Consider the following 53,618-nt stretch of genomic DNA (forward strand, 5'->3'; position numbering starts at 1 on the left):
CCAATAGGACTGGGAGAAAAGTCAACCCTTTTTTCAAACTCACTGCTACTGGCAATCTCCAGGAGACTCAACATTAATTCATAGGGGGTGCAACGGCACCCTTGCACCCCGCCCCAGATCCGCCCCTGCCAACAATCCAGGAACATTGGTTAACCAGCAGCATGGCAAAAGGGAGCTGGGGAAAGGAGGGAGGGAGAGAGTGTGTGTGAAGGAATACCAGAAGGAAGGAATGCCTAAGAGGAAGCCCGGGCAGTGAGCTGCAATCGGGCGGGCGCTGGGGAGTCAGGATGGGATGGGTCATGTGACTTGGCTCTGTGGGGCCCTTTGGGGCAGTGCGCCGGGAGACAACTTTCTCCCCTTGCCCAATGGTGGCTCCACCCGAGAGAGAGAGAGAGAGAGAGAGAGAGTCTTGCATGCAGCAGTCCAGCGGCAGAAGGAGAGTTTGCAAACAGAAAGGACAGCACCAAAGAGAGGACGTTGCTGCCAGCCCAGACAAGAAGATAACAAAAACATTCCTGGGAAGCTTTTCCCTTAATGCAAAGCTAAAATGAAGCAGCTCAAGTGAGGCCGACATCATGTTTCTGTTTATCGTCATCACTCCTCTTTCTGCTGCCTGCATCTTCACTAACCATAGTGAGCATCTGCTCCAAAGAGCAGGAAATCCTGAGGAAAGATCAGAAGACAATATTCAGGCCAAATCATGCCTTTGCCAACAACAGAAAAAGAACATTCTTTCATCCATCCATGCCTGTCTCTCTATGGATAAGCACAGCACACACTTTTCATCTGAGAACATGGACTCTGGTTACATCTGCAGGCGACCTGGGCATGTGCATTGTGAATGCAGCCCAAGGAGAAATGCTGGTTGAGCATCAAAGGGAAGTCTGCTGCCCACAATTGTATCCAAGGCTCTCCACCAGAGTCCAGAGGGACTCCCTATGCATGGAAACAGAAGGGGTGCAAAATCCCAACCTCTCAGAGCTGTTCTTAGCACTGGGAGAATGTCCAAAATGATCCTGGGTTGATGTCGAAGATTTCATATATTTCGTAGGAATATAATCACTCATTGGCCATTTCAGAATGCTGGGTTTTGGCTGCAGAGACACCTGGCTGGGAGGATCAGCGATTGCACACAGACATTTGGCAATGCAGCCACCCCTTGAGGTCAGAAAGAAGGGAGATGCCAAGGGGGCAGGGCTGCCAATTTGGACAATGCCCACACCCATCTGCGGATTCTTCCCAAGCAACCCCCCACCTCCCCGCCCCCAGTCCTTCCAAAACTGGGCTGCATCTTATTTTAAGAGATGCAACATTCACATTTCAGCACGGAGTGAATCAGGACAACCATTTGCCAAGACGTAACTGAACATTAGGTGGAGGCAAAGTTCTCGCTACTCTGCACATCCGTGCTACAGAGAGCAGCTACAATATGTCTGGCTGTACAGTGTCAGGCACAGGCCGGTCCTTTAGGTGGGGAGAGCGGGGCAATCACCCCCAGCCCTGTGCTCTCCCAGCCACCTCAGCAGTCCCCATCAGCCGCCGCTCCACACCCACCCTCCCCGCTCAGTATCTAACACGTGGTGCTAAAGAGTCCCATCGCCTCCCTCCTCCTTCGAGCGAAGAGAGAGGCAACCAAACTTCCAAGCCCCCCATGAGCTGGATACAAGCATCACTTGTGTTTCATCATCAGTGGCTTACTCTTGAGTAGTTACCCCATGGATTTTAGCTGTGTTTGTGGTTTGCGCAGCTGAAGCCATGGAGGGCTACGGATTCGTTTAGTTTGAAGAGCTTGGCCTTAAGAACATCCTGTCTTTAAGCAAGGATATGCGGCATGACACCGGACTGGCCTATGGGAGACTTCAAGGAAGAACCGGTTGAGCAGCAGAGGACTGGATCTGCTTGGGAATTGTTGGAGAGGGTGGAGGTGATGGAGAGCTCATTCGAATCGATTGCAGTGAGAGAATTCTGGCCAGTTCCAGGAGTTGAAAGGACTTATCTGGATCACACAAGGGCTGCCCTCCACTCCTCTGTCCCCCCCCCACACCCCCTCCACACCTCATCCGGTCAGTTCTCCCACGCTGGAGGAGAGTGGCGGACTCCCCAGCACCTCACCCTGGGAAGTTTGGTCGGCTTTCTCTTCACTGGGACGAGGAGGAGGGAGGCGGTCAGACTCATCAGCACTGGGAGGCTGGATACTCAGTGAGGCCAAGAGAGGAGCTGCAGTGGTGGAGCAGTCTGGCTAAGTGCTGCTCACACCCAGCCCCACACCCTCCTAGGGACAGCCCTGATCCAGCACCGTTCATTTCAATTGAGCTTCCTGGTGGATTGTGCCCTTGCTCATTTTCCTTTTCTTGGGATATACTGTAATAATTGGCTGATTATGCACCTGATGACTCAACCTGGACCATGTTGGCTATATTCATGAACCCTCCCCCCGCCCGTGCCTCAATTGTAGTCCACTGCAATCAGGCTCCCATGCAATTGGGGAGTTGTTGCAGCATCCTTTGCAAGGGATCCTGGGATGAACTTCTCACAGGATGTTGTGCAGCTTCTCGGGGCATGGGCCATTCCTGCGCCCATGTGTGGCACAACTTTTCACTGACTCTCCAGGGGGCTTTCCCTGCCCTTCCTTCTATAGCACCCAGCCCTAGACTCTCCCTGGTTGTCCTCCGTCTCCTTTGCCACAGCACTGAAGGGCCACCCACCTGACGAGGCTCGAGGATGAGGTTGGAGAGCTGCACGTGGTCCAGAAGAGGAAGTGGGAAGCCCTCGGCCAGCCGTGCTGGAAGAGACAGTTAACACCATGGAAGTCATGGACCCAGAAGGATTGTTCGAGCCCACCCACCAACTCTCAAGATAAGGAAAGCCAGATTATCCAAAAGACATTGTGGCCAAATTTGGACATAATAGGAAAGCAGAGGTCCCTTCATCTCTCGTTTCCATAGCCACATGTCTGAATTTGGGAAACCAAACTTAAAGATGGAAAGGGACACATAGTTTCCCTCCCCAAACTCCAAATGGAACTTTCAGTTCAGAGTGGCCACCTTAACTCTGGTTTCCAAGTGCCAGTGTTACATCTGAACGCTGGCCCCCCAGTTTCGGTCCCATGGAACCAGAATTGAGGGGGGAAGCTCCTCCTTCACTTTGGCCCAATTGGCTGTGTGGGCTGTCCTTCTATCAAGAAGGAAGCCCGCACAGCCAGCTTCCGCCTGCCTCTGCAGTCCTGCTGAGAGGCAGCTGTCCTGAATGTCCCAGTTCAGATGGGAGAGTGGAGGTAGGTAGGTGTGGAACCACGGTTCCGTGTTACATGTGAATTCAGCCTATATGTAACTTTGTGTTAACACGGAGTGGCTGACATTCAGACTAATGAAGCGCTTTTGCAACAAAGTTGCACACCCACAAGAAAATGGTGCATGTGCAGTGTGTGTGTGTACATGTATCCCCAAGAATCTGCTGCCTGAGCTGAATGCCTCACCTTGCCTCATGGAAGGGCTACCCCTGAGCTGGTCACACAAGTGGGTCCTCCCCCAAGTACCCCTTCCCCATGTGCCCAAAGCCAGACTCCCCCATTCCTGTTTTGGCCTTGGAGAGCTGAAGGGCAGCAGTCTCTCTGTGTGTGGCAGAACATGCTTGTGTGGCCGAGAATGTGTCACAGATATTATTTTATCTCCTGCATTTTGCCTGCCTCGCAGAGCTGTTGAGATGATACACGGAACACTTTGCAAAGCCATTAAACTAGTCCTTACCATTAATCTGAGGAATAAGGGTGCTTGAAGCATAGAAGTTTATGAGAATCTGCGTCAGTTGTACCTGGGCAGTGAGAAACAAGCAAGAAATGGCAGGTCAGGACTCAATGCCCAGCCTGGAAACTCACTGGGTGATTCTGGGCCAGTCACTTATTTTCTATTTATTTACAGTATTTATTACATTTCTATCCCGCGCTTCCTCCAAGGAGCCCAGAGTGGTACCTCACAGGGTTGTTGTGAGGACAATCATAAATCATGTATACCACTCTGGGTTCTTCTCAGGAAGATTGGGAAAGAAAGAAAGAAAGAAAGAAAGAAAGAAAGAAAGAAAGAAAGAAAGAAAGAAAGAAAGAAAGAAAGAATTTAGGAAGGTGGCCCAAAGTCCCCACATTCTGTGTCCCCTCAGACCGAAAGCAGAAAGCCCAACCCCTGCAGGACTCCATATCTGCCTTGGCATGTTCTGTTAGTTGACTAATTCCCAAGGAGTGGGTATCCCCAACCAAGAGGACTGGGGAATCCTTTCAGGTATGCCAGCAGAAAGAGGGGAGAGAGCACTGCGGAGAAGGGACAGCCAGCGGATGGGAAGCAGGCTGGCAGGGCGTCCCGGGCCCATCAGCTGTTCATGGTGAAAATGGGGCCCTCTAGATTTGCCAATGGAATCCTTGGGGGTTATTCAGGACTGGGAGATCATTCAAGTTAGGACACTGAAGAACTCTTACGGAGAAGGGTCCAACATCAGAGTGCTTCAAGGACAGCTGCAACCTACATAAGTGAGAGAGAGAATGAGAGAGAGAGGTCCACCTCCCCACCTGCTGATTATGGAGTCATTACAAGGAGAGGCCAGCCAAACCAAGCCAATGAAACAAACCATCGCCATGGCCCATTATGCTTCTATCCCCACTCACACAACATATCCTACAGGATTCCTAGCCTATGTAAGCAAGAATTAGATTGCAATCCCATATACAAGTACTTGGGAGTAAACCCCACTGAATTCAGTGGGGCTTACATCTGAGTAAACATGCTTTGGACTGTGCTGTAAGGGCCAAACTACATGCAACCTTACAGACTGAGGGGGATAAACAAGGAAGTGAATTAGAAACTGTCCTTTTACATACAAATAAAAATCTGCCACATTGGGCCCGATCCATCCCAGGACTGTAAGGAATGGCTGGAGAGGTGTTAACATTTTTTCCACTGCATCATTTCTGCACTGAAAATCATTACGCATAGCAGACATTCGCTGCAAAGCAGAGTCCGTGAGGCTGTTCTCATGAGCGGCCAAGCTTGGATTTGGCTGCCCGTGTGAGAACCGCCAGGACCCACACGGATCCTGGCAATGCCACAGCATCAAACCCAGCACTGAAGCCCAGCTCTTAGCCTGGGTTAACAGAGCGAGTGCACCATTAACTCCGGCTCCGGGATCGTGTGTCAGTGTGGGCTGCTTGCCCCCTGCACTGACACAGAGATGACTGCCTAGAGCGCCCATCTCCCAGGGGAAGACCTCCATGCACGGCGCTTCTTGTGCGGTGCATTGGGGGATTCCCCCTGGCCTCCAGAATGCCATGCCTGTTGCCGCTGTGGCGACTGTGTGAGCGATGGCGCGGTGCGGCTGGGGCCTGTCCGGATAATCTGCGGGGAATCTAGGCTTTACCCCATCATCCCCCTGCCCACCTGATCATGTGAAAGGCCCCAGTGTGTGTCAAAAATAACACCAACATATCTTGTCTCTGATCAAGCAAATAAAGATCTATTGGGATGCTGAAGCATCTGTGTAAAACCATATTTCTCACCTGCTAAGCTCCAGGGCCCCAAAAATCTTGGTAGAGCTGGCAGCAACTTTGGCCAAAGCACTGGCAGACTGGAAACAAAGAGAGGCAGGTTGAGTCTGCTTTGCAAACCCCTTGGAAAAGGGTTTAAAATAATGCCAAATTTGCACACAGTCAGATATGCTTTTTTTGGGCGAAGGGGACATGATAATATTTGCAAATCTGAAATCGGGGGGGGATATCTAAAAATAAAATAAAATAAAATAAAAAACATTTTTTAAAAAGGGAAATCCTTGAAGGAGCAGATCCATTTGCAACAAGGGTGGGCATCAGGATAAAAGTCAGAAAGAATTTTCTCTGTGAATGAAGACATGAGTATAATCAAATAAATATATAAATGAGTAGGGAGAAATGTGCACAATCAGACTACAAAGTAAAACCACACCAAAAAACAGCCCCCCCTCCAAAAAAAAACACCAATGAAGGTGGAAGGATAGGCAACAGTGTGAATCATCTGGCAGCAACCGCACCAAGAGATGGAGTGTGTGAACGGAACGTACCGCCCCCAGCCCAAACAGGGGAGCCAGGGTGGAGTTGGGGAGAATGGCAAAGGCTTGGACATCCACTTCAGGAGCCAACAAGAGGCCTTCAGGGGTGATGCTCAAAGACGGGGCCGAAGACAGTGAGACGTGAAGCTTCATTAGCATGTTGGGGTACCGCTTTTCCACCTAGAGGCAGAGAGAGAAGCAGCATTGACAAGAAGAGTTTACAATGTGTGCTCCTGAAGTTGTCAATTGCCTTGTTTCATTTTAAATTGCTGTCCCAGACTATCGGTTAGTCCAGCGAGCCACAAGCTTTTGAGATCTGGGGCACACAGAGTGTGAGAGGCCCTCATAATTCTTACACTCTAGACGAATATGGATTTTCTTTAGGCAGGCATTCTCCTTACAGCTGCAGGATACATAGGAACATAAGCCACATACGGAGTCAGACCCTTTCATATGCAACCAGGGCGGACCCTGCTTAGCTAAGGGGACAAGTCATGCTTGCTACCACCAGACCAGCCTGGGGATCTGGCTTCCTGGCATCCTGTCTTCTTCTCCCCGGATCTCACTCAGCCAGGGCTCAGGGCCAATGGGATGGGGCAAAGGGCCTCCAGCTCAGATATCCCTGCACCTGTCAGCTGCAGTGTGGGCTGGCATCAGAGAAGCCTGGTGCTGCATTTCGGACTCCCTCCTTTGGGATGAGGAGCTGCCAGGATAAGCAAGCGCTGCTGCTGCTGCTGCTGCCCGGGCCCTCCCGGCTCCTGACAGGGTGGCTGCCTTTGTAAGGCACACTTCAGGCCCCAGGGACACACCTTTTTGCCCTGGCACACAGGCTGGCAATTTCTGTGGTAGCCGCATGGCTTGTCACAAGCATTTCAACATTCATTAGCAATATGAAAAATACAAAGTTAAGAATACTGTTAGCCGCTCCCCACTTGCCCCGTGGTGAGAAATCCTGAGGCCGCCTTACATAGGGTGGTTTCCTTTGGGCGAGAGCACAAAATCCATTAACGGATTTCTTTCTTTCTTTCATTTTTTAGCCTACTTTCCAGTAGGCTTGCAAAATCACCTGGCATTCTCTCTCTGTGTGTGTCGTCCCCTCCGCCACCCATCAACTTTGCAACGCCTGAACCAATAAGAACCAAACTGGTTCTTACAATAAGAACCAAACTGGTTCTTACCAAACTGGTTCTTACAATTGTAGGGACACATAGGGATGCCTCAAGGGTGTTGTTTATGATGGTGTCATCCACCCCAATTCAAGATGGTGGATGTGTAAACTTTTGAGGCGCAAATGGGCTAACTTGTGGACCGTCTAACTGATTTGAAACAAATGGGCTACAGCTGTAAGGACAAATAGGAACACTTCAGTGGCATAGTTTGTGATGATGTCATCCACCTCCATTCAAGATGGTGGACAGGTGAATGTTTGAGGCACAAGTGGGCTCATTGGTGGACTGATCTGAGCAAAATTTGGTACAACTGTAGGGACACATAGGGACAGCTCAACAGCATAGTTTGGGATATCATACATCCCAATTCAAGATGGCAGGTGCATGAACGTTTGAGGGCTAGTGGGAACTGATTGGAATCAAATTTGATACAGTTGTAGGGACACCTCAAAGGCATAGTAGGTGATGATGTCATCCACCCGATTCAAGATGCTGGATGGTTAGACATTTGAAGTGCAAGAGGTCTAAATTCTGGACCATCTAACTGATTTGACCCAAATTTAGTCCAGTTTGTAGGGATAGCGAAGGAAAAGTAGGCAGATTAGTTCTTACTAGAACAATTTGGGATTGAAGAATAGCGGAGATCCACTGTACAGCTAGGAAAAGACATCCCACCCTCAAATAATTCAGCAATGCACACACACTCTTTTTATGGGAATCTCTCATATAAGAAGCTCAGGGCCTTGCAACACTCACCTCCGGAATAAAGGGTCCAAAGGATGAGGTATTCAATCGGATTTTTAACTCCTTGGGAATCTGCATCAGGAGAACAAGACATTTGGGTTGTAGAATTTGATGTACTATTTGGAAGACCAGAGGGCAAGAATACGACAAATATTTATATACCGCTTTTCAACAAAAGTTCCCAAAGCGGTTTACATAGATATCAACAAACAAACAAATAAACAAACAAAATGGCTCCCTGTCCCCAAAGGGCTCACAATCTAAAAAAGAAACATAAGATAGACACCAGCAACAGCCACTGGAGGGATGCTGTGCTGGAGATGGACAGGGCCAGTTGCTCTCCTTCTGCCAAGTAAAAGAGAATCACCACTTCTAAAAAGTGCCTCTTTGCTCAGTTAGCAGCAGGGGACTAAGAGGTCAGATCAGTCCTCTCCATCTCCTGCCAGTGGCTTATAACCCGAAGAACAAGGCACCTAGTACAAACCTGTTCCGTTTGGGCAAGGATGCTGTGCTAGTAGCTAGTTCCCCTTAGCCAGGAGCGTGCACTCCCCGGACTGGTGTTGTGCTGGTGCCAGAGGGGTGCTTGCCCGCACAACCGGTGGCATGCCTCATGCAGTGAAACCTTTTCTCAGTCCACCTATGTTGTAGGAGAGGAATCAAAGCGATCCACAGACCAAGTCGACAAGAGATTGTGCATGTTTGAGCATCTGCTCAGTGCTGAGACTTGCTTGAGTGGGTGCATCTTTGTTCATTGCACCGCCGCAGTGTCTGATACCAGCCAGTGGTCCCAGTGGAACTCAGCTCCAGAACTCTGCTCTCCAGGCTAGAACACACGAAGTGCTAATATGTACTTTGTATATGTGTGTATTAGTGGTGTGCACTGAACCGTGCCTCCGTGGTCCGGCGCCGGGGGTGGTGGTTCTTTAAGGGCAGTGGGGTGCACTTACCCATCCCACCGCTTTTCCCCTGCCAGCACGTCTTTTTAAAAAAAAGTTCTTGGGACAGCAGCATACCTCCCTGCCTCCCCTGCTCCTGTTTTTGGCCGGAAGTGGCTGGAAGTACCATGTGCGCATGCACACGCCATGCACGCACGCCTGCATATCCAACATGCGGGCGCACACATTACATCAGCCTTGTATGTTTGCAATTTGGGAGAGTGTGAACATTGCTAACAGGAGTTGTGCAAAAGTAATCCCGCTGGAAATAATAGGCTTACCCTCATTCAACTTGTGTTGAGCAATGTTTGAGTTTTTGTAAATTGCAATGCAACACTCAGCTTTACTAGGCTGACGTAATGTCACAAAGGATGTCAGCTATTGGCTTTAGGGATCACAACGTGGGGAGCAGAGTATTCGGTGCCTCTGGACCGTCTCCAAGTGAAAACTATCTAAAACTTTTAAAATAATGATATTTATCAAACTAGGAGCAGTATAAAAGATAAAGCAAAGATTAGTAAAGAAGGCAGGGCCTCTGAGCATGTGAAGAGCAACCACAGCCAGCTAAGACACGCCTTAGGGGTCCATCAGGCTCTCCATGGCGGAGTCTCGCTCAGCAACCTGGCTTCCACTCCTTACCATGTCATCAGTGATCTCATAGGCCAGAGCTCCTGCTTTGAAGTACACAATACCAGCCGTGTTGAATAAATAGCTGGAGATCCCAGAATAAAGCATGCGGTCGTGATCCACAGGAAAAGCCAAAGCAGGTGCCGGGAAGGGAGCAGGAGAGCGATGGATGAGGGAAAAGAATTCACCCTGGAGGGCAAGGAAAGAAAACTTCAGTCAGTGGGGATGCTGGCGATGCTGCCTGATGCAGCCCAGGTTGGTGGGGTGGGGGCAGGGGGGGAGCCCTTTTCTTGTTCTTCAAATGCTTTTGCACTGTGGAGCTCCTCTTTCCCATCACTCTGGCCACACTGAAACTAGAGTTGGAATATCAGTTTTGTACAAAACCAGTAACATTTTAGAAATTCGACTCAAATTAGGGATTTGCAGACCGGTTCCAGTTTGAAACGGTTCGGTTCGAAGTTTTGAATTGGTTCGGTTTGAAGGTTCAAACTCAGACCAGGCACGGCTTTGGTTTTGCCCTTCTGTTCCGAGTTTGAACTGAATATGAACTGGTTTAAATAGAACCGGTTCGTATGCATTCAAACTGATTCAAATGTTCAATGCATTGTATAGGGTCTGTTATTGCCAGCTGTGAGTCTGTCCTCCATTTTGTGAGACTTGTGCTCAATATGAAGACTTTGCATTGGTTGAGGTTTGATTTTGTGATTGGCCAGAATGAGTGCCACTGTTTGAGAGCTGGCACCCTGTTGGTCAGCAGGGAGAGTGCAAAGGTAGGGGCTCCCAAAGGAGGGAGTTTCAAACCTATTTAAACCCCAGCTCTGGCCTGGAACTTCTCTCTGGCTGCACTTCTTGGATCTCCCAACTGTGTGCTCAGCTACTGGTGTGAGTCGTTCAGTCTGTGCTTTTTTGTCTCTGCAGACTTCTGCCCTTCCTTGCCTTCTCTCTCTGCCTGCCCTGTCCTGACTCCTCCTCTCCTGTGATTTACACACCTTTTCCCATTTTGCACGCGCAAAAGCTGCAGCTCACACATGCGTGCAGAACTTAGAAGGAATTGCAGGTGACGACGGGGGCAGGGGCGGCAGCGAAGAACGCTGCCGCCCCAAAATCTGCACTAAATACGACAGCGCTGGAGGGGGAAGAGCGGCGGGAGGGGTAAGTTTTACCCCCCGCCCTTAAAGGTACACCCTCCTCGGTGCTGGACTGCCGGACCGGTCCGGTCCGGTCCGGCTCAGAACCAGTCCGGAGGCCTCCAACATGGCCTCCGGACTGGTTTGGGACCCATAGGGTCCAAAAACAAATTCGGTGCAGGAAGGGGAAAAGCGGCGGGAGGGGTACATTCTACCCCCCCACCCTTGAAGGGAGACCACCCCCTCGGTGCCAGTCCAGACCGGTCTGGACCGTGCACACCCCTAGCCCCCACACCACCTGCATTGATTTTATCCTGCTTCTACTACCTCTTCTCCTATCTCCTGTCCTGTGTGTGTTGCTTTTTTGCTTTGATTTTGTTTTTGTTTAGTGTGTTCTCCTGCTGTCTCCCCGCACCCAATCCCATTCCATGGTGGCTTGCTGTGTGGCCCTGGAGGGGTCAATTTCTCCATTGCAAAATGGAGGACAGACTCACAGCTGGCAATAATCACCGTGTGTGTGATCATTTTACCTGTGTGTGTTTGTGGTGGTGTGTGTTTGTTGTTTGCCTGCCCTCTACATCTCTTCCCAGGCCAGTCCCTAGCTGGCCTGGGCCCTGCCCTGCCTGGTTCCCCCACCCTGCCCCGCCAATCTCCTCCTGCCATCTACCCCTCTGGAATCCTGCCCCCTCTCCCTTCCCTCTCTGTGCTTGGATTTTTTGTATTTAATAAATGTTCTGTGTGTTGCTGATTATTGTTCCCCACTCCAAGTCCTTTTAATTTAGGCCAGGGCCCAGGATACCCCTTGGGCCTGGTCCCCCCGTTCCTGACATCTCCCCCTCCCATCTGAAATCCCCCTACTCCCCCCTCTCTTTTCCAGTCTCTCTCTGTCCAGCAGTCAGTTCCTTTTAACTTTCACCCCACCCCCACCCCCAGCAGTGTGTGTTTTGTTGCTGCTGGTGGTTTTCCTTCTCTCTCTCTCTCTCTCTCTCTCTCTCTCTCCTCCTCCTCCTCCTTCACTCTAGTCTCTCCTTATCTCCCTCCCTGTCTCTTTCCCAGTCCCACACAGCCAGCAGTCACACCTACCAGCCTTTTAATTTATTTTTAAATTATTTATTTTAATTTTTCTGTGCTTGGGGGTGGGTGAGTCACAAACTAGTGGCTCATTCTGCCCTCACCCTTGCCCCCGGCTGACTGTGAGAGACCGCCTGTGCCACCCAGTAGTGTGCCAGCCTACTGGTCTGTTTTTTCCCCATCACCTTTGATCAGTGTGGGGCAGGAGAAGAACCAAAAGAAGAGGAGTGAGTGTGTGCACTGTGAAGACCTTTTGTTGTCCGTCTTTCCCCTAGTTGGTGGTTTTAATAGGGCTTCCTTTATTTTGCATTTGGGTCTGGGGAGGGATATATTTTGTGTATTGTTGTTTGCTTGCTGCCTTCTCTTGCAGGTTGTTTCTCTTTTTTGCAGGTTTTTCCTTTTACAGGTGCCCCGCCCCACGTAGGCTATATATTGATTGATTGCTTGTATTATATTTATTGTATTGCTTGCTGTGGGTTGAGTGGGTGGGTAGACTTCTATTAAAGGGGTTGTTTAAAATAGATTTTTAAAAAATCATTTTTAAAAAACTTTAGATTAAAAAACTTTTTTGTTTTGATTTTTAGTTTCCCCCAAGGTACTTTTCATTTAAGGATGGTAGGTTTCCCTTTAAAATCAGAGACCTGCTGATTTCGGCAGAATGTGAGAACCACCAGGCTTGCAGGAGACTCCAGTTTCCCCAAAGCGGGTAACCTGCTAAAGTAGCCCTCCTGTTAAACGAGGTTAGCAGAGCGAGTGCTCCGCAAACCCCGTTATTTTGATTGTGTGTTGCCACGCTGTGGCTCCATGCTGCAGCAACACATGAGGAGACCGCGGGTTGGGAGGGTGCAAGCAGCCTCCCAGGCTCAGGGGTCGCTCCAGCATGCCATGGAAAGAAATTGGGGCTTGTGGTCAGCATCGGGTTCCTTAAGTGGGCACGGGTTTATCATCATTTGGCCAGTCGCAGCACTAGTCATGGGCACACTGCGACTTGGCTGGCACGGCTCAGTCAGCTGTCACATCAGCTCAGACAGAGGTGGAAGGGAGGAGGGTAGGGATGAGCAGAGGATGAGCTAGGCAGGTGACCAACCATGGGCCAATCACAGTAATCTCTCACCCAGCTCAACCTGCAGCTCGGGGTAGCCAAGCAAGGGGAGGTTGACTTAAGGAAGACCAACTGCTCCACCAGACCAGAGTCCAACCGGGACTGAGAAGGTGTTACCACGTTCGCGGTATGTGAAAACACCCACTCGTGCTGCACACTGGTTGGTGAGCAGGAGAGGAGGCACACAGTAGCCATCGCCAGTTCCAGCCAGACTTGGCGGCAGGTAACCCAGTACTGTGTGTGGTCCATCAAGGTGTCTTCCTCCACAGGCTCCTACAGGTACTCAGCAACACATTGCTCAGCACTGGAGGGCCTAGCAGGTCGAGCCTCCCACAAACCAGGCAAGGCGCCAAGGCATACCCACTGAAACCGCTGGGCGGATTTCACAGCGGGAGGAAGTGCCTGCTGCATTGGTGCCACTGCCTGGGATGCCATGCTGCTGAACTGGGAAGAGGAAGGGGAAGGGGTAGCTGACGCCGCCTATCCACCCACGCTGCTGCTGGATGCGGATTACTTGAGGGGAGTCACGTCCGCACCACCACCACCCTCCTGGTCTCTCCTGGCCCTAATGATCTCCTCCTCCCTAACTCTCTGGACCAGGAGTTCACTCCACTTGGGCAAGTCGCTGGCACTCACGACATCGCCCTTAATGGTCGGGTCGCAGAGACAAGTGACAACATACTCCTCCATGCTGCCCAACTCATCAACAAGCTGCTTGGCCACCCCAGACTTTAGCCTTCCAGCCAGAACACAACCCTCTGGCATGGTCAGAGAAATCTGGAGTTCGCCCATCAGCTTCTCAAGACCCAAAGCTGTGAGCAGCTCCTGGTTCAGGCAGTGGTGTAGGCACACAAGCCCTACATGCAAGCTGGAAGGGCTTGAGTGCCAACGCCACCTCAGACATGTGCTTCCACTCTGAATTCAACAGGTTGCACACAGCCAAGGACTCGTCCCTCGCCAGGGTGCCAAGGGCTCTCTCCTGCTCCAGCAGGTGCTGGAAAAGGAGGAAAGTGGAGTCCAACCATGTCTCTACATCCATTGGTATGAGATGGCATGGAAGCCAGAGGTCAGCCTGCTTCTTGCGAAGCAGGCGCCTGGATTTCTTGCTGTGGTGGAAAGGGCTGGCCAGCTTGCGAGACTTCTCGGCAAGTGTGGCCGTGGAAGACGCAGCAGCAGCACCTTGCAAGATGTGGCCCTAATCCTTGGATGCCTTCATCTCTCTAAGGCCGAGGGCATACCTGACAGCCAGGTGAAGCATGTGTGTCATACACCATATGTTCACACAACCCATGACTATCTTGAAGGCAGCGGTCACGTTGGAACCATTGTCTGTAACAATGAAGCCCCAGGAGAGATGTGGACACCCGCCAATCTACTCCTCTATCTGGCGGCCAAGTACGGCCACCACCTCCTCCATAGTGTGCCTCGTGTCCATGGTCTCCACAGGCAAAATGGCCCACCTGTGCTGTAGTGCAGTGGGAGATGCGCTGGAGCCAGAGGCAGCACACATGGAGGTCCCCTCTCTCTCCGGGCCCCACCAGTGGGCAGCAAGGGCCAGGAAAGCAGCGTGCATTCCACTGACACTGGTCCAGAGGTCAGTCATGAAATGCATGCTGGTGCAAGCGGGGCCACACGCAGCCTGGCTGACACAATCTCCCTGCACCATCAGTACAGTGAGGGGACCATGTTCCGACTGAACATTGTCCTTCAGGGGATAATGTAGTTGGGAGCAAGGTACTGGAGAATCCAGCAGAAACTGGAGTTCTTGACCATCTGAAAAGGTTGTTCGTCGGTGGATATCATCTCCCCTATGAGGCGGGTGAGGTGATGATGGTCCACCTGACCAGCATGCTTACTGCCGGACAACTGTGTCCACTGCTAGACTGGCAGTGTTGCCTGCTTTTTTTGGCAGCTGGCACACCACCCTTGTCCACACTACTTGCAGGCACACAAGGTGCACTAGCACTGCCAACAAGGCCAAGGAGACCTAAGTAATGACGCTCCATGTGCCGCCACATGGGCGTTGTACCTAGGTGCTTGAGATCCTTGCCCTGACTGATTTGTGCCCTGCAGTTGACACAGCGGGCATGGTTCGGGGCACTTTCATACACCTCAAAATGCCGCCAGACACCGCTACCCTTTGAGGCATCCGGAACCCTAGGTGCCCTCTTTAGCCTCTTGCTCCTGGGTGACTGCAGTTCTATGGGGGGCTGCCTCCAATGCCTGCCCACTTTTTACCCACCCCCCTCCCACCCTGCGTGGTGGAAGAAGGGCCCGGCTCAGGCAGAGGAGAGGCAGGCCTCTCTACTACCTCAGCAGACCCTTCCTCATCGGAGCCAGAGTTGGAGGACCCACCACTGAACCCCAACACGGCTGCCTGGGCTTCATGAGGGGGCCCCACTGAGCAGCAAAACAATATGTGGAAGGGTCCCAAGAGGGAGGCAGAATCTGGCTGTGCCACTGGCAGCCGTCACATCCTCCCTGCCCTCTACCTCCTCCCTCACACCACCAGCCTCCACTACCACTGATCGTGCACCACCACCTGGTAACAAGGGACCCACCACAGGTCTAGTGCCTCAGCCTGGGCCTCTTCCGGAACTGGCAGCAGGCAGGGGGAAGTTCAGCCTGTGCGCAAACGCCTCAGCTGGGGCAAAGAATTCCCAAATGGGAAGGACTGGGGTATCATCAGGCTCCTCGCATCCTTGTTCTCTCTGCCCCACAGCCACAGGCACAGCCCACTCCCGGCCTCTCACATCTCTGCCTGGCAACCTTCTGCAGGGCCTGGCCTGAACATGGCGCTCACATTGCTCAGACATATTAAAAGATGGGAGACCTTTTAAATCGCAGGCTCCCTTAGCTCGATTTTGGCTGATCATGAGAATCACCTCATTGTGTAGGAACACAGACTCCCCAAATCAGGTGTCCAGCTCCTCCCCTCCTCAAGATCATCCTCCATCTTTTGAGAAAGATTTTCTGGGTCCCAAGATGGGTCTCCAGAGTAGAATTAAGCACGGAAGCAGGAATTTATACTTTAGAATCTCCAGTCACTCTTGGTTATTTATCTTTGATTCTATTTGATAGCTATGTTTCATTATGGCTGAAATGTATTAATGATAAGATAATCTCAATTCAACTGACTATTCACTATCTCAACTGAATCCACTGGTGCTAGAGGAAGCAAATGTTTGTATTAAGCAGAGACATTTAGATATTCATTTTCAGATACAATTGCTTCTGCAAGATGGGTCTGTTTATGAAGATATTGTGGTCTACAGCCTAAAGCTGAATTGCACCCTGCATGTTACGTTTCAATATTAAATATTCCCAAGTACAGAAAAGATTTTTCTATGTCCAGACTAAATGTTTTGCCATCAATGACAGAATATATAGCAAAGTTTCTTGTAGCAGGTATTAGAACAAGGTCAGAAATATTTAGAAAGGCCAAGTTGTGTGTAGTTCAATTTTATATTGCATTAATTATGTGGGTTGGTTGTTTTTTTTAATTTAGCTCTGCTGTACAATTTGATTGGATTAATGCTTTTTAGTTGTTTGTTGTTTTTAGGGTCTGTGCACTGAAATAAACAGTTTTTGAATATGTAAAACTGCTGGGCACTGTACAAATAAGTCAGGAATTAATGGCATTAGGGAGGAAAAAAGGGAAGGGAAGAGACAGGCAAATTTCCACATTTCATGAGGTCCTCAAGGTACGGAAGACCTCCATGAGAATAACCTGGCAACCAAAGGTCTCACCCTCTTGTTTCTGTCTGTCCTCTGATCCTACCTTTAGATCCAGATCCAGAGAACTATTTGTAGCAACAGGAGGCCCAACCAAGGAGTAATCAATCCCAGCCACATGGTCAATTTTTGCTGTAACTGCAAAAGAAAAGATGGCGTGAGATGCAATGTTTTCCCAGGGACCGCACTCATCAAGGCTCTCTCTAGCTTGTGTGGGACCCAGGACAAATAAAGTTTCTGCCACCACCATAATGAATATATTATTCTGTCCTTGAGGGAACTAGAAGAATTCCCATGCCTGTGTTGGGGGGAGGGGTGGTGAGGGTGTCTGCAATCTTGTGGCCCTGGGCAACTGTCCCTTAGCCACCCCTTTCAGGCAGCCCTGGCACCAATAGTTGCCCCTTCTTGTGCGGCAACAGATATTTGATCAGAGAAAATATTCTGAAGATACAAAAAACTGTGGTACTAAAGAGGCAAATGCGACTCTTGTAGAGATCTGACAGAGTTCAGGTTTCTCTCTCACACACAAAAGCCTCCAACTTTCTGGGTGCAAATCAAGACTACAGACAGCTACCCCAGTAATATTCCATCCCAAAATTATAGAAATAATTGGTAGAATAAAAAGACCTTGGAATAAGTTAGTGAGATTGAGAGATGTATACCATAAAGGTATACTCTCAATCAAATAAACACTCAATCAAAGCCACTTTTTATGGAACACAATTGGTCGAGGTTTCAGTTGATACAACGGAAGTCAGTTCTATCTTCACCCCAGATGTTATCTATGGCTGATAGAGATTTGACCAATTTTGAGACGTTGGTCAGGTCAAGTCAGGTTTTATTTACGGTCCTAGACCAAACGATCCATACATGCAAAAGGCAAAACAAATTTATGAGAAACTCTATAGGTTCTCCTTATACATCTTAAGAGCACTGTAACAAAATTTGGCTACAGAGTTAAAATTTAAAACATCCTCATCAGAGTGTAGAAATTTAACAAGTTGTTCAGCAGATTGATCCAGCTGTTTACAGACCAGAGGTAAAATTAAGTGCTCCCTCAGTTGTCTATGAATTTTACAGGATAATAGAATATGCTCAATGGATTCTATTTCCCTACTGCCACATCTACAGTAGCATTCTTCCAGGGGAACACCATTGTATCTCCCAGCTAATAATGCAGAGGGAAAAGAATTTGTTCTTGCCCTTGTAAATGCCCACCGGAATTTGCTGAGTGTTATATGGGATAAATAGTTTGCTGGTGAAAGATCCCATCTAGTTCTTACTCCTTTATAGAATTCTGTTAAAGAGGTCCAGTTATTTTGCAATTCAATATCTGTCAAACGCTGTTTTACTATTCTTTTAGCATTTGCCAAGTCTAACTCCAGCAATTGTTCAGGGTCTATTCCTAGAGCAGCAAGCTTTTTACTAACTACAGTACACCACTGCAGTTGTGGAATTAATGATAAAAACTGAGGAATTAGGCCCACCGGACATAGGTGGACTCTCAACCAAAAATAAATTATTAAAAGCCAGGCACGAGATTCGATCTTTATGAGGCCAGCCTCCATGCGCAGTGTTACATTTTAGGTGCATCTTGTAGTCCCAAAAATAGCTCTCAAAAAGCCAGACTGAATTCTTTCTAGCATGTCAAAGTTCGCATAAGGTCCCAGTTGGATCCCGTATAAGAGCTGAGGGATAACCTTTGCTGAATACAGTTTTAAAGCCGCAGGAATGAAACCCGCTCCCTGTGTTCTGAAAAATCTGTTAATTGCCACCACACTGAGTTTTGCTGAGTCAGCTACCATTCTCATGTGTGCCGTTTTCCCAGTGTTTTGTTGAAAAACCACCCAAGATATTTTATTTGATTGACCCGTTCTAATTTATGTCCATCCAAGGTCCATGTAAATTTCCTTGGGTTATTTTTAAAGCACATCATTTTAGATTTGTTATGGTTGATCTTCAAGTGGCATCTTGGCAATATGATGATAGAACATCTAAAGCTCTTTTGAGCCCGACCCTGGTTTGAGATAAAATGACCGCATCATCCGTCTACATCTTTTTGTTGGCTAATTTAGGTGCGTGGATATCAACATTTTGCAGACGTTTAATCAGGTTGTTGATATAAAGATTAAATAAATAAGGGGCCAACACACACCCTTGCCGCACACCTTTCTCAGTTGGAATTGGATTGGTGAAATTGCCGGCAGTGTCTAAACATACTCTTAAAGAGGAGTTCTCATGAAGCTTAATGAGCAATAATAGAAGCCTTTGATCTATAGATGTACCGGCCAATTTGGTCCATAGTAAATTCCTTGAAATTGAGTCAAAGGCCATTTTAAGGTCCACAAAAGTGGCAAACAGGGGTCTTTTATGGACCCTAACTTGTTTGTCCACAAGTTGTTGTAGAATTAAGCAATGGTCCATAACCGATCTATTAGGTCTAAAACCTGCTTGCTCATCATGGATTATATGCTCCTGCTCCATCCAAGAGCAAAGTTTTACACACAGATGTTTGGCGTACAATTTACCTATTATACTCAAAAGGCTAATTGGCCTGTAGTTAAAGGGATCCTCCCTATTGCCTCTTTTATAGATCAGGACCACCATGGCTGAGCCCCACTCCTGAGGGAGTTGTGCAGTTTGATCTATATAGGTGAACAAGAGAGCCAATGCTGGGGCCCACCAGTCTATACGAGTCTTTAATAGTTCTGGAGGGATGCAATCGTTCCCGGGTGCTTTTCCACCCTTCAGCTGCGTAATTAGTTGTTCCACCTCGTAGGTGGAGACCGTAGGCCAGGAAGGTAAAGTAACTACATGTAGGTCAATCTGGGGTTTGAATGTGTGGTTGCTATAAAGTTCCTGAAAGTGTGATTCCCATAATTCGGGGCAATTGGACAGACCTGTTCAGAGTATACCTTGTTTTGAGATAATGAAATCAGCCTCCAAAAATTTATTGAATCATTTTTCCTAGCTGCTTCTGTCAGGGATAGCCATTCCTTTTGAGTAGCAATCGTTTTCTTGGTTCTAAGGAGAGCTTTATACTCCTTTTTCTTTTTAGACAGTTCTGAATGTATGTGTGTAGACGGGTAAAGAATAGCATATTTTGAGAGCATGACAAGATGCTTTTTTGTCCTTATGCATTCTTGGTCAAACCACTTTTTGGAGTGGCCAGTTTTCTTTTTAGGTTTGGCATGATGATCTTTAATTAGTAGAGATTTAATTGATCTTGTGAGAACCTCATACTTCTCAAGAATATGGGCATTTTAGTCTCTTTTGGTCAATGCATCCAAAAGCCCTTCCTTAAGTAATTCTCCATTCTTTGAGTTAAACCATTCGGAGAAAACTTGATTAATTTGGGAATTCCATTTGCTTCTGGGAATTCCATTTGAGACATTGGTGATAGAAAGTGGCCATGAAATACAAGGATTAATATCTAAAATCTATATGATTCTGTTAAAACTTGAATTAAAACCATTGAGCAGATTAAAACCTGTCTGGGAGATGGACTTGACATGGAACCAAAATGGGCCCAGTTCGGCTTGAGGTTGAACCAACCCCCCTAGGCCAGTTTGGGCCCAGTTGAGGGGTGAAAGGTGCCATTAAAATGTGTAAAAAAAGGTTTGCCTTACTCCCACTGAGGGCTTCGGCAGCCTTGGAGGCTGCAACTGCACCTGTGTGGGGTGGGGGTGGTCTGGCGGGTCCTCTTCTCTCCACTGGCCTCCCCAAAAATCTCCCCTGGCTGTTTTGACCTAATTGGGAGCTGTTCAAGCTCTGTTTGTGCACACAATGGCCATTTTTGGGCTGCCGCACATGCACACAGGCCATTTGCATGACCTGGGCTGTGACTCACTCCACATCGGGATGAAAACAATTAGTGGGTCCATTGCTTGTTACCTGCCCCTGCATCAGCTGTCTCATACCTGACAGAGTCTGCAGAAAAGGCTGCAGTTTGGAGCTGACAGAGCTGGTCACCTCCTCACAGACCTGGGAGAAAAAGAAGAAAGACCATGAGAATGAAGCCCTCCCTGGCAGGAGCGCCAGATCAAACTGCCTTCTTCACCTTAAAAATTTCCTCGGCTGCATTCTCACAATGAGCACTACTGGGATTCAGGAGTTAGTTGTGATCATAGAACCCAGCGTGTTCCCACTGAACATGTCATGAGAGCCGGGAATTTCCAGGCTATCCCATTTCAATCGCTCATGTTGGCTACCATTTAATCGGGGTCCATAATCAGGATCAGATCCTGGTTAACTCTCCTGGTTAAATGCTGCAATCAGTTAGCCACTTCTGGAAAGGCAGGGTGCCTAATTCCTGGTGGTTGCTTTATTTCATAGTGAAATCACACTAACTGTCTATGTTCAACTAGGCATACTGAACTTTTCAGACATTAAAAGAATCCTTCTGGCTTCCTGTCTGCTCCCGGCTCCAGCACAAGCTCCTTGTCCTCACCTTCAAACTAAGCCCTCCCTGGCCTTGGCCCTCCTGACCCTCTCAGTCCCACCTGCCATGACACTCCTGGACCCCACCAACCTCAGCCATCAGAAGCTCCCCTCCTCCCCCAGACATCTCAGCCCTTTCTCCCTGGCTGTCTCCCAGGCCACTGCCGTGATCCCTCCTCTCTGACTTCCTGCAAATGCCCTCTGAAATGCCACGTTTTCTGTGCCGCTTTGGCACAACCGCTTAGGCCCCATTCCCTGCTGTAACAAAGCTCCAGGAAGTGCAACTGAAGCATTGGCTTCTTCTCCTTCTCCTGCTTCTCCTTCTCCTGCCTCTATTTCCCTCCCCTTCCTTGGTTGTTTTTCCTGTGTCACTCTCTAGACTGGAACCCCCTTGGGGCAGGGATCTGTCCCGTGGTGCTATTTTAACTAACACAAGAATTAAGATCAAGACATGCCCTTCGGTATTTAGTCAATGGTGGCCCAAATTTTCATGCCACCTGAAGCAAGTTGCCAAATACTGTCCTGTCCCATAGCTCTCACAGGCTTTGAAAGTTTATCTTGTGATTTTAAATGGATTTAATCATTTTAAAGTTTTATTAGTGTTGGTTGTTTTAAATTGCATTGAGTGTGTAAACTGCCCAGCAGCCCCCTCGTCCCTCCTCATGCTTTTTGCAGGCTTTGCCAGGAGTGTGAGGAGAGGTGGTCTTCACAAACCTTGCCAGTGCCAGATTGGTCCGAGAAAAGAGCTGCTTTGATAGCAGGGGCTGGGGGCAACGGGCCACCCCAGTAAACGGCCACCTGAGGCCACTGCCTCACTTGGCCTCATGAAAGGGCCGCCCCTACATTTCATGTACTTTGTATTAGGGAACTAGTCAATCAATCAAGTTCTGCTCTGCTCTTTACTAAAATCAGGTGTGCCCTGTCAGCAAGGGAGTTTTAACAGACTAAATACCCACTTATTTATTTTGCGTATTTTAATACCACCCAATACAGGTTGAGTATCCCTAATCCAGACATCTGAAATCGGAATGCTCCAAAATCTGGAAATCAGCATGGCATGCCGAATGCAAAATTATTGCGTTGCAAATTTTCTCGCAATTATGATTAAAACCATTTAAAACCTCAATATAAACTTTTAAATGTATTTACTAAAAGGCCAGATTAAAAAGGTACATCTTCAGCTCTTTCTTAAAAATCAGCAGAGGCTGGCACTATCCTAAGGGGGAGTATATCTATATTTCAAGGAATAGTAGCCATGTAATCGATTATATGGCCATATATTTCTGCAGTTAAGCTTGTATCTGACTTTTATATTGATCAGCAGCCTGAGAGGGATCATTAGCCTCTTACTCTGTCTATCAGGATACCTGATACTGGACATGCCCATCAGGAAATACCTGTCCAGTATTCTGAACCAGTCCAGGTGACCCATAGACGCGTTAAACGGAATGCAACAGTGGACAACAATATAGCCAAGAGTTTGACATCCAGCAATTTTCTTGCCTTACACATTACTATAATACAATCTGACTTCCCTGGTGAAATAAACACAAACGTTGATTTCCTGACAAAGGCACTAAAAGACTTGCTCACTCCGAAACAACCAGTTAGAAAAAGAAACCTGTTGAATCATTGGTTTGATTCTGAATTTCAGCTCTTAGGAAAAAAATTAAGATTGACTTATTGTTGCGATAGGAAGCAGAATTTTCCTAGCTGCACCTGCAGTTCCAATAAAGCTAGAACATGTCTAAGGCAAGGGCTTCTAGATAGACAGCCAAGAGACACTGCCCTCTGCCAGGAAATATTGTTCTCCTCTTTATAGTTGTCCTCATCATTTTGCTTCCTCATTCCCTGCACCTTATCTATCAAACTTGACAGAGATCAGACGTGGAAAACGTTTCCACTTGCAGCATTTATTGTTTTACTATCTGCTGTGTTGACAGTTCGTATGGCTGGAATTCATACTGCAGAGTGTGTGCGTCCATGTAGGTCAGGGGAAGTGGAAGCTTGTATTCATGCATGGTGTTGTTGTGACTTCTATACGATGGGCTATACGATACATTTATTTGTCCATCATTATGCTTTATTCTCTTAGTCGGCCACCAGCCATGCTTAGGGATGTGGCAAGGGTATGCATGCCGGCGAGGGAGGCACCTAATGGGTTGGGCGCCGGTTGGCTGCTGTTGGCAGCGAGGAGAAGCAGGTCAGGTGGCGACGGCCCGGCCACATTGGGGCAGTGGCAGGCCTGGCCACGGGGGTGGGGAGATGGTGGCTGCAGTGGCAGGCCCAGCAGCAGGGAGATGGCAGCTGTGGTGGTGGACCTGGCCAAGGGGGTGGGGATATGGTGGCTGTGGTGGGGGCTTGGCCGCGGCGGCAGGGAGATGGCTGCTGCAGCTGCGGGCTTTGCAATGGGAGATGGTGGCGGCACGCCCGGCCATGTGGTGGGGAGATGGCGGCTGCAGCGGCGGGCCCTGGCAGGGGGAGATGGTGGCTGCGGTGGCGGACCCAGCCACGGGGGCAGGGAGATGGCGACTGTGGCAGCGGCCCAGCTGCAGCAGTGGGGAGATGGCGGCTGCAGCAGCGGGCCTGGCCACGGTGGTGGGGAGGTGGTGGGGCTGCAGCGGCAGGCCCGGCTGTGGGGGTGGAGAGATGGCGGCTGCAGTGGCGGACCCAGCCACGGGGGCAGCGAGATGGTGACTGCGGCAGCCACCTGGCTGCAGCAGCAGGGAAATGGCAGCTGCGGCGGCGGGCTTGGCCACGGTGGTGGGGAGATGGAGGCTGCAGTGGCAGGCTCAGCCAAAGGGAGATGGCGGCGGTGGGCCTGGCCATGTGGAGGGGAGATGGCAGCTGCGGCAGCGGGCCCGGCCGTGATGGCGGGGAGATGGCGACGGCCCAGCTGTGGGTGGGAGGCAGCAGTGGGCTGGCCGCCAGGGTGAGGAGGCGGCGGAAGAAGGGGAGGGGCCGGGCCGGCTTGAAAGCCAGCCAGATGGAGCCGCTCTGGGAAGAGCATCTAGGCTCCAAGTTCCTTCCCTGGCTTCTCCAAGAATAGGGCTGAGAGAGACTCCTGCCTGCAACCTGGGAGAAGCTGCTGCCAGTCTGTGAAGACAATACTGAGCGAGATGGACCAAGGGTCTGACTCAGTATATGGCAGCTGCCTATGTTCAGAAATGGGCGGGGGGAGCGGGCCGGGTGGGCATCACAGACGCCTGGGGAAGAGGGTGCAGATGTTCTGCACTGGGTCTGCTAGTTTTATGCAAACTTTTTGTTAGCTGACACCAGGCCCTACATCACAAGAAAAGTCACCAGGTTTTTTTAGTCTCTGCCATTAAGGTATGTGGCAAGTTGATACAATACTGAGTTATTCTGAGTCCATCTTTGTATTTTTGACTGCCCAGTGACTTGCTATGTTGTTTTTAACTATCCAATTTCTTAACATTTTTTGTTATGTCTATGGCTAAACAAATAAAATTGACTGTTTGATTGATTGGTTAGTTGGTTGGTTAGTTGAAAAACCAGCAGAGAAGGGGAGGCTCTGGTTTTATTTGGAAGTGGGTTCCTGGGGCAGCTCTAGAGAAGGCCCTGTCATAGGAACATAGGAAACTGCCATATACTGAGTCAGACCATTGGTCCATCTAGCACAGTATTGTCTACCCAGACTGGGAGTGGCTTCTCCAAGGTTGCAGGCAGAAATCTCTCTCGGCCCTTTCTTGGAGATGCTGCCAGGGAGGGAACTTGGAACCTTCTGCTCTTCCCAGAGTGGCTCCATACCCTGAAGGGAATATCTTACAGAGCTCACACTTCTAGTCTCCCATTCATATGCAATCAGGGTAGACCCTGCTTAGCTAGGGGGAAAAGTCATGCTTGCTACCACAAGACCAGCTCTCCTCCTGAGTCGCCACCAAACATGCTGGTGGGCAACCACAACTGGCCCTCCTAAGAACATAAGAACAATTCTGCTGGATCAGGCCTAAGGCCCATCTAGTTCACACAGTGGCCCACCAAATGCCGCTGGAAGCCACAGCCAGGAGTTGAGGGCAGGCCCACTCTCCTGCTGTTACTCCCCTGCAACTGGGACTCAGAGGCATCCTACCACTGAGGCTGGAGGTGGCCTATAGCCCTCCGACTTGTAGCCATTGATAGACCTCTCCTCCATGAAGTTTCCCAAACCCCTCTTAAAGCCATCTAGGTTGTTGGCAGTCACTGTATCTTGTGGCAGAGAATTCCAAAAGTTGATTATGTGTTGTGTGAAAAAGTACTTCCGTTTGTTGGTCCTAAATTTCCTGGCAATAAATTTCATGGGATGACTCCTGATTCTAGTGTTATGTGTGTGAGAGAAGAATTTCTCTCTATCCGCTTTCTCCACTCCATGCATGATTTTATAGACCTCTATCATGCAGCCGTCTTTTTCTAAATCAAATAGCCCCAGGTGTTGTAGCCTTGCCTTATAAGAAAGGTGCTCTAGACCCCTGATCATCTTGGTTGCCCTCTTCTGCACCTTTCCCAGTTCTATTACAGTGCCTTCCCCTGCTCCCATTTTGGTGCCGTGATACTGGTATGCTGAAAATGTATTCACGGCCTCACTTGGGCTCACTGAGCACCTGCTTGTCCATGGGGTCCTGTTTGGGCACCCCTACAAATATTGTCATGCCAAGGGACCACTTCAGGTTGTTTCTGGAAATGCTGTTGGGCCACTGTGAGGCCCAGCTCAGCACTGCCAGATGAACTTCAGTTCCTGTGCATGTGCAGAGAAACTTTCCCACTCATTGAGCAAGAACAACTAGTCCCCATACAGTTGGGGTTATTTCAGAGGGAGCCGCTCCCAGAACACAAGGCAGGGCTTCAGGGAGAGCCACATGCTGACAAGCCTCTTTTGAAAAACTGAGCCCAGCAGAAACATGGGGGTGGGGGGAGAGACTTCTGAACCCCCAGGGTTAGCTTACCTTGCTTTTCATGGTCTTTCTGAACCATGACTCGATCTTTTTGTGGAAGAGATTGTACAGCCTGCTGTGAAGAGGAGGGGAGAAAACAAGGAATCCTGATTCAGGAAGATTATAGTCAAAAGTGGGTGCACGTCCCCTGAGGCTGCCAGGTGCCTCCTTGAGGCTGTCGAAAAGGAAGGGCACCTTCTTCAGCTGTTCTAATGAGGCAAGAGGACCGGAAGTGCCACTCACTGGTGCTTCCTCTCCTTCTGCTTGTTTGGAAAAACCAAGAGACGCTCCATCGGCGTCCAATGTGGGGGTGGGGGAGATGTGCTGTCCGAGTACTATGGGCTCAGCTGGGGACTCCGAGCACTTCTAGACTTAGGAAGCTGCCATATACTGAGTCAGAGCATTGGTCCATCTCAGTCAGTACCATCTACACAGATTGGCAGCAGCTTCTCCAAGGTTGCAGACAAGAGTCTCTCTCAGCCCTAACTGGAGATGCTGCCAGGGAGGGAATCTGGGACCTTAGTTGCTCTTCCCAGAGTATGCTCTTACCCTAAGGGGAATATCTTACAGGGCTCACAACTGTAGTCCCCCTTTCAGATGCAAACCAGGGCTGACCCTGCTTAGCAAAGAGGGCAAGTCATGCTTGCTGCCCCAAGACCAGCTCTCCTCCCAACAGGCGAGTGTCGGGCTGCTGCCCATGTCAGAGTGCTGATCTGTCACCACACGGAGCCTGTGTCAAATCGGAATGCCTGCCCGTCGGAAGGCAGCTGGTTCTCAGAAGGAGCTTCCCCCTTGGCGTTATATTCACTGGGGGAAGGGCCCCCTCAGCCCTTCTGCTCTCCGTCTGCAGACTGCAGGGGTGCTGCCATGTGGGGCCGGGGCGCAGCTAGGGGAGAGGGGGCCTGTGTTCGCCCCTCTCCCCAGGGGTCCCTCAGCGTGAGGGAGATAATGCAGCAAATAGGGAGGGGTGGGGCTGAGGGGTGGGGCTCAAAGCCACTAAGGAGTAAGTGAAAAGTGGAACAGCACAACTGGTTTAGAGAAGGCCAGCGAGTGAGGGCAGCAGGGCAACTCTGGCTTCCCAAGAAGAACCCACCCCTTAGCCTTAGCCTTACTACTTTTCTGGTGGACGGGGGAAAGGAAGTCAGAGCTGGCCAGCAGGGGGCACTGTGGGGATCGCATGATGTCCCTGCTGTGCATCTGAACCACAGGTGAAGTGACGCTGGGAAGGAGGACAGAAGTTGGTGGGAGTGTGTGGAGGGGGCAACCAGCAGTACCCGCTGAGAACTTGCAGACTGGCAGGTGCAGTGGATGACCATCTGGAAAGGGCCTGCCTTAGGATTGCAGTGATGTTTGGATTACAACGCCTGAGTCCTTAATGATCCACAACCATCATTATTTCACTGTGTGAACCGCCCTGAGTCATTTTTGGAAGGGTGGTATAGAAATCATATCAAATCAAATCAATCAATCAATCAATCAATATCCCCTGGTATCAATACTCAAAGGTTGGGATGGGACTAATTCCAGCACTGAGCCATGACTTTCTGAAAAGCAGACTAGATGCCAGGCAAGGAGATGTTAAAGAGATGGCTGGCCGGGGCATTGCTAGAGACTGAAAAGATCCGGGTCTGGGCCCACAGCTCCCACCTTTATAATTAAACTCAGTCATCCCCCCTGCTCCAAATAACTGCACGTGTATCTAATGTTATAATGCGGCATGTGTAATGGCGGACACAGAGAGCCAGCCAAGGCCAGGCGCTCCCTCCCCTACTCTCAGCAGCTGCCTCCACTGCTCCATTTCCTTTCTGGATGAGCTCAGGGAGGAGGGAGGCCCTGAGACATTCACTGGGGGCCCATGCCCCCTGGCCCACCCCCTAATGGCGCCCATGGATGCGGGTATCTTTAAAACATGAAGCAAGGCAAAATGTTCTTCAGCCATGCTGCAGAAAGAAGATCGACATACATACCTCAACTTGCCAGAAAAGTGCACGTTGACGTCAATGAAATGGACAATGCAATCCGAGGTGGCAGCAGTTGGTCTCCCCGTGGCATCAGTACCCAGCTTCAAGCCAACATCGATGGAGAGACGTTTAGCCTTCAGGTCAAATGAGCCATGGAGCTTGCTGAATGGAAGCATGTCAAGCAGAGCATTTGCACCACTAAATTATCAGTGTACAGTTTCATAAAGCAAAACAAAACCGTAAGTGTGTGTGGGGGTGTGTTTTGGGAGAAAGCCCACATACTAGGGAGCAACACATTTTTCTAAATTTGCTGGTGGAGTGTGTGATAAAGCACTCTGCACATCCTTCAAAGGAGTAAAGACAGATTACGGCTTCATATATGGCAGTAATATATGCAGTAGCATATACTTCACTATACTGCAAGGTAGACAACTAGAACGCAAATGGAGAATGACTTGACTCAAATCTGACAGTACAACATAGAGGACATTTGAAAATCTATGCTCTGCAGCAAAAAAACGCAATTCTTTTCTATGCATCTGCGAGTTCACGTTCAATGGAGTTGTCTAGGGTTGTGAGAGGGCTAGTCTTTATTTATTTTTATTTCTCTATATAAACTGCTTTGGGAATTTTTGTTGAAAAGCAGTATATTAGTAGCAGTAGCAGCAGCAGTAGCAGCAGTATGACCCCCTTCCCCCTTGAATCCAAATATTGGATCATAGGTTACCCATTGTGACTCTTTTAATGCTTTTTTTCATGGACAAAATCTCTCATATTTGGGGCAAACTGGATTCTACAGTTAAGGCAGAGTCTATTATGGAGGTATCCAGCAACTCCTCTGACCCCTGCTAATTGGGCAAAGAGGCACCTTTTTAACATGGGGATTCTCTTCATTGAGCAGGGGGAAAGTGTAAACCACTTTGGAAACTTTTGTTGAAAAGTGGTATATAAGTTGTTGTTATTGTTGTTATGCAATGAAACTGGATCACTTTCAGCTTGTGCTTCCTGAGGATGTGGACAAGCTACTTTGGAGTATACATCCTACCACCTCTTGTCTTGACCCTTGCCCAACTTGACTTATTGTATCAACAGTCAGATTATCAGAGAGGTTCTTGTAAACATCATAAATGCGCCTCTGAAAGAAGATGGAATGCCTCCTTGTCTTAAGGAGACTCTCATTAGACCATAGAGAAAGCCTGCATTGGATCCCTCAGAGTTAGGCAACTATAAACCTGTTTCTAATCTCCCATGGCTGGGCAAGGTGATTGAGAGGGTGGTGGCCTCTCAGCTCCAGGTAGTCTTGGAAGAAACTGATTATCTAGGGCGGCCCATCTCAAACTGGCTTTCGGTTGGGCTATGGGGTTGAGACTGCCTTGGTCAGCCTGATGCATGATCTCCAACAGGTATTCCCAGAGAGAGCGTGACTATGCTGATCCTTTTGGATCTCTCTGCAGCTTTCAATATGATGGCATCCTTCTGTGTCACCTGAGAGAGATGGGACTGGGTGGCACTGCTTTACAGTGGTTCCGTTCCTCCCACTCTGGTAGATTCTAGATGGTGTCAATTGAAGACTGTTGCTCTGCAAACCGAGAATTAATGTATGGCTCCATAGTGTCTCCAATGCTCTTTAACATCTACATGAAACCACTGGGAGATAGCAATGTCATCAGGAAATAGCATAACTTCCGTAAATGCTGTTTGGAGGCAGTAATGGGGTGGATGAGGGATAACAAACTGAAGTTGAATCCAAATAATACGGAGGTACTGATTGTGGGTGGTCAAGACCGGAGAGATGGTTAAGATCAGCCTGTTCTGGATGGGGTTATACACTCCACAAAAGAAGTACATCTCTTGGGAGTGCTCCTGGACCCAAAACTCTCTCTGGCTTCTCAGGTTGGCAGTGACCAGGATCACTTTTTATCAGCTTCAGCTTTCAGCAGATGTCAGTTACCTCCATTTCTGGAGGTAAATGACTGTAAAACTGGTGCATATGCTGGTAACCTCCAGGCTTGACTACTGTAATGCACTCTACATGGGGCTGCCTTAGTATGTAGTCTGGAAACTACAACTGGTGCAGAATACAGCAGCCAGTTGGTCTCTGGGACAACCCAAACCACATAATACAGATTTTAAGAGAACTGCACTGGCTGCTGCTACATTTCCGAGTGAAATTCAAAGTGCTGGTTATTATCTATAAAGCCCTGACCGGCTTGGGTCTAGGATACTTAAGAGAACACCTTCTTGGTCATGAATCCTGTCACCTATTAAGATCTTCTGAAGAAGTCCGGTTATGGATACTGCCGGCTCCTCTGGTGGCAACTCAGGACCGGGCCTTCTCTGTGGCTGCCCCAGGGCTTTGGAATACACTCCCGGTCGAAATAAGAGCTGCTTCTCCATCTCTGCTTACTTTTTAAAAGACCCTCAAGTGAACAGGCTTTTAATTAAAATCCATTTTAAATTGTTTATATAGTTTTTATTCTGTGAAATTCTTTTTATTCTGTTTTATATTGGTTGTATCTAGGACTATGTACAAGATACACAGAAATACATATGTGTCAGGCGGTATAGAAAAATGACAGACAGACAGATTCCCGGACTGAGCTCTGGCAAATGAAAAAGAGACCCCTTGAGGCCCACGAATACAGCTACGGTTTCCTGGAGAGAGGGAAGGCCATTTAAACCAACCAGCTCAAGCCTGAGCTGACCTATCTCGGAGCAGGAGGGCTCATCCTAAGGAGCTGTGCTGGCGGTGGGGGGCACCAAAGGAGGCACAGTTGCCTCTTTTTCTCAGAGCTCCCTTTGCTCCTCTCTCCCCCATCCAGCCCCAACCCAGTGTTAACGAGAGCCGTGCTGCCTGCAGGCAGGTTGGTATATCAATGGGGGTTGAGCTCCACCTGATGAATGGCCAGCCTGCAGGCAATGTGGCTCTCATTAAGACTAAGGCAGGGTGGGGTGGGAGAGAGAGGAGCAAATGTAGCCTTGGGTAGAAGCTGTGCCTCCTTTGGTGCCCCCAAAGCCCTCAAGCTCATTAGTACGAGCCACTCCTGCCTCAAAGTATACGTTCCCAGCATATTGGGGCTCAGCTGACAATAAGGTGCCTGTGAGTCACAGTAGCCAAAGGTACCACCTCCATTTTAGAGACAATAGCCAACGTGCAAGCCAAAGAAGCACGTGTGCCGCAAAACGGCACTGGGGCCAATTTAGTCCCCAAAAGATACCCCTGAGGGTTGTGCGGCAGGAGCAGCACCATGGCCTTTAGGTGTGACCTGCTTGTGCCCCTTCCTGAGGCCTTCCCCTGGCCATTGAGGCTAGGAGAAATGGGGAAAGAATGGAGAGTGAACAGAGAGACACTTTTCTCCCTTGCTCACAACACTAGAACCAGGGTCATCACATGCAACAGATTGCCAGGAAATCTGGACCGACAAAATGAAGTAATTTTTCAAAAAATGCGTAATCAGCCTATGGAATTCTCTGCCACAGGATGTGGTGACAGTCACCAGCTTGGAGGGCTGTAGAAGGGGCTTAGTCAACTTCATGGAGGACAGGTCTATCAGTGGCTATAGACTGCCTCCAAACTCAGAGGCAGGATGCCTCCGAATACCAATTGCAGGGGAGCACCAGCAGGAGAGAGGGCATGGCCCCTCAGTTCTTGCCTATGGCGTCTCAGGGGGGATCTGGTGGGCCACTGTGAGAAACAGGATGCTGGACGAGATGGACCTCCTTGGGCCTGATCTGGCTGTTTTTATGTTCAGAATTTAGTGGACCATTAGTTTGACCCTGTACACACACACTTTTTAAAACACAAGAATAGCATCTGGAACACATTTGCAGAAACTCAGGGAAATGTGGCCCATACCACTTGGAAGATTAAAAAAGAAGTCAAGAATCAATAATGGACTCACAGCTTCCAACTCTTCACCTCCCAATCACCCGTCAACTCAGCAAAGGCATTGGTGATGGAGACCTTGAGACCTGCATCTGGGATGGGTGCTATTGTTGAACTCGGCAGCTGGAAATGCTGAATCTTCAGACTGAAAGAGAACAGGGGTTGAGGGGATGGGGGTAGGCTGTTAGTGTGGGAAAAGATCACCTGCATGAGGCCATGTGATGGTCAGGCTGGAATGACCTGACTTGCCTTTGGGCTTCACTTTTCATATGGAGCTGCAGCTCTTTCAGGGAAAGAATCGTTCACTAAAGCTGCAATCCAAGTGGGTGCAAAGAGGCCTCCAGCACCTTTTGGCCGGTGAGTTGCATGGGGTGAGTGCTGGGGGCAGAAACTCCCTACTGTGCTGATCAGAGATTCAGCAGATCTACTAGTGTGGGTGATCATGGCAGTGCTGTGGGCATCACTGGGTTTCAGCAAAACGTTTGACCAGACTCCTTCCACATCCTTGTCAACAAGCTGCTAAAATGTGGGCTAGATGATCCTACCAGATCGTTGCAATCCATTCTCCTAATATGTATTTATCAACTTCTCGAAAAGATTTATATCTCACCCCCCACGCCATCCTTTTTGGCACAGTTCACAAAATTAGTCAAACAGATAAAACTATATAAAATTAAATGAAAAATAAGACTTCGTTAAAACCAAATTTAAAGGTTGAAAGCTAGCAAGTTAAAAACCCAGCAGATATGAGCTGCACTGCAGATAATCCATTAAAAAGCCTCGCTAAAAAGAGGACTGCAACATGTGGTCTCACCTGTACAATTTGTATTGGATATTGGGAAGTAATGGGACCTTGAAGGAGCCAGAGAAATCAGGCAGTGTCAGCGTGGCCAACTTCTGCTGCAGGGCTGCAACCCCCACCTGGCGAGCTGAAGCAAAGAGAAGGCTGAGAGCAGGTGAAGAAGGCATTCGTCTGTGCTGTCAGGGCTCTCCTCCTCCTCCTCCCTACTAAACAAAGTTGAGCCTGAACGGCACATTTGGGTCTTCCACATTCCTTGCAAGATGCTGGGTCTAAGCAATCTCACTCTGAAGGTTTCATGCGTTATCTTCATCTCCAGTCACATATAAAGATTCCCATTGCAGATCCAAAAAGAAACCCACTCACCAGGTAACTCCCTCCCTGCCAAGGTTGCTGCTGGGAAGATGGAATTAAACTCAGTGTGGATTAACGGAGAGGCCGAGGAGGCATTAGCCTACAGCAGCAAAATTTGAGGAGCAGCAAATTTTGCCCCTTCTCAAATTTTGTTGCCTCTCTCTGTAGGCAGCGGCAGTTGCAGCAAGGGTGGAGTGGGTGAGGAGAAACCTGCCCCCCTACCTTATTACAAAAAAAGGAAAACCTTTTTTGTTTAAGGTAAAAGGGCAGCAAAAGCGTTTTTGCCTATGGGCAGCAAAAAGCTGAATCCGCCCCTCATTAAACTGAGCGCCTACCATAATCCAGGCCTTTCTCCGTGATCCTGCCCACAAAGCCGGAGTTCGTAGTGCCCTTGGCCAACACCAAAGCAAGAGAGAGGAGCAGAGAAGCCAGAAGCAGGTTGCCCGTGGCCATTTCTGCAGCTCTGACCCTTCTGCACAGAGAGGCTGCAAGCCAAACGGTGTAGCTTAGAGGAAAAACAGAAGTGAAAATAAGCAAAGCAGAAAGTGGTTTTATTAATTTGGTTTGGGTGTCTCCCCCATTTCACAATCATTAACCAAGCTACGCCCCTGGTAATGCTGACTCTCGGTTATTAGGCAGGTGTTGTCTTGGTGTGTGGAATGGAAGTGGGGCGGCCCATCTCTTGGAGTCATCCTCGCCATCTACCATGGATTTGATGTCCATAAATGGTCCTGTATTTTATGGTCATATTGTGCATGTTTTTTGTATTCCAGTTTAATATTTTTATTGTTTAACTGTTTTATAGTCTGGTATTGTTTTTAATATTTTGTAAACTGCCTTGAGATTGTTTTAATGAAAGGCAGCACAAAAATTTAATGATAGATAGATAGATAGATAGATAGATAGATAGATAGATAGATAGATAGATAGATAGATAGATGATAGATAGATTGTCTTCAAGAACCCTTGCTCCTCTATTGAGAGACCCAACCTGTTGTCATGGGTGGACGTCTGGAATACTTTGCTGCCGGGTCGTTTGTCTCTGGCTCCTCACCATGGGAGGCTTGTGACTTGAGTTTGCAGAGAAATCTTTGCTGACTCTTATGCAATGAAGGCCTGTTATGAAACATGACACCTGCTTCATCACTGAAGCCTCTATGGTGATGCATTGTTGTTCTATAAGGACTGTTATGCAGGCTGCATACCTGGAGAACTTCAGGAATGTCTCTTCCCAACAGGAGTAGGATCATCTGGGCATCTGCTATGAGTGGGAGCAGATAATGTCTGATCAGCTCTAGGTGTGGATAGCACAGGGCAACATCTGGCATGGGAGTCTCACACCTGTTGTCCGGTATCTGAGCGCACGCTATCAGCATGGGAAGAGGTATCTTGGCTCTGCAATGGGTGTGCTCTATCACATAATCCCTTCAACTTATTTCTTTATTCTGCTCCCCACCATGCATCGGTGTCGACATGGCGACTTCAGAAGAGTTACCTTTTCCAGGGTCTGGATGAAGAACATTTATGTGGCAGTCAGAGGCGTATCTAGGGAACATAGCGCCTAGGGCAAGCACTGAAATTGCGCCCCCTGTCCAAACATCTGACACCCATCTTTCAAATAACTTTACCATAATATCAGCTGAAAAATACAAGTCAAGCTCATTAATCTTTTAATATTTCAAAAACTATTTAGCAGTGGACATAGCCAGACCAAAAAATGCTGGACAACTACAAATTTCAGTATGCTGGGGCTTATGAAATACCCAAATACTATGTGGAGGTGTACTTGGGAAACTAAACAGAAGTGCCTGTCTAATTCTCTACTATGCATTGTAGCATCACTATTACGTAAGTTTTAAAAATCAATGGAGAATTTGACTTTTCCCAGATACTCTGTAAATAATTAAAGGATATGCAGAGTAAACTGTGTCACTGCTTGGAATATATTCTAGTCTTTCAGAAAGACAGTTAAAATGAGAGCAAGAGAGCAAGAAACTCCCAGTGGGCCTTAATATTAAGGATTTCACACTGATTCAAAGACAAACTCACCATTAATAGCCATATTAGCAAGACATCACATTTAACTCACTCATCACAAGAAGCAAAGTAAGAGCAAATGAATCCAATCCTAGCTCATAAGCATCAGCTCAGTATTCACAAGCCCTGATTCTCTGTACATAGTGCCAATCTGAATATGTGTACAGTGACTTGTATTATATATTATTATTATTTTACCTGTAGCCCCTTCGGGGGGCTTCCTAAAGGTTGGGGGTTTGCAAAGGTTCCTCTTCCCCCCACTGGCCTCTAGGGCCTTGCAGGGACCATTTGAGCATGTGCAGTGGCCATTTTTAAAAATCTTTTTTTTTAAAATGGCCACTGAAAACAAAATGGCCACCGCGCATGCTCAAATGGCCTCTGCAAGGCCTGGCATGACCTAGGGCCTCACAGAGGCCATTTGAGCATGCATGGTGGCCATTTTGTTTTTGGCAGCCATTTTTTTAATTAATTTTACAAAATGGCGCCCCCCTTCAAGTGGCGCCCAGGGCACGTGCCCTCCCTGCCCTACCCCTAGATACGCCCCTGGTGGCAGTTGCTTTGACACTCCTTCCACTCTGTGCTGGACTTACAGTGTTGAACGAGGAGGTCGGTGTAAGAGCAGCACCTAAAGCAGACCAGGTGTCCTTCGAGTTGGACTTTGGGATCCTTTGTAAGGCTGTGGCCCTAGAGTGTGAGGCAGTGGTGGCGATGCTGAGTGGGGATGTGCAGACTGGTTCGAGCTAGGTTCAAAGAGTTGAACTCGGACCAGACAGGGCTCTGGTTTTGCCCTTCTGGTCCGATTTCAAACCGAATCCAAACTGGTTCAAATAAATTTGAACTGGTTCGAATGTGATATGGAGTGCCTAGGGTCTGTTTCTGCTGTGTGCTGTGTCTGTCCTCCATTTTGAGTACCATTGTTTACTTTTGCTCCCTTCTGTCCTCCATTTTGTGAGCCTATTTGCAGACTTTGCATTGGGTGGGCTGTTGATCCTTTGATTGGCCAGAATGAGTCTTGCGCTCTGGTAGGCTGTTGACTGTGCCACTGTTTGAGAGCTGGCACCCTGTTGGCCGGGGGCGGGTGTGTATGTGCAAAGGTGGGGGCTCCCAAAGGAGGGAGTTTCAAACCTATTTAAGCCAAGCCTGGAAATTTTTCTTTGGCTGCAGTTGTGGGATCATCTGGACCGTGTGTGCTCGTGAGCTTGAGCTACTGGTGTGTGTGAGTCCTTCATTGTGTCCTCCTTTCTTTTGTCCCCCTTGCCTTATTTCTGCCCTGTGTGTGTCCTGTCCTCCTTGTATTGTAATGCAGTTGTGTTCCCATACTCGAGAGGCGGCCCAGGATACCATGGTCGATGGTATCGAACGCCACCGAGAGGTCCAGCAGAACCAACAGGGATGCACTCCCCCTGTCTAGTTCCCGGCGTAGGTCATCCACTAGAGCGACCAAGGCAGTCTCAGTCCCATACCCGGGGCAGAAGCCAGATTGAAAAGGGTCCAGATAATCCGTATCATCCAAGACCCTCTGCAGCTGGGACGCCACCACACGCTCCATCACCTTGCCCAGAAAGGGAAGGTTAGACACAGGTCTATAGTTGTCCAGGTTGGAAGGATCAAGGGAGGGCTTTTTTAATAGTGGTCTTACCACCGCCTCCTTGAGGCACGATGGCATCCTGCCCTCCCTTAATGAAGCATTAACGATCACCTCCAACCATCTGCCTGTCCCCTCCCTGGCAGCTTTTATTAGCCATGAAGGGCAAGGGTCAAGAGCGCACGAAGTCGCCCGCACAGTGCCCAGGATCTTGTCCACATCCTCAGGCCACACCAACTGAAAAGAATCCAACACAACGGGACCAGATGGTACCAAAGGCATGTCTGCTGGAACTGCCAAAACTCTGGAGTCCAGGTCAGCACGGATGCAAGCGACTTTATCTGCAAAGTGACAGGCAAACTGATCACAAAGAGCTGTAGATGACTCCTCCCCCATTGTCTGGGGGGAAGTGTGGAGCAAGGTTTTTACCACACGAAACAGCTCTGTTTGTCTGCACTGAGCAGATGCAATGGAGGCGGAGAAAAAACATTTCTTCGCTGCCCCCACCGCCACGGCGTAGTCCCTAAAATGGGCTCTAGCCCGTGTTCGGTCGGATTCGTGGCGACTCTTCCTCCAGTGTTGTTCTAGCCGTTGTCCGAGTTGCTTCATCGCCCTAAGCTCCAAGGAAAACCAAGGAGCAGATCGGGCTCCACCAAGCCGGAGCGGGCGTTTAGGAGCAACCGTGTCAACAGCCTGGGCCATCTCTCCATTCCAGAGGTCAACCAGGGCCTCGACAGGGTCACCAGCTCTGGACACTGGAAACTCCCCGAGGGCCGTCTGGAATCCAAGCGGATCCATAAGCCTCCGGGGGCGGACCATCCTAATCGGCCCACCACCCCTGCAGAGGGCAGACGGAGCAGTCAAACTAAGCCCCACCAGATGATGATCTGTCCATGACAAAGGAGTGATCTTAAATTCCCCCACCTCCAGATCATTTATTTCCCGGTCTGCAAAAACCAGATCCAGAGTGTGTCCCGCCACGTGGGTAGGGCCCGATACCAACTGAGACAGGCCCATGGTTGCCATGGAGGCCATGAAGTCCTGAGCCACACCCACTAGGGGTGGCCTCAGCATGGACATTGAAATCCCCCAAAACAATAAGCCTGGGGGAACCCAAAGCCACCTCCGAGACCACCCCCGCCAGCTCAGGTAGGGAGACTGAAGTGCAGCGAGGTGGTCGGTACACCAGCAGAATCCCCAGCCTATCTCGGAGGCCCACCCTCAAGGACAAACACTCGAAATTCTGAGATTGCCTGACCGGGCACCTGGAAACGGGGAGAGTCTCACGAAAGATGACTGCAACGCCTCCTCCCCAACACTCAAGGCGGGGCTGTTGCACGATCTGGAAACCTGGAGGTCAGAGCTGAGAGAGACCAACCCCGCCCAGCACATCCAACCAGGTCTCCATCACATATACCAGGTCAGCACGCTCATCCACAATCAAATCGTGGATGAGAGATGTTTTTGCCTTAACTGACCTGGCATTCAGCAGCAGCACCCTAATCCTCGAGGGAGTGTTCTCAGAGCTCCCTGGGGTCAGAGGGTTGGGAGAAGGGCCGGAAAAAGGAACAGGCCTCAATTGCCTGGACCAATTCCCCCTGTAACGGCCTGCCCAACTCCCACCGCCATACCTCCCTCTGCCCGCTACCCGTGATATTGCCGCCCCCACTCCAGACCCACTTTTTCGCTCTCCCAGACACATCTCCCCAGACTAACCCACCACGGCTTCTTGGCTTAATAAAAACCAAAACCAGGCTCGCGTAATCTTCTGCTGGCTTCTTAATTGTGGGAAGACGGATCTTCAAGGCAGAGGAAAGAGATCTTCTAGGCCCCAGGCAGCTTGCCCCACGGCTGAGAGCCACAAGGACGAGAGCCCTTGGGCCAGCCAGCCCTATATAGCAGCCAAAGCCCCAGCACAGCAACAGCCCAAGAAGATGATGTTACACACCTGAGGAGGGGCAGAAACACAGACAACAAAGCAGTCAGTGCCCCACCCAAGCTGTTCCCTCTCTCTTCTTCCCCCCTTTTTATATTTTTTCCAAAGTATTTGATTTCATTTGTTGCTGCTCAGGTGTGGGTGAGTCACAAGTAGTGGCTCATTCTGCCCCTCATCCTTGACCACCCCAGCTGTCTGTGCCGCCCTGTCTGTGTGCCAGTCCAGTGGTCGGTCACTGGTTTCCGTCTCTGACCAGCAGTGTGAGGCAGGAGAAGGACCGGAAGAAGAGGAGTGAGTGTGTGTATGTGCACTTTTTGTTGTCCCCATCCCAAGTTGGTGGTTTTAAATAGGGCCTCCTTTATTTTGCAATGCATTTTGTGGGGAGGGATATTTTGTGATGTATTGTTGTGTTGTTTGCTTGCAGAAATTGTTTCTTCTTTTGCAGGTTGTTTCTTTTATTTATTTATTTATTTTGCAGGTCCCCTTCCCTAGGCTATTATTAATATTGTTGATTGCTTTATTGTATTGCTTGCTTTGGGTAGAGTAGGTGGGTAGGTAGGCTTTTGTTAAAGGAGTGATATAAAATAGGCTAGGCTTAGCAAATAAATTGTTACCCCCAGACATTTAAAACTTCAGTTTTCACTAAAGAAGGTTTGGGGTTTTTTTAGATTCCCCAAGCTTTGACTCTGTCCCTCCCCAATAGGTGCTCCGTGTTAATTCCCCCCCCATTCTCTCCCCCACAAAAAAGCTTGCCCCCCCCCAACTCCTCCACCTGGTTAGGGTAACTGCCTGTGCCTGGCTTCTGCCAGATTCTCCATTACCTTGCTCCCGACTACATTAATCCCCTCAAGGACCACGTTCAGCTGGAACGTGGTCCCCTCCCTGTATCGCCGGTGCAGGGAGCTTGTGTCAGCCGGGCTGCATGCGGCCCCGGCTTGCACCAGCATGCATTTCACGACTGAACTCTGGACCAGTGTCAGTGGAATGCATGCTGCTTTCCTGGCCCTCACTGCCCACTGGTGGGGCCTGGAGAGAGAGAGGGGATGTCTGTGGGTGCTGCCTCTGGCTCCAAAGCATCTCCCGCTGCACTACGGCACAGGTGGGCCATTCTGCATGTGGAGACCATGGACACGAGGCACACCATGATGAGGTGGCGGCCGTACTTGACCACCAGATAGAGTGGGTTGGTGGGTGTCCACACCTCTCCCGGGGCTTCATTGTCACAGACAATGGCTCCATTGTTACAGCTGCTGTTGAGATAGTCATGGACTGTGTGAACATGTGGTGTATGGCACACATGCTCCATCTGGCTGTCAGGGATGCCCTTGGCCTTAGGGAGCTGAAGGTGTCCAAGGTGGACCAGCCTCTGCCCCCACCCCAAGATGCTGCTGCTGCTGCCATGGCCATGCTTGCCGAGAAGGTTCACAAGGTGGCTGGCCATTTCCACTGCAGCAAGAAGTCCAGGCACCTGCTTCGCGAGAAGCAGGCTGACCTCGGGCTTGCCCACCATCTCATCTCAACGGATGTAGAGACGCAGTGGAACTCCACCTTCCTCCTTTTCCAGTGCTTTCTGGAGCCCTTGGCACCCTGGTGAGGGATGAGTCCTTGGCTGTGTGCGACCTCTCGAAAGCAGAGTGGAAGCACATGTCTGAGGTGGCGTCAGCACTCGAGACCTTCCAGCTTACTACTAAGGGCTTGTGTGCTAACACCACTGCCTTGAGCCAGGTGCTACCCACAGCTCTGGGTCTGGAGAATGATGGGCAAACAGTAGACTTCTCTGACCATGCCAGAGGGTTGTGTTCTGGCTGGAAGGCTGAAGTCTGGGGTGGCCAAGCAGCTTGTTGGTGAGTTGGGCAGCATGGAGGAGTATGTTGTCGCTTGTTTCCGCAACCCAACCATCAAGGGCAATGTCATGGGTGCCAGTGACTTGCCCGAGTGGAGGAACCTCCTGGTCCACAGAGTTAGAGAGGAAGAGGTCATTAGGACCAGGAGAGACCAGGAGGGTGGTGGTGGTACAGGTATGACTCCCCCTGAGCGACCCGCATCCAGCAGCAGCATGGCATCCTAGGCAGTGGTGCCAACGCAGCAGGCACTTCCTCCTTCCGCAAAATCCACCCAGCAGGGAGGAGTATGTCCTCACTTGTCTCTGCGACTTGACCATCAAGGGCAATGTCGTGAGTGCCAGTGACTTGCCCGGGTGGAGGGACCTCCTGGTCCAGAAAGTTAGGACGAGGAAGTCATTAGGACCAGGAGAGACCAGGAGGGTGCAGTGGTGCAGGTGTGCCTCCCCCTGAGTGACCCGCATCCAACGGCAGTGTGGCAGCATCAGCAACCCCTTCTCTGTCCAGCAGCGTGGCATCCCAGGCAGTGGCATCAACCTCCCCTTGCTGGGTTACCCTGAGCTGCAGGTTGGTAAGGTGGACTGACCTGGGTGGTGCTAGGGCACCCAGATAGGGGCAAAAAAGCTGGGGTGGCAATTGATGGGTGCCCCTAGTATTAATGGTGAATTTTGGAAAGAAAGAAAAATTTTCCCATAGGGTATAATGAAGATTTGGGGCAGCCCCAAACCCTGCCTCTGTGAGGGGGCTACACCCCGAAGTGGTTCTGGGGCCATGGCGGAAATAGCCTCAATCCATCCCAGACATCCCCAGATTGATAGGAGTGATTGCTTTTTTAAAATGATTTTCTAAGGCATTAAATAATATATCATTGGGATTGATAGCTTAACCTTTCACTCAGTGACACACCTTCCATGCTTTCCAATGATATATTATTTTATTGTCTTAGAAAATCATTTTTAAAAAGCAATCACTCCTATCAATCTGAGGATGTCTGGGATGAATTGAAGCCATTTCTCCCATGGCCCCAGACCCACTTTGGAGTGCTGCGGCACCACAGAGGAGGGGTTTGGGGCTGCCTCAAATCTCCATTATATCCTATGGGGAAATTTTCTTTTCCCCAAATTCACCATTAATACTAGGAGCACCCAATTACCTTGGGAATTGCTGGGTGGGGGACACCCATGCGTGCCTACCACCCAGGCAGCTTTGTGCCCCTAAGTACTCCAAAGAGGAATTTATGGGCAACAATGACAAATATTTTAAAAATTAATAAAAAAAATCATAGGAATGTCCAATTAACTTGAGGTTTGGGAGGTAGTTGGCACCCAAGGGTGGCTACCATCCTACCTACTTTTTGAGGTTCAAACCAGTTCAAAAATGGTGGGGGGTGGTTTTGCTTGAATCGGGGGGGGGGGGGTTCAAGCAAAACTAAAGCCGAACCACCCACCCCCAGTTCGAACCCGGTTTGAATTCAAACCGAACCGTGTGAACCGGTTTTGTGCACATCCCTAATGCTGAGCCAGGAGACTGTGTGGGAGGCTGGAACTGTGCTGTTGCTGTAAGAGGGAGAGGCTGCAGGGCCTCTGTTACTACTTGAAAAAATGGAGCCGCCAGTTCTGAGAGTTTGTTTAGGTTTGTGCATTCTGATTCGGCAACAAAACATTTTGTGTCTGAAAATGATATTTTCAGACATTTTTTATACAAATCCTAATGAAAAAATTAAAAACATTGGGGGGGGGGGTATACAAATCAAAATGACCCTATTTTGGAGCAGAAAGTTTTGTTCTTCAGAAAACATTTGGACCTCTGTTTCAGCATTGCATGAAATTGTCCTTTGATCTCCTGACTGCAGCAACCAGAGAGGCAGTGAGTGTTTGTCAAAAAGATTAGCAGAAGATAAGAAGATAAGATATGCAAAAAGCAGGCAGAGCATCTCTAAGGAAGATCAGTTCCTTGGAATGTGTTGTATTGTAATGCAGTTGTGTTGCCAGCTCTAACAAACAATACCCTTTTCCACTCTGTCTGGGATGAGAATGTCGAAGATGTGGCAATGGTGGGGGAGTGTTTGAGAATGTCGAAGATATGGCAAGGGTGGGGGAGAGTTTGGTTCAATTCATTCAACAAGTTTGTTACTCAGTCGCTTCTGCCTTTCTGCCTCATTCAAGAGAGAGAGAAAGAACTAGTTTTGCACTGCATGTCTAAACTCAAGTTTCCATGATGCCATGCTTGCCTGCTGACAGCCTGAGCCTAGCATGCAAGCCTGCTATGGCTACTGCATGCTACTGCATGCCAGCCTGGAAATGGATTAATCTGGAGGAAGGGCAGGGCACACTTGATCAGATTTGGTTTATATTTTTAGCTTATTATTTTAATTGTGTTATTTTTATAGTCTTGTTTTTAAATTCTGCTGTAAACCGCTTTGGGATTGTTTTAATGAAAGGTGGAATATAAATTTAACAATAAATTTTTTAAAAATGCTGCTATTGGCCGTAGTTTGCTGCATCTGATACTTGATTTGTAAACCTGGTTCTTTAAGAAGCTCTGCTAGTCTGCCATTCTCTGTTGTTGTGTGTGCTGCCTGACAATGATTTTCTATGAATTGTTGAAGTTTGTGTTTCTTTGTGGCAAATTTGAGGCAGAAAGAGGCCTTCAGGGGGGCAGAACAGTGGGTTGGGTGGCAATACCCCAAGGGGTTGCCTGCCAACCACCCAGATTCCAATGGGATTGGCCAAAGGCCTGATTTTTTTATGAATTGTTGAAGTTTGTGTGTCTTTGTGGCAGATTTGGGGCAGAAAGGGAGTAGAGCAGTGGGTTGGGCATTAGTACATCAAGGGGTGCCTGCCCACCACCAGATTGCAAAGGAGTTAGCCAAAGGTCTGATTTTAAATGGATTTCTGAAGTTTTTGCATCTTTAAGGTTTTGTCCCATAGGGAAAAATGGAGGTTTCAGCTGCCCCATAACTGCACGGGGTGTGTGTGTGCTGGGGTAGCCCAGAGTGAGTAGTGGTGTATTGCACAGAGGGTGCCAACCACCCCCATGGGTTGCTAAGCCATGCGGTACTGGGTTTTGTTGTTTCTGAGGTGTTCTGGGTATAGATTATCTGGTAGCATATGAGATTCTCAATGACAAACCATGAATTCTCATATGCTACCAGAGAATCTACATTCAGAACAACTCAGAAACAACCAAACCCTGTACCCCATGGGCTTGTGGGTATGGGGGTGGTTGGCACACTATGTGCAGTACACCACCACTCACTCTGGACCTCCCCAATGCCCCCCAGCTGGAATTATGGGGCTACTGAAACCTCCATTGTTCCCTATGGGGGAAAACCTTAGACGCATGAACTTCAAAAAATCACCAAAAATCAGCCCTTTACCCAATTCCTTTGAAAAAAATTGTGGTAGCTTCCTCCCCCCCGCCCCGCCACTGGGCACTACCACCCACCCTACTCTGCTCTGGGCCACCCCTCTCCCCACTCCCCTGACATGGAGCTATACTTTTGCTGAAACCTTCATTAATCCCTGTGGGAAAAATTGTAAACTTCAAAAATTCACCAAAAATCAGCCCTTTGCCCAATTCCTCTGAAATTTGGCTGGTAGCTTCCACCCATTGGGCACTACCACCACCACCCACTAGTTTTGCCCTGGGGCTGTTTTTTTAAAAATATAAAACATTTTGGATTCGGATTTTGCAATTTCAAACAAAGAACAAAATTGGGGTGTTTTTTTATTTCGGCCAAAACAAAATAGGGGGGGAGCACAACCCTAGTGTTTGTACTTTAGCTGATGCCTTGGGGGTGCTGTCATCTGTGAACTGGTACTTTGCACCATCACTGGAGCTGTGTCAGGGTGCTCCAGGTGTGGCCGTGTTATCCCCTGCTAACTGGGCAAAGAGGCACCTTTCAAAAGTGGTGATTCTCTTTATTTAGCAGGGGGAGAGCAACTGGCCCTATCCACCCCCAGCACTGCATCCCTCCAGTGGCTGTTGCTGGGGTCTGTCTTATGTTTCTTTTTTAGATTGTGAGCCCTTTGGGGACAGGAAGCCATTTTATTTATATCTGTGTAAGCCGCTTTGGGAACTTTTGTTGAAAAGCAGTATATAAATATCCATTGTATCTGTATCTGTATGTCACTGGAGCTATTCCTGGCCTCATTTGGATGCTCAGACCGTGGCAGGACAATGTGGGATCTCTTGACTCAGAGGGGAAGCACTCAGGCCTCGAGACTCTCGCTTTCTGTGAGGTGAGTAGCTAGTCATTGCTTTGGCTCTGCACATGTCCCCAGACTCTGCGAGTGGGGCCCTCCCTTCTGAGAGCTGCACAGGCTTGTGCTTCTTCCAAGACTGCTCCTTCCCCTTTGCTGCTGCTTTGGCCTGGAACTCCGCTTCAGCGGCTGCTGTGCGTTTCTCCTATGTTGCTTTCACTCAAGGTGGCAGCTCTGGTGACAGCCCTCACCTCTGTCGCTGGAGCCTCGCCAGTAACCGCTAGCAGAGACTCTCGGAAGGCCTCCAAACCCTCCAGCTGATCGATGGCTCTATGGGCATCTGGGGTATTGGCATGGCTTAGGGAGGTTTGGGACTCTTGAGCAGTTTTTTTTTTTAATTCATAGCCATGACCATGTATTTGGCCACATGCAGAGTTGCTTTCTTCCTCAGACTTCCTGCGATTAAAACCCTTCATGCTCCTTTCTACATATCCCAAGAACATGTCTAATTTCTTGAGCCACCCGGCCTTCCTTTCCTGAAACCATCTGGCTCCCTTTCCTGTATTCCTCTTATCCTCTTTCCCTCCATCCCTAGGGCTGACCAGGTGCCTTGTTCAGCCATTCTGGGGGATTGGGGTGTTAGGCAGGTTTTTGCCACTAGATGGCGGGGTTGGGGCATCAGCCAGCTGGGGACATCGAGCGCCCTATGGTGTCTGGAGATAGAATGGCTTCATGAATTTGAGTTCATCTGTGCTACAGTGGCCTCTAGTTATCAGCCAGAAAACTGGCTAACTCTCTCTCCTCTTTATGTATCAAGAGCTCTCCTCTTGACACATGTTCATGCAGTGGCTAGGGTAGGGCTGCTGGAGGCAAAGGCTGCTAGAGAGATGGAGCCTCCGGGTAACTTGAGCCATCCAGGCACAGAGAAGAGGAAACAGATTGTCTTTGATCCTTCCGCGTCAGGCAAACAGAGGCTTGGTTTCTCTACTAAACTCCTCTGAGTATTTTTTCCATCATCCTTTCACTGTCACGAGCATCTTAGCGATCTCATTACATGTCAACTCAAACAGTCAAGAGTCCTAACTAGTTTTAAATGCATTTAGTTCTTCCAAAGCAGGCAAATAAGAGACTGCAGATGGCTGATGGTTCAAATGGAGATGAAACCACAGGAGATGCAGTACTGCAGATGGAGAGTAAAGGCTCTTGATCCGTTAGGTGGAAGGATGATGGTTTTACTAGCTAAATTAGGGCCTTCCCGGTGAGTAGATACCAGAGAGAAGGCTGCTTCGTGGCCATATGCCCTGGAGATTGAAGTAAGCGGTGACACATGAGTAGACCCTCAACTGGGAGGCTGCAACCAGCCTCCCAGCCTCGGGTGTCTCTCCAGAATGCCCCACACAATCTGCGTGGCAGGAGGGCTCAGGGAGGGAGCTCTTGCAGCCACCTCCCCTGTCTTGGTCTCCCCTTGAGTGACCATCCCCATTGCACAGCAGCGGAAGATTAAAAGTTTTAAAAAAGGATTTAAGTGTTGTGGGGCAGCAGCAGGGGGACCCCGGGGCAGTGACTGGGCTCTCGAAAGGCCTTCTCAGAAAATTTGGAGGCCCTCCAAGACAGGAGGACACAAACCTAAATCTCCAAGGTCCTTGGCTAAATCCACTTCTATCTCCAAGTCAGGAAAAGTGTGTGTGTGTGGTGGGGGAAGTTTACTCTGGTGCAAACACATCCTCAAATGTTAAGCAACTATCAGTTTTCTCACCATGTGTAAGTTTACACATGGAAGGTTTTTTTGTATTTGCCCAACGCCCAGTTATGGAGGGGCCTTGGATACGCAGCTGCATTCCTTTCTCGAAATGAACTGCCTTAAAACAATGGTGCATATGCTGGTAACCACCAGGCTTGACTACCGTAATGTGCTGGGATGCCTTTGTACATAGTCCAACCCGAGGCAGCCAGGCTGGTCTCCAGGGCAACCTAAGATATCATATTACTTCTAATTTAAAAGATCTACATGGGCTGCAAAATAGAAGGTGCTCGGAGTTCTTGAACTGTTACCTGAACTGCTGGGGTCCAGGATATTTAAGAGAATGCTTTCTTGTCTGGCCTCAGTTGCCAGAAGCCTTGTAGGGAGGAGGAGGCTTTAATATCTGCTTCCCAGAGACAGCAGCTGCCCAGTGGTGAGAGCCTGTGTAGTTGCTGTCTGCTGCTTTCAGCTTGCCAGCCTGTGTGCCCCCTAATGTGTGGGGCTGTGGCTGTTGCCCTGCAGGTGAGTCTGCGTGGGATCAGGGCCAGAGGGGTTGAGTCAGCAGTTCTTGAAGGTCAGCTGCCCAGATTAGCCATCTTTCTGGGCTTATAAAAGGACTGCTGGCCTGTGGTGGTGGGCCTGCCCCTTTGGGGGAGCCACTTCGGGGGGCAGTGAGGGCCTGGTGATATTTTTTGGCTTCTGTTGTATTTGAATCCTAGGTGTTTCAGATGTATCTTGGTCTGTCTGGGGATGGGGAGACATGGGGTGTGTCCACTGACTGTGGGGTGGCTATTCCGGTGGTGGTGGGGAATAGAGGAAGTAAAGTTGGCAGGTCAGCACATCATTACAGGGGCAGGACAGTCAGAAATCTATTAGCTGCTTCCCCTTTCAGCTTCCCTGCCAGCTCTCTGACCTTGGGGAGCAGGGCCAACCTCCCACAGACTCTCACCTTGCTCCTCTGTAATGCCAGGTCTGTCCAGAATAAGTCTGAAGCCATCCATGATCTGATTCTGGACGAAGGGGCAGACCTGGTATGTATTACAGAGACTTAGTTGGGGGAGGCTGGTGGCCCAGTCTGGTCCCAGCTTCTTCCTCCAGGGTATTCTGTAGAGGAGCAGGTGAGGCGACATGGGCAAGGAGGTGGAGTGGCTGTGGTCTATAAGGATAACCTCTCCCTGACCAGGATCCCTGTGGAAGTGTATGACCATATTAAATGTGTGTACTTAAGTTTGGGGACCAGGGATAGATTGGGACTTCTCTTGGTGTACCGATTGCCCCGCTGCCCAATGGAGTCCCTAACTGAGCTGACGGACTTGGTCTCCGGTTTGGCGTTGGAGTCTCCCAGGCTTGTGGTGCTGGGGGACTTCAATGTCTACTTTGGAGGCAATTTATCTGGGGCGGCTTAGGAGTTCATAGTGGCCATGACGACTATGGGCCTATCCCAAAGGGTCTCAGAACCAACACACATTGCAGGTCACACGCTTGATCTGGTCTTTCACTCTGATCAGGGTGATGTTCCGTGGGTGAGGACTCCTATGATTCCCCCATTGTCATGGATGGACCACCATCTGGTTAAGCTTGGACTCACAGTCACACCCCACCTTCGCAGGGGCGAGGGGCCCATTAGAATGGTCTGCCCAAGAAGGTTATTGGATCCAATAGGGTTCCAAGAAGCCTTGGAGGAATTTGGTGTTGACTCTGCCGGTGATCCTGTTGATGCCCTGGTGGAGAACTGGAACAGCAAGCTCACCAGGGCAGTAAACATCATTGCACCTAAGCGTCCTCTCCGACCCACCTCAAAATTGGCCCCTAGGTATATGGAAGAACTATGGTGACTGAAGCAGCAAGGAAGATGACTGGAGCGCAAGTGGAGGAAGATTCGACTCAAATCCGACAGATTACAACTTAGAGCACATTTGAAGCTGTATGCTCTGGCAATACGGGCGGCAAAGAAGTGATTCTTTTCAGCCTGTATTGCATCGGCAAGTTCATATCTGGCAGAGATGTTCAGGGTTGTGAGAGGGCTAGTGAGTGCCCCTCCTCCCTTGAATCAGAATATGGAACCATCTATTACTCGCTGTGAAGTGTTTAATGATTTGTGTGTGGATAAAATCTCTCATATTCAGGCCGACTTAGATTTAGACCCCACAATTACTGTAGTGTCTGAATCGGAGGTGTCCAGCGACTCCTCTTATGAGGTTAGGCTGGATCAGTTTCACTTTGTGGCTTGTGAGGACAAGCTGCTTGGAGCAATGCAGCCTACCACCTATTCCCTTGACCCTTGCCCAATGTAGCTAATACTATCTGGCAGAGAGGTTGTTGTAGAAGGCCTAGTAGAGATCATAAAAGCTTATCTTAGGGAGGTCAGGATGCCTCCTTGCCTTAAGGAGGCAATTATTAGACCACTTTTGAAGAAGCCTACCTTGGATTCCTCAGAGTTGAGTAATTACAGGCCTGTCTCCAACCTTCCGTGGCTGGGCAAGGTAATTGAGAGGGTGGTGGCCTCCCAACTCCAGGCAGTCTTGGATGAAACTGATTATCTAGACGCATTTCAGACTGGCTTTTGGGCAGGCTATGGGGTGGAGATTGCCTTGGTTGGCCTGATGGGTGATCTCCAATTGAGAATTGACAGAGGAAGTGTGACTCTGTTGGTCCTTTGGACCTCTCGGCAGCTTTCGATACTATTGAACATAGTATCCTTCTGGAGCGTCTGAGGGTGTTGAGGGTGGGAGGCACTGCTTTGCAGTGGTTCCACTCTTATCTCATGGGCAGATTCCAGATGGTGTCTCTCAGGGACTGTTCTGCAAAAACTGAACTTCGGTATGGTGTCCCTCAGGGCTCCGCATTGTCTCTGATGAACTGAACTCACTTATTTACGGTCAACAACCAAATAAACACTACAGCAAAGAGCAATATAGTACAATAGAATGACATAAGTAAAAATTTAAAAACCAGTTTGCAGACACCTTATTTTACATGCCTCCGAACAAAAACAAGCAATCCTATGAGTAACGTCTTCATACCTATCTCCTAAAAAATCAACAATAAAATGTTCCTCAGACCAATCTAAACGGGGTGATCTGAATGAAACGGGCAATATCATAGAAAGGGCAGTTAAACAAAGTCTGTGTTAATGTTTCCACCTCAGCAGCTCCACATGGGCACATATGTTCCTCCATGGGGATCCCTCAAAATCTGCCCTCCAACACAGCTGAAGGAAGGACATTAAAATGGGCCTGAGAGAAGACCCTTCTCAGCCTGAGTGTAGGCAAATGTGTAAGGTACACAGCTGGCCTCGGGTAATTTGCAAAGCTGAGATAATTATATCTGGAAGCAATCAGGCTAAGGTCACTCTGCTTTTCTATGTCTCTTACCCTCTGTGTAATGATCTTTTTTGCCTGATCATAATTTAGCAATCTTATATATTGCTCCGAGAGGCCACAATTACCCAGGGTGTCATGTATATTCCTTCTCCAAGTGGAAAAGGAATCAACCACCAAAGTTAGTGAGCCTAACCCTTGGGGACAGCTAGTAAGTTTAAGCCAGTATAAGACCACTTGCAGCCGGGCCTGAGCAGTTAATCTAATAACGCCTGCTTCCAAACGCAAAGCTGCATTCGGGACACAGCTGGGGAGTTGGAAGATGTCCCATAAGAACTTGGACTGAACAACTTCAAAAGATTTTAAGTTTCCAGCTAAAAGAATCTGGGCACCATATAGCATCTGAGTTCGAGTTTTCACCTGATGTACCCTTAGTGCTGCCGGGATGTTCTGAGCACCTTTAGAATAAAAAAAATTTCTTAATAGCTGCAATGGATCTTTGAGCATTTGCAGTCACAAACTCACAATGTGGTCTCCAGGAATTCCTTGAATGGAATATGAGGCCCAGATACTTATATGTTTTAACTTGCTGAAGGCTCCTACCATTGACTGACCATTTATAAGATCTCCTACACTTACTAAAAACCATTATCTTTGGTTTTTGGGTGATGGACAGCACCTCCTCTTCACAGAAATTTACAAGGGTTCTCAAAGCGCGTCTCATTCCTACCGGCATGATAGATACAATCATTGCGTCATCAGCACATAATAAAATAGAAATGGCTCTTCCGGCTATTCTTGGCTGATGGAAAGAAGAGTCATCAAGACAAAAAACTAAGGAATTTATATAAAAATTAAACAAAAAGGGGGCCAAAATACAGCCCTGCTTTACCCCCCTCTGTGAGAGGACCAGATTTAAAAGGTGTCCTTGGATGTCACATTTGACTCTTTAAAATGTGTTTTCATATAATGAGCAAATCAAGAATAGCAAATGGGGGTCTAATGAGGTTTTAGCGAGTTTACACCATAGGCGGGTTCTAGGGATTGAATTGAATGCAGCCTTAAAATCTATAAAGGCTACAAGAGACACATTTCTACTAAGTTGTTTGTCTAGTAGATGTGAAAGGGTCAAAATTTTGATCCAGTGCCTGATCGAAAGCCAGCCTGTTCATCCCTTATAATATTATTTTGCTCTGCCCAATCTATGAGTTTGTAACATAAATGCCTCACATACAATTTGCTGATGTCTCATACAAGAGGCTAATTGGCCGATAATTGGCTGGATCTGACTGTAGTCAATTTTTATATATTGGGACAATTATGGCCGTGTGCCAGTCCTCCGGAATACAACCCTCATGGTCTACATAGGTAAAAAATTTGGCCAGAACTGGGGCCCATCAGTCAGATTCCGCCTTCAGTAATTCCCCGGAAATCAGGTCTAGACCAGGAGCCTTACCAGGTCATAGTTAGAAATTAAATTATGAATTTCTCGTTCCGTGACCGGAGGCCATGGGGAAAGGCAGTCTAGATAATGTAAGCAAGGGGAAGGGTCCAGCACAGGAGCTGTATATAATGATTTAAAATGGGCCCCCCCAGCAGTCCGCAGTAATATAATTATCCAAAATAAAGGGACATTCTTTCATACCAGATGTTACTAATCCCCAAAATAATCTGGAGTCCTTTTGTTTAGCTGTGGCGAGGAAGCATTCCCATGCTCCCCTCACCATCTCCCGTTTCTTCACTTTAATGAGCTTTTTATATTCTTTCTTAAGCTCTATTAATTCTTGGGCCAGTTCAACATCTAAATTGAGTCTATACTGATAAGTTTGGTGACCAGCCGCTTCTTGGCTATAACACAATCGTGGTTAAACCAACCTTGGGGTCTATGTTTCCTGGACATCTTTTCACCTAATTGTTGCCTCAGGAGGGGTTGGAATGTCAGAATAAGGTTCCCAAATTTAATGTGAGTATCTGGCAAATCTCCTTCCTTTAAAAAAGTAGCATGTACAGAGGAAACTTCCTCTGATCCCAGGAGTGTTTTAATTTGGTTTGCCAGACATGGTGACCATTTAACTCTCTTGTAGATGGCTTCATCCTGAGAGGAAGATCTCACCTCCTTAAAGGGGGTCTTCGTACTCAATAACTCCAACGAAAGTGAGAGTGGGAGATGATCGCTTTCTATACGGCCCTCTACTTTGAAACATGAGAGGGTTTTAAGTTGCGCTCAGGAGACATAAATATAATCTAAAACACTTGTTCTTGTACCTCCCCAGCGAGTAAATTCCCCTTCAATATCATCGGAAGTTGTCCCATTCAGGCCGAATAGATCTAATGAATACATCATTTGATCCAATAAAAATCCAGCCATATTATAACCGTGACCTTTAGATCATCGCGGATTTAGGGGGAATGGGAAATCCTTTCTGGTGGAAACTGCTGGAACGATATATAGAGCATATGCTCATCAGAGCCCAATCTGGCATTAAAATCCCCACCCATAATATATAATGCATTTGGAAAACCCAATTGGATGTGACCAATATAATTCTTTAGACCCTCCCAAATCTCTTTAAAGTTGGAACACAGGTTTTGTGGGGGCATATAAGCATTTATGAACACCATGTAGCAGTCCTTCAATTTAAGCAGGATCGATTTAGCATAATTTAAATACGTTGTCAGCTCCATCACTTCTGCTGATAAATTACAGGATACCAGGACCCTTATACCCCACTTTGGTCTACCTCGTCGTACCCCAGGGCAGGCTTCCAGTCCATAGAAAACATAATTTTCCATAAATATAGGGTCTACCATCCACGTTTCTTGTAATAAAGTGATGTCAGAACCTGTCAGATATTCCAAAAAGGAAATATCTTGACTCTTGGAGCCCCACCCTGAAATATTCTAAGAAAGGATCTTAATATCACCGTGTTTTTTTAAGTCATTGCGCGGGTTTGCCTGACTTATGACCCCCATGGGCCCATCTTGAGAACGTATAATAGGCAATTGCAAAGATAGGTCTTGATCCTGATGTGAGGTTACAGAAGTAATCATCCAGGGGACTTTTTCACAGTGGGGCATTCTCCCTGAGGGAGCTGTAATCTCATCTCCCTCATTAGGTGATTGACAATCTGTGACTGGCTGTTGTTGAGCAGACTGAGCTGAAGTATTAGCTGGAGTAAGGTCCATAACTTCCATCCTCCCTACCTCTCTCTCTGATGTTGTTTAACATCTACATGAAACCGCTGGGAGAGATCATCAGGAGATTTGGTGCAGGGTGTTATCAGTATGCTGATGACACTCAAATTTATTTCTCCATATCAACGTTATCAGGAGAAGGCATAACTTCCCTAAAAGCCTGCCTGGAGGCAGTGATGGGCTAGATGAGAGGTAACAGGCTGAGGCTGAATCCAGATAAGACGAAGGTACTTATTGTACGGGGTCGGAACTCAGGAGATGATTTTGATCTGCCCATTCTGGATAGGGTCACACTTCCCCAGAAGGAACAGGTATGCAGTCTGGGGGTGCTTCTGGACACAAACCTCTCCCTGGTGTCCCAGGTTGAGGCAGTGGCAGTGGTTGAGGCAGGTGCCTTTTATCAGCTTTGGCTGATATGCCAGCTGCATCTGTTTCTTGAGATAAATGACCTCAGAACAGTAGTATATGTTCTGGTCACCTCCAGACTTGACTACTGCAGTGCGGTCTATGTGGGGCTGCCTTTGTACGTAGTCTGGAAACAGCAGTTAGTCCAGAATGCGGCGGCCAGGTTGGTCTCTGGGTCATCTCTGAGAGACCATATCAGTCTCATCTTAAAATATCTACACTGGCTGTCAATAAGTTTCCAGGCAAAGTACAAGGTTTTGGTTATAACCTATAAAGCCCTGAACAGCTTGGGCCTTGGGTAATTAAGAGAACGTCTTCTTTGTTATGAACCCCACCGCCCATTGAGATCATCTGGAGAGGTTCGTCTGCAGTTGCCACTGGCTTGTCTGGTGGCTACTCAGGGATGGGCCTT

The 53,618-nt window shown here is 48.7% G+C and overlaps 1 protein-coding gene across 1 annotated transcript; it reads right to left on the minus strand.

Annotated features, from left to right (window-relative positions):
• Positions 1-564: 564 nt before the first annotated feature.
• On the minus strand, positions 565-33,394 carry LOC128322251 (bactericidal permeability-increasing protein-like). The gene is made up of 15 exons (XM_053243167.1): positions 33,277-33,394; positions 32,603-32,717; positions 31,805-31,933; positions 27,909-28,064; positions 25,954-26,017; positions 20,494-20,557; positions 16,620-16,711; positions 9,551-9,727; positions 7,989-8,048; positions 6,076-6,243; positions 5,540-5,607; positions 4,466-4,508; positions 3,747-3,810; positions 2,706-2,782; positions 565-663 (listed from the first exon to the last, which is right to left on the minus strand). Exons 1-15 carry the CDS (start codon positions 33,392-33,394, stop codon positions 625-627), a joined length of 1,434 nt encoding a protein of 477 aa, XP_053099142.1. The 3' UTR covers positions 565-624.
• Between the last annotated feature and the right edge of the window lie 20,224 nt (positions 33,395-53,618).

Source organism: Hemicordylus capensis, chromosome 4 (genome assembly GCF_027244095.1).
Source record: "Hemicordylus capensis ecotype Gifberg chromosome 4, rHemCap1.1.pri, whole genome shotgun sequence".
Lineage (NCBI taxonomy): Eukaryota > Metazoa > Chordata > Lepidosauria > Squamata > Cordylidae > Hemicordylus > Hemicordylus capensis.

Coding starts and splice junctions, on each gene's coding strand:
- LOC128322251 (XM_053243167.1), bottom strand. CDS start 33,394: ATGGCCACGGGCAACCTGCTTCTGGCTTCTCTGCTCCTCTCTCTTGCT. Junction 31,934..32,602: donor ATCCAATACAAATTGTACAG/GTGAGACCACAT, acceptor GTTCTCTTTCAG/TCTGAAGATTCAGCATTTCC. Junction 20,558..25,953: donor GAAAGACCATGAAAAGCAAG/GTAAGCTAACCC, acceptor TTTTTCTCCCAG/GTCTGTGAGGAGGTGACCAG.